Here is a 67808-nt window from a genome sequence, read left to right as displayed (position 1 = left end):
ACCATAGATCCATCCTCCATCATCCATCCATCCTCCATCCACCCATCACCCCTCCCTGCCCATCCATCCACCCATCACCCACCACCCACCCATCCACCATCCATCCATCCTACATGCATCCATCCTCTATCCATCATCCATCCATCATCCTCCATCATCCATCCAACTATTCTACCTACCTACCGACTTACCTATCCATCCATCTATCCATCCATCCATCATGCATAAATCTCATCCATCTAGCCTGACTGTCCGTCCATCCATCCATCCATCCATAAATTCACTCATCTCTCCTGCACCAGCTGCTTCTGTAAGTTTTGCTTCCAAATCGCAGCACAGGTGAAAAACCAGCGAACTCCACTGGCACTGGCGTCATCCCCAAAGGGACCCCCAGCAGGGCTCAGGCAGGCGGGTGGGAGTGTCCTGTGCGCCTCCCTGTGTCCCCAGCCCCCTCCCTGCCCCGGGTCGCTGCGCTTGTTACCAGCTCCACAAACTCGCGCCGGAACCCGACAGCTTCTCCCCTCCCCGCTGGGAATCAGGCACCCTGACCTCCCCTGCAGCTCCAAAAGTGATCAGCGCGGCTGGCGGATTAATTACCCGACAAATTTCCTCTTTGGAGTCAAGGTTAATGTGAGATTATAACAAGCTGGAGGAGACTTTAATTACCGAGAGCTGGGGAGGGAGCGCGCGCCCGGCCCCCACCTGCGGAAGGAGGAGCCCCCTAATGGGCTCCTGGCAGGTGGAACAGCCACAGCGCACGCGGTCCGGAGCGACACTTAGGCTGGTGGGCAAATCAAACCCGGCGTTGCAGCCTCTCCCGCCATCAGGTGGGCGCGGAAATCAGTTCAGGGATTTCTCCTCCGGCTGCAAATGACTGAGCGCCCGGGGGGGATCCCGCACCTGCCTGACAGCGGCGTGCGCCCCGGCCCTTGGCTCACCTGTGACAGCCGCATGGCAGCCGGGCTGGGATGCGGGGCACGGGGCGGGGGCAGGGCGAGGGGCGCGCGGCCGGGGTTGGGGAGGTGGGGGCCGGCCCGGGAGCTCAGGGTCCGCTGCGCCAGGAGCCACGTGGGGGGGCGTACCAGAATGGGGCGCGCGCGCGAGGCTGGGGGATGCTCGAGGCTGGGACGCGCAATGCACGAGGCTGGGGGGAGCGAGGCCTGGGGCGGCGAGGCCGACGGATGCTCCAGGCTGCAGAGCGCAATGCGCGAGGCTGGGGGAGCGAGGCCTGGGGCGGCGAGGCCGGGCGTGACGCTGGTGCGCGGGGGGCGCGCGGGGTGGCGCGCGCGGGGCCTCCCCGGCTTGCAAGCTTCCTTTTGTTGTGCCTTCCTGCTTTGTTTTCTCCCCGGCGCAGGAAATTTCCAGAATGCGCAGCCCAACAACATTTCGGGTGGGGCCCTGAGTGACAAGGAGGGGTCGGGGCGTCTCCCGGAGCCGCGGGGGCTGCCGGCGCCGCTTTATTATGCGGGGCGCGCGGCCGGGCTCCCTCTCCGCGCCCCTGCTCCCCGCGCGCCCCTCCCCGCCGCCGCGACAGGCGGGCTGTTGAGGCGTAATTGCTCCTGAGTGGGTCTGGCGGGCTGTCCATGCTGCCTGCGAGGCCGGGCTGGACTCCGGGGTCAGGGGTCGCTGCTCAATCGCGCGCGGGTCCCCGGTGCATTGTGCGGGTGACAAGCTGCTGCTAATGATTGCGCCGCGCGCCTCTAAATTGCGATTACCCGGGTGATGGATTAGGCGCGTAATGAGCGCGTTATTACCAGCGGCGGCCGCGCCGGGACAGCGGCTCCTCCCGCCCCGCGCGCGCTCCGGCTCCAGCCGCCAGCGGGAGGGCGCGCGCCCCGGGCGGTGGCCATGCTCGGCGGCCGGGACGCGCCCTAATGAAGGGGCGCAGGCCCCAGGAAGCACATCGCCCCATGGACAGCGGACAGGCCTGCTCCGCGTGCGCCCAGGACGCGCCCCCGCACGCTGTGGGCACCGACTCCAAGGCCTGGGCCAAGCTGAATCCCAGGGCTGGGGTCAGGGCAGGGTCACCCGCGGGTGCGCGCAGGGAGGGAGGCCCAGCAGGTGCGGCTAGGCATGGCACTTTCCAGAAATGGGGTGCCCCATTGGAACCCCGGGGATACTAGGCTCTGCAGGGCTGGGCTGGGCCCCCACCACGGCTCGGTGGGGCTGGAAGGTGGGGACACAGGGCTCAGCAGAGGGAGGGGCGCGGGAAGGAGGAAGCTGCAGGCCGCGGGCCTCGGAGACAGCCGTCTCCGGGGCAAGCAAGGGAAGGGCAGGAACGCACAGGCCCCAGGCCCACCGGGAGCTGTGGCCACACCGGCTGGCACAAGAGGCCACAACGCAGGGCAGCCCAGGCCCGGAGCGGGGCAGAGGCCCCCATGGGGGTGCGTGCCAGTCCTCGAGAGCTTTGGGGACAGCCAGGCGGGGCCACCAGGAGCCCCCCGGGCAGGGAGGTCAGGCCCGTCCCCACCCCGAGCTCTGCAGCTCTGCACCCCTTCGGCAGCGAGCGTGTGAGGGAAGCAGGGACATCCCGGGGCCTGGACACACCCTGCTGGCCGCAGGGGCCCGCGCCTTCCCGCTGGACGCAGCTGTCTGGGTTGCGGAGGGCAGGTGGCCGTGGGGAGCCAGGTAGACACGGCCCCTCGTTATCCGGGGATAAACCCCACCAGGACGCGCCCCAAGGCCCCCTAGTCTTGGCTGTGGGTGGAGCCAATGCCCAGCAGGCCCAGGGCAGGGGCTTCGGTGCTGCGGTCACCTCCTGTCTCTCTCCTCCTGCTGATGCTTCGTGGAGACTCGGGGAGACTCATCTCAGGGGCGCCATCTGCGAGGCAAAGGACGGGGCACAGGCTCAGCCCCAGGGTGGCCCCCGCAGTGTCTGGACACCCCCCGCTGCGATGCCTTCTGCCTTTGCTGTTTGTGCTGCCCGAGGGCTTGGAGGCGGGTGGCTGCGGCGCGGCCAGCTCACGGGTGGCCACGCCTGTTGCCGAGGCCGTGCACCGCATGAGCCGTGGCGCTTTGTCCCCCTCCACTGCCAATGGGGGCCGCTGGGCAGGAAGGGCGGTCAGGTCGGCCCAGAGCCAGCCGGCCCCTGTCCCCAGCAGCCCCGGCCTCCAGGTACAGGGGGCGCAGCCCACTTCTCAGGGCACAGAATGTCCCGAAGACATTCCCATCCTCGCCCTCAGGCTGACCTCGGGGAGCATGGGGGCTCTGTGGAGTGTGTCGCTTGTGGGGCGCAACTGCAACCTCTGGGGTTGTTGTCCACAGCAGCGGCCCCAGCCGAAATCTGTGCCCCAAACAGGGCACCCCCGGCAGGAAGGAGGGGACCCACTGGCGCCCCAGCGGCTCCTCCTGGGATGTGGCTGCGTGTCCTGAGGACTCGCCCTTGTCTGCTCTTTGGAAATAGCAGCTGCCCAGCAAGCAGCCCAGAGGGCCTGAGCCCCCCTGTCCCTGCTGCCTCCAGGTAGACGGAGCGCCCTGATCACGCCAGACCTGCAGGAGGCTCTGTAGCCTGACGCGAGCATTGGAGCCAACCCAGATGGAAGCTCATCCCAGGCCCTGCCAGAGCGTCCTTCAGCCCCTGGGCACCACCTGGACCCAGTGCCCGGAAGGCCACGGCTTTGCAATGTGGGGTCCCCTGCGCGGGAGACCATCCTCTGAATCTCGGGGCCTCACAGGGAAGCCTGGCCGGCTGCGGTGGACGCAGACACGGACACCTCTGGTTTGGGCCCACGCGTGCAACCGTCCCGTCTCTCACTAAGCCAAACGCAGCAGGCGTCCACTGTGCAGCGGTGACGTCCAGCAGACAAGCCGTCGCGTGGAGATTGCACATCCACGCGGCCTGAGTACCGGGCCAGGGGCCGGGCCAGCCTCAAGGCACAAAGTGGCCCCTCGTTGTGTCTCTGCAGCAGACGGTCCCTGGGAAAGGCTCAGTGCAGAGGCCAGCAGTGACCAGTGGCCCTTCCCCAAGTCAAGCTACCTCAGGGAAGGGGCTTCTGGCACCTGTCAGTGCAGGACACCGTGTCCTCCTCAGACACCTGAGCCCGTGCCCAGGAGCTGGCAGCTCCTCCGCCTGCTGCTATCTGTGGACGGGCCGGTTCTGGGCTTCCCTGGGGGTGGACCCTGCCCCGTGCGTCCCTCTGTGTCTGATTCTCTCCCGAGCACCGCACACGGGGTCTCCACAGTCACGGCTCCCTCCTCTTCCTGGCCAAGTAATATTCCCTTGCACGATGGACCCGCTGGGCATCCCCGACCCTCCGTGGACACAGGCTTCGGAGCCGGCCCGTCTCTGCTTGTGCGTCGGCTCAGGGGAAGCCTCGGGGCCCTCTGGCCGCCAGGGCTGGGGCACTCACAGGAGGACAGCCGGGACTCGGGGCCCAGGACTCCGCATCAGGGCCGGGCCCCCTGCCCTCTCAGGCTCACATGGACACACTCGAGCCAGGGGCTATGTCATTGGGGGGACCCCAAGGCCCAGGAGGGGCGCCTGCCTGGCAGATTTCACAGAGCAAACACGAGATGCCCGGGCACCCCCCTCGCCCCGAATTCCAGGCCGAGGAAGGGGCTGGGCCACCCACCACGAAGGCCTCCGGGCCCCAGAGCTCCGCGGACTCCCCGACCCGGCCCCTCCTCCCAGGCGGCAGAGGTCCGGGCAGCACCCGCCTAGGCCCGAAGCGGAACCTGGGCTGACTGTGCCCCCCGGCTCTGCGGCGCACCCACGGCCCCGGGACCCCCGAGGGAGCACCCGGCAGGCCCTGGGACACCCCCCACCCGAGGCCCTCACCCGGAAGGGAGCCTGGACCGGGAACACCCCCTCGCACCCCGTGCTGGCTTCACGCGGCGGCGAGAGGGTCCGTTTCGATGACGACTCGATGAACGGACAGCAGTGAGCACCGCGCCGGGGCCCTGGGGTCTGTTCTCCCCGCCGTGCACACACTCCCTGCCGCACACACTCGGTGCCCTCTGTACACACTCCCCGCCGTGCACACTCACTCCCCGCCGTGCACACACACTCCCCGCCGTGCACACTCAGTGCCCTCTGTACACACTCCCCACCGTGCACACACACTCCCCGCCATGCACACACACTCCCCGCCGTGCACACACACTCCCCGCCGTGCACACACACTCCCTGCTGTACATACTCCCTGCCATGCACACACACTCCCTGCCATGTACACCCACACCCTGCCACACACACACACACACACACTCCCTGCCATACACACACACTCCCTGCCATGCACACACACTCCCTGCTGTACACACTCACTCCCTGCCATGCACACACTCTCCCCGCCATACACACACACTCACCACCATGCACACACACTCCCTGCTGTACACACACTCCCCGCCATGCACACACACTCCCCGCCATGCACACACACTCCCCGCTGTACATACTCCCTGCCGTGCACACACACTCCCCACCGTGTACACCCAAACCCTGCCACACACACACACTCCCTGCCGTACACACACACTCCCTGCCATGCACACACACTCCCAACTGTACACACTCACTCCCTGCAATGCAAACATACTCCCCGCCATGTAAACATACTCCCCGCCATGTACACACACTCCCCACCATGCACACACGCTCCCCGCAGTACACACTCACTCCCTGCCGTGCACACACACTCCCTGCCATGTACATCCACACCCTGCCATACACACACAGTCCCTGCCATACACACTCAATACCCTCTGTACACACTCCCAGCTGTGCACATCCACACCCCGCCATGCACACACACTCCCTGCCATGCGCACACACTCCCCACCATGCACATACTCCCCGCCGTGCACACACTCCCTACTGTACACACTCAGTGCCCTCTGTACACACTCTCCGCTGTGCACATCCACACCCCGCCATGCACACACACTCCCCGCCGTGTACACCCACACCCTGCGATACACACACACTCCCTGCTTTGCACACACACTCCCTGCCATGTACATCCACACCCTGCCATCCACACACACTCCCTGCTGTACACACACATTCCCCGCCATGCACACACTCCCCACCATGCACACATACTCCCCGCCATGCACACACACTCCCCACCGTGCACACACACTCCCCACCATACACACTCACTCCCCACCATGCACACACTCTCCCCACCATGGACACACACTCCCTGCCGTACATACTCCCTGCCGTGCACACACACTCCCCGCCATGTACACCCACACCCTGCCATACACACACACTCCCTGCCGTACACACACACTCCCTGCTATACACACTCACTCCCTGCCATGCAAACATACTCCCCGCCATACACACTCACTTCCTGCCATGAACACGCACTCCCCGCCATGCACACACACTCCCCACCATACACACATACTCCCCGCCATACACACTCACTCCCTGCTGTGCACACAGACTCCCCGCTCTGTACATCCACACCCTGCCATACACACACATTCCCCGCCGTGCACACATACTCCTCGCTGTGCACACACACTCCCAACCAGATGCATGTTCTCTCTCTCCACCTCTGCCTCCATCTCTCTCTCTCTCTCTCTCTCTCTCTCTCTCTCACACACACACACACACACACACACACACGCACACACACACGCAGAGCCTGCTGCTTCTGTCAATCTCCCGGCGCCCCAATGAGACCGTGAGGAGCGTGAAAACTTACGTGATCACATCTGACAGTTGCTGGCAGCCGGGCAGCTGAGCCCCGGAAAGGCTCTCCCCGCGCCGAGATTGAATCTGGACTGAAACACAGGCCTCGTTTAAGGAGCAATTAAACACCTTATAGACTGGAGGAGAGCGGGGTGATTAATGCAAAGAGTCTTGTTGAAGGGGCACATTAAGTAAACTGCTGGTTAAAATGCCCATATATCATCCGCGCCCCTAATTGGCTTCCTGTCCCTCCGGCGGTGGCATTTGCAGGAGGAATTACGGCCCGTGAGCGCCTCGGCTGCAAACGCCATCAATCAGGCCCTGGATTCGAGCCCGTGTGACGGGACACGCTGGAAACCCCGCTTGGGCCGCCGGGGACGCCACCGCAAATTCCGGACGCGGACAGCGGGGCTTGGGGTGGACACCGAGGGCCCTAGGCTGGGAAACGCGGCCTCGGTCTCCTGACCCCCCAGAGGGTGCCCTCAGGCTGGCACGGGGAAGCTGCTCTTGGGGGGAAGGGAAGGGCTTGTCGCCATTATGGGGTGGATGTATCCCCAGGATTCACAGGCTGGAGCCCCGCACCCAGAACCACAGGACCCCTGGACCTGAGGACCCCAGCGCCCCAGCTCCCCAGGAGCTCAGGATCCCAGCACCCCAGCACCCCAGGAGCCCTGTTTCAGCCGGGTCAAGCTGCAGCCGGGCCTTTGAGGCAGGTCACACCCTGGGAGCCCACCCGCGGGGGTGAGACCAGCTGGATGCAGAGCTTCCTGGGATCACCTCCCTGCACCTGGCCTGAGATCCCCAAGGTGGCCACGGAACCCAAGCGCAAAGAGGAACACGGGTCAGAAAACAGGCCAAGGCCAGAGCGTCCACAGAACACGTCGCGGAGGAGGGCGCGGTTCTGCAGCTCCAGAGGTGACCGAGCCGGGCCTTGAAGACACGCTCTGCGAGCCAGCCACGCGTGGGGGCACGGGAAGACCTGCGCGTCGGCGGGAGAGGGAAGACGTGCGCCAAGACGGCGAACACCACGGAGCAACGCGGAAGGCCGGCTCCGCGGGTGTCGGGAAGTAGGTGGCCGCAGAGGGGGGGCTTGTGCAGGCCGAGAAGCGGAACGCGCCTGCCGTGAAGGTCGAGAGGGCAGCACGGCGCAGCCTCTGTGGTCAGGGCCACGACTCCTCAGGGCCTCCAGCAGAGCTGCCAGGGACGGCAGAAGCACGCGACGGCGCGCGGCAGCAGCGGGAGATTTCCGCGCCGCGCGTCCCTGGGGAAGGGCCCGGCGGGTGCCGTGAGGACGCTCGGGGCCCGGCCAGGACAAGGCACAGCTCGGCCTTGGGGACACGGGAGAACGTTTCTCCCCCAGGTGCACAGGACCGTGGTCTCCAGGGTCACTGCACAACAGTCGCCGTGTTCTGGGCCACGGAGAATGAAACCAGGGCTCCATTTTACTTATTTATTTATTTTTTAAAAATCTTGCTCAGCTGGTGATGATCCCTTTCTTTTTTCTTTTCTTTATTTTTTTAAGATTTTATTTATTTATTTACACAAGCACTGGGCACAGTCAGAAGCGCGGGAGGGTGAGAGGATTCACCAGAGCCAGAGCGGGGAGCAGAGCAGGCAGAAGGACCGAAGGACACTGCTGAGGGGAGCAGCGGGCGGCAGGAGAGGTCTGCGCGCCATGCGGGACCCTCCTCCGGTGGCCGGGGAGCAGCCGGGGATCGAACCGGCGCCGCAGAGGCCGCGGGCAGCTTCGCAACCCAGCGCTCAACCGCTGCGCCCCCGGGGAGGCCCAGGGCTCCATTTTAGCTGCTATTTCGACGACCCCCCAAATGTTTGGCAATCGGGGTACACCAAGAGTCGGAAGAGGGAAGCGAATCAGAAAACCATTTGAAAGGAGCGGTCGGAGCCACTGTGCTCGCAGGAAAGTCTCCGGACTCCAGTCCGTCCCGGGGGGACAAATGGAAACCAAGGCTGAGAAGGCGCCTGAAAACATCAGCGGAAAGGAAGCAGGAGAAAGGGAACCCCCAGAGCGGGAGATGATTAAACGCAGCACATCGAGGGGTCCCGGGAAACGAGAAGGAATCGGTTCACGCCGGGGCCAGCGGGAGAGGCGCGAGGGCGAGTGGCCGGGCGCGCGGAGGAGCAGCGGGGACAGGCCCGAGCGGCGGCAGCTTGGACGCTGCAAATGGAAATGGGATTCGTATTTTTAAAACTCCCCAGGAAAGCTCTCCCCGCCGGGCCGCGCTCCCCGGGGACTTCTGTCAAGCATTTAAGGAGGAAAAACACCAATCTGACACGGAGCCTTCCGGAAAACGGGAAAGCGCCGGCGTGTGCAGCTCGCTTAATGAGCGCGGCACCGCCTGGGGGGCAGCGGTGGCCAGACGCAGGCCGAGGTCTCACGGGCGACAGCCCCCCTCGCCCCCCGAAGGAGCTGACCGGCCAGGTCGTGGGGCCCCAGCGCTCCGGCGAGGTGGGTGCCTCGAGACACCCCGCTGTCCAGCAGGTCTCGCAGGCGAGCGGGGTCCACCTCATCTCCCTGCCCGGCTTCCCTCTTCGCCCCGATCTCCCCCACTGTCGCCCCCATCTGCCCTCGGGGGCCGCGGTCTGGGCGTGTTTTGAGGACTGTGCTCCCTGAAGGACCCCCGCTTCTTCACCGCCTTGGGAATCAGCAGCCCCACATGACCGTGTGCTCAGAAATCTGGGGCTCGCCAGGCTTCCCCGTGGGGAGGCCTCCCCGCGCACCCCGGAAAGGAAGACTCTGCTTTTGTTCCCTGAGGCTCCTCCGAAGAGGTGAAGGGCGGGTCCTGGCCTGGGTCCCGGCGCAGCTGAGCCAGGTCGCCCCGCCAGCCCCACGTCTGTGTCCCCTAACCCCCGGTGGCTTGGGGCCCCTTGCCATGAAGGCTGGGCGTCCCCTCGTCTCCCCCCGAGGCCGGGAGGTGATCCCAGGGACGCACCGGTGCAGGGGCAGCGGGGCACTGGTCAGCGGGCTGGCCTGGGGCTGCCTCCCGGCAAAGCCGGAAACTGTGGGCCGCGCCTAAGCAGGAGACGGGGCGTTGACCAGACGGCGGCCGCAGGACAGGGAGCCCGGTCGGCATCCAGATGGCCCTTCCTTCCCCGACCCACGGCGCTCGTCCCTCACATTGGACTCGGCCGCCGCCAAGGCATGCAGGGATCTGGGCGCGCCCCCCAGCGCCAGCCTCGGCCAGGCCCCTCCATCCCGCTCCGGTCCTGGGTGAGCCGTCCAGGGTGCGAGGAGCCGCGCAGATGCTGGAGTCGGTGTGCTGGACGCCGGCACCTTCTCCCCGGTCCCCGCCGGACAGGGAGTTACTTCCAGAGTCCACGCTCAGCTCCCGGCCCAGCGCAGGAAAGCGTGCGCGGGGCCGGCTGCCGGAGAGGTGGCTGTGCAGACACCCAGGGCCACCGCAGGCCGGGCGCCCCCAGCCCAAGGAGCGCGGGAAGGCGCCCCAGAACCGGGAGGGCGCCGGGGTGCCCAGCCAGAGCGTGGGGGGGGCGCAGGCCCACGTGCACGACACCCCCACTCTGGGCAGCAAGCTGCCGCCTGTCACTCCCCGTAAATCAGCTCCTTCTCCCTGAACTGGAATTAAAGGAGCAGGTACAAAAATAAACATTTCCTGCCACAGAAGTGCAGGCTTTTGACAGGCAAATCCCCTGGAGCGAAGGGGGAGGGAGGCGCGGAGACACTACCCAAGTGGAGCGAGGGCCTGGCGCGCAGGGGGGTCCCTCCCTGGGGGGCAGGGAGCGTTCCCGGCCCACAGACGCGGGTGGCCAGGCCCCAGGCGGCCCACCCCGCGCCAGCACATCCCCGTCGGGGGGGGGGGGGCCGAGGGGTGCGGGGAGCTGGGGGCGCCGGGGGCTCCGCGGGATGTGGGTGCCAGCACCTCAGCCGGCGGGGCTCGCCCCCAGCCTGCGCCCTGGAGGAGGGGAGCGCGCAGGAGCGAGCCCGGACTGCGCGGGGGCGCGCGGGGCGCGCCGGAGCGCACGGGAGTCGGCGCGGGGGGCGCGCGGGGGGCGCGGGGGGCGCGGGGCTCCCCAGCTCCCGCGCCGCCCGCGCATAATGTGTCATCATTTGGCCGCCGCGCCTGACAGGCCGGCTGACTCCGGCGGAGGTGCCCCGAGGAGCCCTCGCCGCGCGCCCGGGCTGCGGGGCTGTCATCTCCTCCCACACAGCACCTATCACTCCTGACATGATTGGATCAAAATTAGTCAGTACATTTAGATGTAAATTAGAGACATCCAAGAATAATAATGAGGGCAAAAATACCGCGGCGCGTAATTGACAGGCCCACGGGTCCCCGCGCGCCGCGCCCCGGCTTATTAGCACCCTGATAGCAGGAGCCGCGAATCAAAACTCGGGAAACTTTTTTCAGGGGCATATTTAACTCAGCCTTAAATCCCCAATAAGTCTGTAATGTTCGCTCCTCCTGCACTTACAGCTACCAAAGGTCCCCGCGCGGAGACAGCCCGAGTGGCCTCCGCGCGCCCCTGCGCCTCCCTGCTCCCCGGAGTCGCTTCCCGCCCGCCCCTCCTCGGACTCCCCGACCCGGATTCTGCGCGCCCCGCGGGGTCTCGCTGCCAGCTCCCGCCCCGGGCAGGCTCCTGGCGCTGGCCCCTCCGTGCGCCCCCAGCCTCCCCTGCAGCCCCAGTTCCTCCTGCCGGGCGCTGGTGCCCACCCCGGCCCCCACGCACGTGCCTGAGCGGGTGGCACCCAAAGGGGACCCTCACCCGGCGCCCCGCAGTCGCCCCTAAAGGCGTCCGACCCGGTTCCCAGGGCGCACGAGGCGTCCCCTCCCGGTAGCTGCGGGCAGAGCCATCCAGGTCCCGCGGGGCTCGTACCCAGGGACCCCAAAAAGATGCAGCCCCAAGCAGCTATGACAAGACTTGGGGGGACAGACACTGGTTCTGGGCACAGAAGTGGCTGAGTGAAGCCGCGCACTTTGGCTGGAACTGGGTTGGACACACAGAGACAAGATGGGGAGCAAAGGGCCGCACCCCACCCCGCACCCCCCCCCCCGCACCCCGCTCCCTCCCAGTGCGCATCTGTCAGAAACTGGCGCGTGGGTCTGGGAGGAGGAGAGGCAGCGCTTTTCTGGGGACCTGGGGACCCGGGGACCCGAGTCTGAAGAAACCTCGCCTGGGGGTGGAGCGAACCCGCCCCTCCAAGCCCCGCCCTGCGCCCCAGCCGCGCGCCCGGAGGGGACGGCCCCCCACCCAGCCGCCTGCGCTCCAGGCCTAATTAAATTAGGCGGTTGGTGCTTATTTGTCCTGTCACCTGTGTTTGGGGCGCGCCCTGTCTCCCGGAATGAAATTAAACATCCCGAGCTGATATTGGCAAACCTCAGGCCCGGCGCGTGGGCGGCTGGGGGGGCGGGGAGGGTCCCCCGGGGGTGTAGGCAGAAGCTGATGGGCTGGAGCGCCGGCTGCGCCTGGGGCCTCGCACCCCGAAGGACCCCCGCGGCCAGAGCGGGCGCGCGCCTCGTCCATGGCCCCTGCGCGGGGTCAGCGCGCGCGGCAGAGGCCTCAGCTTTGGCGCTGGACACCCGGCGCTCCGCGCGCGCTCAGGCCACCGAGTTTGCCAAGCAGAGAAGGGCGCGCGGCGGGGTCTAACCCTGGGCACAGCTGCACCCCTCCGTCCTTCCTCTGAGGGTGGCTCCTCAAACCCTTGGCGTTTTGGGGACCGGACAGCTGGATGTGGCGTCTATGCATAAACCCCGGGTTTGGCGACCATGGGGCAACAGAGCGTGGCATGCCCCCTCCTCGGATACCCCCAGGGGCCACCCACCCACAGCACCGCTCTCCAAACGGGGGCGTGTTGCGCCTGCTGGAATCTGCATCGCCTCAACATTTCCCCAAAGCAAACTGGGCAGCCGGCCGCCTCCGGGGCCTCTGCGTGGGGGTTCCCGCCTGGCCGGGCGCGCCCTCCTGGCCTCTGTGCATTTGCCTTAAAGCCCAAAACGAAGCGGCAGCACAGGGAAGCCCAGGCGCGCGTCTCCAGGCCTCGGCTGCCTTCGCCAATCGGCCTGGAGCTGTTTGCCATTTCGAGCCCGATTCCTCGGGCCCGGCTCTCTCGCGCGGCGGCTGCCACACTTGGAAGCGCGGCCAGAAGTCCAGAGGGATGGTGACACGTCCCTCTTTGGCTGGGGTCCCGCCCGCGTCTGTCTCTCACACAGAGACGGGTCCTTCCAGTGCCGCGCGGCACCCACCTGCGTCCACGTCGGGCGCGGGGCCCAGGCGCTGAGCGCTCTGTGACCCGGGAGGCCAGAGTCGGAGACGCGGGTGGACGTGCAGGATGGGCACGTGCCGCAGAGACGCGCGACGGAGACGCAGGTGGAGATGTCAGCACCGGCGCGCGCAGCGGACACACGGGCCAGGCAATTCGGGGTGTCTCCGGGCAGCTGCTGACTTCATAATGGGGCGACTGGAAGGCACGGGCCCACGGCTCCTCTGCAGGCGGCCGCGTCTGGAGACGGCCCCGCACAGGTGCTTGGTCCAGACGGGGTGATGCTGGCGCAGGGCGGGCCCTCGACCCCGCCAGGGAGCGTCGTCTGATAAGGACCGGGCCCGCGACGGGGAGGGCTGGACGGCAGGGCCCTGCCCCGGGCTCCGGCTCAGCAGGAGGTGCAGGGGCGCCTGTGGCTGCTGTGGGGGGAACAGTCCCCCCCACACACACACACCTGCATCCCCACTCCCGGCCAGGCCGGAGAGAACAACCCTGCCAGTGGCCGGTGGGCTGGGGCGCTGGCCCAGGCTGGAGATGCCCGGCAGAGAACTGGACGGCGGTTTCGCGCTGCCCGGAGCCTGCTCTGTCCTCTCCACCCAGTCTCCCTCCCTGGGGATCCCGGCACAGGCCCGTGGTGCCCTTGCCGCCCCTGGCAGACCTCAGCCCCCACCCAGGCAGAGCCTGTGGCCCACGGCCAGCTGCTCGGCCCGCTCAGCCGGGAGTCTAGGAGAACGGGGGGCCCAGCGGCCTCACCCCTGCCGCCTAGTGTCTGCTCTCACCCAGGCGTCACCCCACGCCGAGCCTGGAGAGGGTGGCCGGCTGCTGCGGTCACCAGTGGCCACCTCCGGGTGCAGGACCCGCCTCCAGGTCTATCAGGCCATCTCGGTTCTTGAGCCGGCCAGACCTCGGCACTGCACGACTCGGGGCCGCGCCCTGGGGTGGGGGCAGCAGCCCCGGCCTCCAGATGCCAGGGTCTCCCCACACCCCCACGTGAGAGTGAAATTTCCCCAGATGTGCCCAGTGTCCCGGGGAGGGGGCAGAGGCCGGGCTGAGAGTCGGAGCCAGATACCCTCAGAGGACCCGTCCACCTCTCCGAGCGCCTGGGGGAGGCCCTGCTCGTGGGGGGGCTGAGCCGTTGCTCACTCGGTGCAGGAGGCTCCTGCTCACAGCTGTGCCCACAGAGTCCCCTGCTGGCCGCACCCCGGGACTCAATCCTCGCACAGAGAGAGCCCCTTCCCGTGCTGCTGTAAGAATCCGGGGCTCCGGCCAGGCAGCAGGTCGTGGGGGACCACGGGGGCTCCTGCTGCAGGTCAGAATTTGGGGCACACGTCTGAAGCCCCCCCAGAGCAGAGTTAAGCCAAGCCAAGGTGCAGGGACTGGGGTTGGTGAGGCCAGACCTGCGTGAACGACAAAGGGGCGGGACTCGGGCCAGGCCGGCGGAGCTCAGAGGGCGGGTGCTGGGCGCCCTGACCCTTGTCACCTGGGGGCTCTGTCCTGTGCCCTCACACGAGTCCCTGGGAAGAGCACAGGGGTGCACACGGCTGCCCCCAGCTCTGGGGAGACTCACTGTTCCCTGGCGGGGAACTTGGAGACAAAGACACACCAGGAGCAAAATGTCCAGGATGACAGTGGCCTGGTCAGTGCTGTGGGGGAAAGCGCCTGTCCCCAAAGTGCCCATGTTCCCCCTGGGGGTCAGAACAGGGACCCCCCCCCAGGGGCCGGCTTTCTCCTGGAGCCTCAGGGGGGGCAGGAACGCGCAGGTGCCACCCCTTCTGGCTAACGTGAGCTCCCAAGCAGACCTCTGGTTTGGGGTTTGGGGGAACCAGAGGATTTGGGGGGAAATGGACTCAGTGTGCGGAGGGTCCGTGTCCAGTGGATACCACTGCCGGCCGCGCAAGGGGGGCTGCTCAGACCCCGCCCGCCCCAGCCCTCGCGGGCTCTCCCCTGCCAGCCACGGGGCGCCCTCAGCTGACCTCCTTCCAGGCGGACGCCGCACTGCTCCTGCTGCAAGCTCTCGGCCCGCGAAGGTTGAAGCAAATTGGACCAGCCAGTTTTGACGGTGCAGGCTCTGAAAAATTAATAGGTTTCTGAGTTTGGTGAAAAGTGTCCAAACTTCAGCTCATCACTGGAAACCGGGCCAGCCTGGGCGCTGCATGGGGGGTGCTGGGGGCTGGGGGCTGGGCGGCCGGCTGGGACACTGGAGGGGCGCCCCCGAGTCCGAGGATGGGTGGGCTGGTGTGACCCTCCCAAAGGATGTGTGAGGATTGGGGGTGGTTGGTGGCTGCGGGGTGCCAGTGTGCACCCTGCAAAGACAGATGTGGCCCAGGAGGCCTTTCCTCACAGCCTTCACCCCAGGCCTGCTATGCACCCCCGGCCTTCGCCCCAGCATGAATGGATGGATGGATGGATGGATGCATGGATGGGTGGATGGATGGATGGATGGATGATGGATGGATGATGGATGGATGGATGATGGATGGAGGATGTATGGAGGATGGATGGATGGATGATGGGTGGATGATGGATGGAGGATGGATGGATGGATGATGGATGGATGGATGGATGGATGATGGATGGATGGATGATGGATGGATGGATGGATGGATGGATGGATGATGGATGGATGGATGATGGGTGGATGATGGATGGAGGATGGATGGATGGATGATGGATGGATGGATGGGTGGATGGATGGATGGATGGATGGATGGATGATGGATGGATGATGGATGGATGATGGATGCATGAATGATGGATGATGGATGATGGATGATGGATGGATGATGGAGGTTGCATGGATGGTGGAGGATGGATGAGTGATGGATGATGGATGGATGGAGGATGGATGATGGATGGATGATGGTGGATAGATGGATGATGTTTGATGCATGGATGGGTGGATGATGGATGGAAGATGGATGGATGGATGATGGAGGATGATGGATGGATGATGAATGCATGAATGATGGATGATGGATGATGGATGGATGGATGGATGATGGATAGATGATGGTTGATGGGTGGATGATGGATGGATGATGGAGGTTGCATGGATGGTGGAGGATGGATGAGTGATGGATGATGGTGGGTGGAGGATGGATGATGGATGGATGATGATGGATGGATAATGGATGATGGAAGGATGATGGATGGATGGATGAAGGATGGATGATGATGGAGGATGGATGATGGACAGATAATGGAAGGATGGGTGGACAACAGAGTCACTGGACAGAAGGCATAACTGACCCCTGAATGTGCTTCTCTCCAGCTCTGAGGCCCCCCGTGGCCCTCCCAGCAGCACTTCCTGCCACAGCCACGAGCCCACTGGCTCCGGGGTCTGCGGGGGGTGGAATCCAGCGGCTCCTCTGGAAAAGGCCGTAACGAACCCTCTGCAGTTGTCAGGAACAACCATGTATTTTTAAAAGCTCAAAGAACGGGCGGGGAGGAGCCATCACCCGAACGCACAGAAGTATTTGTGCTGTGATTTCCTTTCTTTTTAAATTTTCGCTTTATATATTTTTTATTTGCAGCATGAAATATTAATCAGAGGATTTTTGCCTCGCGGGTTCTGGAATCCGGCCGTAGACAGGACTCCACGAGAACGCGCGCTGTTTCACCATGCAGAGCTCGAAGGCCCAGAGCGCGGGGCCTTTTACCCAGAAAAACGTCAAAATTTAAAATCTGCGACGGGGTGGGGGTGGCCCTGGAGTGGCAACTCCTGTTTGCGGGGTGAGGCCTCGCTGCTGGGCCCCCCTCGGGGTCCACAGCATGGCCACCGGACCCTCCGGGGCCGTGGCCATGGTCACCCCACCGCGCCAATTCGGGGTCTTGAGGCGCCCCTGTGGGCCACATGCCGTGCTGGGGAGGAGCCACTGTGTGCACCAGCCAGTCCGCAGGCCCGTGAGCGTCCAGATTGGGGGGCCCCATCCTGTCCACCTGGGCGCCCGTGTGCGTCCAGATTGTGGGCCCCAGCCTGTCCACAGGCAGGCCCCATGAGCGTCGAGATTGGGGGGCCCAGCATGTCTGCAGGGGCACCCGTACGCATCCAGATCTGGGAGCCCCAGCCGGTCAGCAGGGACACCTGTGGCGTCCAGATCTGGGGTCCCTCCGCCAACGCCAACCCCTGGCAGGTGCACTGAGTGGCCCCAACCGGGCTCCCCTGGGCCCCTGGGGACCGTGTGGGGTGCTGCTGGCCATGCAGGAGGGGAACCCCGGTTCAGCAGCACCCTCTCGCCCGGTTCCCTCTTCAGCCCGGGGGCTGCCGAGAGCAGCGGAGAGCGTGTGTGGCTGTGGATGGTGGGCACACGTGTGCACACGGGTGAGCCAGTTGGAGTGTGTGTGTGTGTGTGTGGAGGTGGGTTTGCACGAGGAGCTGGTGAGTGTGTGGGGCGAGATGCGTGTCTGTTGCACCTGCGAGCGCCTGTGTGGCCTGTCCAACCCCACGGGGCCTTCTGTCCGCGGTCTCCTGTCCTCTGACCTGCTGCTCAGGGGTCCTGGGCAGAGTGTCCCCCTAAATGTTCCAGGCCACCTGCCACCTGCCACCCCAAGTGAGCCCCCATGCTGGGGGGCAGCCTCTGAGTCCACCCGCTGGCCTCTGGCCTCAGCTCCCACCTGCAGCCTCCCCAGGCCCAGGCCTTCCCGCCGTCCCAAGAGGTGCCCGAGTCGGGACCGGACCCCACAGACAGACGCATCCAGGGACTCGCTACAGTCTCTGGAATTGGACGGGCCCCCCGGGCCCCGCGCGCAGCACCCTCTGCATGCAGGTGCCGCGGCCTGCGGGCCCCCTTCGGCGTCTCCACCCAGGGGTGCTGCCTCCCCCAGCCCGCCCGAGACCGTCGGTGTTAGCTTTGCGCGCCCCGGGGAGGCAGCGGCTCCCTGCAAAGCGGAGAAGGCGCCGAGCTCCCCCGCCGGGACCCCCGGGAAGCAGCCCCGGCCCTGCGCGCGCCTGGACCCCCGCGCGCCCCAGGAGCCACCACGGCGCTGATTGAAATCACTTTATTTGCCGGTTGCGCGGTCTCCCCCTATCTTGTTGCACAAGGCTCAGGCTTTGTGGTTAAATTATGTATTAAGGTCAGTGTCAACACGGGAAGATGTGTACCCCACAGGGAGCCGCCTTTTACTCGTGATTAGGGTGAAGTGCGCGCTGCCTGTCAGCGCCGGGCGCGGCGCGGGGGCCGGGGCGCAGCGGGCGCCTCAAAGGCAGCGGCCCCCAGCCAGCGCCGACCCCCTCCCGCTTGAAAGGCGGCGCCCGCGCGGCCCCTGCCTGTCAGCGCACCCGGGCCGGCCGCCAATCAAGCCCGCGCGCCCCAGCTTCTGAGGCCCGGAGGGGGCCGGCCCCGGCGCGAGGGCCTCGGAGAGGCGCGTGGGCACGTCTCGGGCCACGCGACGCCGGAGCCTGTCCAGCCGCGCCATAAATTCAACGGGGGCGCGCCCTGGTTTGGTGCCGGGGCCGCGTCGTGGCGCATCCACTTCTGGCTCCTCTGTGCCCCCCGGGGGGCCTTCCAGGCCGGACAGAGGAGGGCGCGCAGGCCCAGGAGAGGGTGCTCGGGCGCGGCCCGGTGCCGGCCCCACCTCGGAAACACACACGGGGCCTCCTTGGGGCGCCCCACGTGGCCGGGGCGAGGCCTCGGCGGGACAGGCCCCTGGAGAGGCCGCGTCTGCTCCCCGGAGCGCGCGCTCTGGGCGCTCCGGGCCTGCGTCTGTTTCTGCGCGTCCCCCCAGGGGAAAGTGGGGTGCCACGGGCTGTGCCCTCCCGTGTGGCCTCTGCTGGCCCGACCTCACACACCCTGTGAGACACGGCTCTCCATGAGGCAGTGTCGTTTGCTGTCCCGTCCCCTCCTGATTGGGTCACTCCCAAGAGATCATCCCTGCGGCTCAACGCCCTCCAGCACCCCCTCCTCCACTCTGCTCACCCCCTGCCCGGTCACCCCACCCCACTGTGCTGTTTGCCCTCACCTGGGGCTCACCAGGCCCTGGCGCCCCTCACCCCACCTGCAGTCCGCTCCCCACGGCGCCCACCTGCAGGCCTGTGCACCTGCAGCCTGATTCCAGCCACCGCGGCCCAGGGCAAGCAGAGTGTTTGGAGCGGGCCCTCCCCGCGGGGTGCAGCGTGCACCCCACCAGCCCACGCCCTGGGGCGCCTGGGCGCTCCCCTGAGGCATCCCACCAGGGGCGGAGAGCAGCGCCCTCTGCGGACAAGGCCCAGGTGCCTCCCGGTGCCGGGCGCCCTCTCCGGTGCCGCAGGCGCGGCTCTGTCTGCAGGCAGGACGCACTGTCACTCGCAACCACGGCCCCAATCAAAGCGCACCTCATCCAGAGGTAATTAATACAAAGCTTGTTGAATTAAAGATGTGAGCCCGACTCTGGGGCGGGGGTGGGGCCGCGGTCCCCGGGGCCCGAATTATGCCTCCGACAGACCAATTAACGCCCCGCGCCGGCTTTCATGTTCCCTTCAATTAGGCTTCCTTAAAATTTTTAAAGTTATTTTCTCCCCACCGTCTGGGAGTGTCAACCACATCAAAGGCCGCGCGGGCACCGCAGGTGAGCGGCGTCTGCACCCGCGCGCGGCGCAGCTCGGGCCTGAGCGCCGCGGGAGGAGGGCGCAGGCCACGAGGGGCGCGGGGCAGGGCCCCCCCGCAGCCGGCCGGGACGCCGGGAGCTCACCGCCCTCCCCGGGCTCAGCCTCGCTGCTGTCCCGGCTGCGCCCCGTGCCCAGCCCTCCCGGGACGCCCTGCCGCTCCGCCAGAGGTGGTGAACGTGCAACTGCAGCTGCCGGTGGCCTGGGGCGGCCGTCACCAGTGACCACGACCCGGCGGTCAAACCCCGGGGACCCGCCAGGCCTGAGTCTAGGAGCCCCTCCCCGCCCTGCACCCCGGGGCTCACCCCAGGGCCACACCCCCCAGGCTCCTGGGAGGCCCCTCCTGCCTCCTCCAGCTCCCAGGGCTGCTCCCCGGGTGGGGGCCGCATCCTCATCATCTCCTCCCACGGCAGGCAAGAGCGAGGGCCGTGGGGCACAGACACCCCAACTCCAGCTCCTCTGTGAGGCGGAAACACCCGCAGACACCAACGCAGAGGCCCCGGCCTCTCCCGCAGACGTGCGCTCCTTCCCCGGGGAGCCTGTCCCCCGGCCGGCCGCGCCGCTGCTGTCCAGGCCCCGGCTGTAGCCTCGTTGAGAAGCCCCGTTTCAGCCTCCGCCCAGCCGTCCCGTGAACACAGCATGAGCTCCGTGTACAGGGGGGACGGGAGTCCCCAGTGCAGGTGGGGGTCACTAATCCAGACGGGGGGGGCGCTCCTGGAGCTCACCTGTGGGCCCTGAAGACAGGCTGGGCTGGGCTCCCCCTCGCTGAAGAGCAAGGCCAGTCCCCACCGCTCCATCTTCGTTGTGTGGCTGCTGTGCCCTCGGCCGCAAGGGGCCGGTCACTCGAGGGCAGCAGACTCAGTTCCGGGGCCCCAGGTCTGCACGCAGGCCTCAAGCCCTTCCTCTTAGACAGGGAGGGGCGGGGTCAACGTTTGCTGTGTCCACACCATGGGGGGGCGGTTGGGGGGCCCCTGAGTCTCCGGTGCTGCAGGGGCGGGTCTCGCGGAGCTGGCCTCCACGTCCACCCCGAGCAGACACCCCAGGAGGGCCGGCATCATGCCCTCCCTGTCCTGCCGGCTCCGCAGCTCCCCTCGCCTCCTGTTACCCCTGGGTTTTGGCTCAGCTCGTCATGCAAATCGACGTCTCCGCAGAAATCTGTTGAGGAAAACGGGTTTTTGCAGAACGTGTGCACTGAACAACAGCCGGCTGTGTCGGGTTCGATTCAGCCTCTAAATGTGTGGCCGGGATTGAGGTCAAGGCCGCAGAGGAACCGGAGGGAACAGGCCGGGGCGCTGTGTGGTCCGAGGAATTGTGACGCCGACGGCAGGCAGCCCGGAGAGCCCTGGAGGTGTGTCAGCCACACCCTCGGCTCAAAACAGGAGCGCCCAACGGTGCAGCGGGATTTCCACGGGAGCCGGCAGCTCCGCTCCTGGGTCGGTGCCACAAGGAACTTAAACAAACACGGTCACGCGTGCATGTGAGGTCAGGCAGGACGAGTCACAGCAGGCAGAGCGGGAAACACGCAACGGCTGATGGATAAAGAGATTTCGGTCTATCCACACGGTGGAGTATTACACAGCCCTGAAAAGGGGCAGCTCGGACCGTCCCGCCGCCCGAATGAATCTTGAAAACACGACATCGGGGAGAGGACAGGTCACACAGCGTGACATCCGGTTGCAGGAAGTGTCCAGAACAGCCTAACTCACAGACCCTGGAGGGGGGTTTGGGGTGCCACCCTGGAAGGGGGTTTGGGGTGACAGGGGTCGGGGGACAGAATGAGGGTGGGGGTGGCTGCTCGGAAGAGCTTTTAAATGGGGACTCTGAGGTTGACACTGGAAACGTGACCATGTAAAGGGCGCAATTTACGGGCATTCGGCGCACACACCGTGATGTCCAGCCGCCACTTGTATCGATTTCCAGAACGTTCTCATCAGGAGGGCCCCAGCCATTGACAGTCGTGCCGGCCCCCGGCACCAGCAATCAGCTTTCTGTGGGCGACAACCCCAGTGTTCACCCACCGGCATCGGGATACGTTGCGGCCCATTCCCGCGGTGGAATATTACGCAGTCATGAAAAGGAGGGCGCGCTGGTATTCGGTACAGTGTGGGTCAGCCTTGGAAACGAGATGGTCCAGGAGGGAACCAGCCAGAAAAGGACACACAGTGTGTGACCCATTTAGAGGAAATGTCCAGAAAATGGAAATCCGCTGTGACCGGGAAAGGCCTGTGCTCCCTGGACCTGGGGCGGCGAGACCGAGGCGCGATTGCTCAACGGCTATCGGGGCTTCGCTCATGGATGCTGCGAATGTTCTGGAACCAGACGCAGGAGGCGGTTGTCAGAGGCGGACAACACACCCAACGAAGCTGAATTCTGGTGTGAAACGGTCAACTTCGCGTCGCGTAGACGTCATCCCAGCACAAAGAACGCCGTCCGCAGCGACTCAAAGAGGAACTTGCTTCCGCCGAGGCACGTGGCCCTGCAAAATGACACGAGGCGCCAAAAACTCTCCGTAAACGAGGAAACGCGCCCAGGTGGCGGCTATTGTTACTCCCATGCTTCTCACCCGGCTGGACGTCCAGCTTCTGAGGTCGATGACAGCGCACAGGGGTCGGCGCTGCCGCGGGCAGCCCACGGGCCTCTCGCGCCGGTGACAAGGACGCGCCTGTAGACGGCTCAGCTCGCACCTCGCCGCCCCCTCTCTGCACATCAGCCCCGAGCCCACCATCCCGCGTGGTGGACGATGCCCTCCTGGCCCGCGGTCAGAGCCAGGCCTCGGTCCTAGAAGACGCTGCTCCGGCCCCACGGGCTGCAGTCAGACCTGGTGACAGGGCTCGTCCTGTCGCGCTCCCCTTTCAGGAAACCCGAGGACCAGCTGTTCTTTCTCAGAACAAAAGAGAAGCAAGAGCTTCAAAGGAGACGCAAGGTCCCCTGGCAGCCGCAAGAGGCAGGGGCGCCCAGATCCTGGGTGCGCAGCCCGGGAGGCGGATCCTGGGTGCTGGCCACTCAGAGGGCAGGACCCCTGCTCTGCTCTCCGCGAGGCCCCGCTTGCAGGCCCCGCTTGTCTCCCCCGTTAGCCTGGTGGGGAGAGGGGCCTGGGGTCTGCGTCTTCCCTTATCCAGGTCAAACCCCTTCCTCGAGATGAGCTGGATTGGAAACATCCGTCGCGCGCACACCCCAAGCGTGTGGCCTCCCACCGCACCCCAACTTCCAGACAGCTCCGTGGGCTACTCCCTCAGCACGAGCCAGAGCTTCCTCCTGCCTGGGTCAAGCGCACAGTGACAAATGGCACGTGGGCAGGGTCCCGCCACCTCCCCGGAGCACCGCACGGGGCCTCCGTGCCCGCACTCCCTCGAGAGGAACCAGCTCTCCTCCCTCTTGTCTGTGTTGCTCACCCAGGAAACACGGGCGCCTGGGTGTGTGCCGGGCAGGGCGGCCTTCCAGGCCACTTCCCAGGGCTCTGCCTGTGCCCGCTGCAGCCAGCGGGGAGTGGCCAGGCCAGACAAGGGTGCGCTGGTCAGGCCGGCGCAAGGCGTGGAGCTCACACCTGCACTTGAGCTTCCTGCACGCACTGCCTGCCCCTCCGCAATGGAACCCCCAGCCGGGCCGCTGCCCCTGACCACCAGGCGCCAGGACCGTGAGGTCACTGGACGCCCAGCACGCAGGGCAGGCGACGGGTGTCCCAGCCCCGACTGGATGGAGTCTGAACACAGCTCCCCAGACCCCCACCCACCCCAGGAGTGGGCCCAGGGCCGGGTCAGAAGGAGTCAGCCCAGTCAGGGATCGCCAGAGCCCGGCCCGGCCCCACGGGTGGAGGTGGCCCCGGACGGACGGGACACCCTCGCCAGCGCCGCCATCCACACTCTGGGGCGCACGCTGGCTGCGTGGCCCGGGCTGCAGAGGAGCCCCAAGTGCCTGCAGACGTGGGGGCCCCGTGCCCCACCCTACCGGGGCCGGGAGCCCAGGGCTCCGCTCTGGCCTATGCCGCGAGGACGCGGCTCCAGGGTCCCTGGGCGCGCAGGGCGCCGCGCACGCGTTTCCGCGGGTGACAGCACCACCTTGTGGCAGCCGGGGAGGCGGACGCGCGGGCGGTCGGGTCAGGCGCGCGGCTGGTGGACGGACTGGTCCCCTGGTCAGCTCACCCGCCTGTCCGGAGTGACCCCCCGCCTCGCAGACCCAGCCCGGCCGCGCACGAGGTGGCACAGTCACGGCGCCTGGATCAGCAGCAGCTGCAGCAGGGGCCGCCGCTCCAAACGCCCCCGCGGGGACTTGGTCCCCAGCCGCGAGGCCCCCAGGCCACACTGACCAGCTGCTCTGCTGCTGCCCCTGGGACCCACCCACGCAGGCAGGGACGCCCTGGGGGCGGCGTTTCTGGGGCTGCGGGGCTCTGAGGCCAGGCCTGGCTCTGTCCCAGGTGGGCCCCAGCCTCGTGGCCAAGACCCTTCACCTGAGCTCCCCAGGGACACAGCCTAGCTGGGAGTCGGGGGCAGCATTGCCCGCCCATGAGATGCCCCCAGTGGGGAGCCCCCGTCACGCCCTGGCTGTGGGGGCGCTGGGAGGGGCTGAATTTATCAACCTCGCCCTCTGCCCCCACGGGGCATCGGCTGCAGGCTGAGGCTGGACATGGCCATGACTCCTGGAGGAGAGCTTTGTGGGGCCGGCCACACCAGAAGGGGCAGCGGAGTTCTGAGGGTAAAGTGTGAGCCTTCCTGGGCCTCCCCACCCAGCAGCCCGGAGGGCAAAGCCTGTGCATGGACGTCAGTCAGGCTGGGCCTCCCCGCTGCCCAGCTAAGTCCACTGCCCGAGGGCAACCAGCCCCTCACCCCCAGGGGGCAGATAAACAAGACAGAACAGTGGAGACCGAGAGAGGTGGGGGGGTCCCATCCTTTTTCCTGCCTGTATAATATTCCACCCATTGGACTGACTACATCTTCTTAGCCCCAGGAGCCCCCTATCCAGTATAGTCACAGCCTCCAGGCTGGGGACCCCTGAGCCCCGTCCCAGACACAGAGCTCACACCGTGGTCACAGAACGGCCCTCCCCATGGACTTGGCCACAGGTTCCAGGTCCCAGCCTCCCTCAGGAGGGCCAGGAAGCTCTGTCAACTGTCCTGGAGACTATTCTCAGGTCCCAGTTCTGGGGGGACCCGCTGGGCAGCCACCTGTGTCCTTTGTGGCATCTCGGTGGCCCCATGGGTTCTGCGGCCCCTAAGCACGTCAGTTGGGGGGTCTCAGGGAGCTGGGGTCCAGATGGCAGGAGGCCTGCACCCTGGATTGGAGGGTGTGCAGGGGGCTCTCCCTTTGCCCCGCGCTCCCCACCCCCCCACCCCGGCTGGCTTTTTAATTTTGGTTTTCAAAGATACTCAGCGAAAAACTGGCTTCTGGTCAATACCAAGTGGGGAAAGTCTGGGAAAGGTGCTTTTTCTACTTAAAAAAAAAAACAAAAACAGAGCAAATCGTGTCATGTTGCACCTAAACTGTTTTCTTTGCCGTCTTTCAGGAAGGGAAAGTCCTGTGTGGCTCCCGACCTGGGCTCCCAGGATGGGCTCTGTATCTGTCTGCTAGCTCCCTTCAAGAATTTCCCCAGGGACCGCCCCTTCTGCCCCCTGGTCCCGGACCCCCTCCAAGTCCCCTTAGTGCCCTGACCGGCCTTTGTAAGAACTTGGTTATGGGATTGCCCAGTGTTTGTAATCATGGTTCGGACTTACTCGTTGCCCGTCAGCCTCTCAGATCCCCTGCATTTTGTTAAAATGGCGGCGTGGCTTCCTTTTTCCTGGCTGTATAATATTCCACCGATGCACAGGCCGCATCTTTCTGCAGCCAGTCTTCCGCGGATGGACGTCTAGGTGTGTCTGTGTTCTGCACACGGTGACTCACGCTGCTGTGGACTCTGTGGAACGCGTGGGGTGGGTGCCCATGGCTTCGTGGCCTGGGGTAGATGCACAGGAGCTGGATCGCCAGATCCTGTGGAATTTCCATTTCTGGGTTTTGTGAGGCAAACCCTGATCGCTTCCGGCACAGGGCCCGGGTCACACTCCCAGCAAGCGCATCCTCGGCCGCTGCTTCTCCACACCCCCACCCCCAGCGCCTGCTGTGCTAGGTCTTTCCCCTGCGCTGTCCCCAGGGGTGCGGGTCCCACACCCATAATGAGGCCATTTCGGCCTCTTCTTAGCAGAAACAACGAGACTTTTTTCCGTGTCTTTTGACCTGCCCCGTATCCACTTTCGAATTGTCTGCTTGCGCCTGCTGCCCGTGAGCTGGGCTGCTGGTTTGGTTTGGTTTTTGTTTTTTGATATTGTGGGTTTTTATCTTGCTTACGAACCCTTGTCAGCTTTACGTCGTGTGGCTGTGTTCTCCCGCCCTGTCAGGTGTCTCTTTATCGTTCCACTGCACGGACTCCTAACTGGAGGTCACCCCGTTGCTTATTCTCTGAAGCCCTGTATGTGGAGTTGGCCTGAGAGACCCTCCCCTCCTGTTGCAACAATCCTTGGCCCCGGAACTGGGGGCCAGGTCTGTTCTGCCCCCTCTCGGTGTCGGGGTGCTGTCCTCCATCCTTGGGCACCACCGCGTGGGTCTCAGGAGGCAATTTTGGGGAACGCTCCCTCCCCACTGGACAGGACCCCCACCTGCTGGCCGGGGGAGAGGCTCCCGAAGGAGCGGCACTGACGCTCGGCTCCCTCCGGGGGGCCCTTGAACGCACAGGAGGACAGAGTCAGGACAGCTGGGCTGGGAACATCACTTTATTTGCTCACAGTGGGGGATTGTCGCTGGGGACCCTGGAACCAGGGCTCCCCAGAGGGGAGGACAGGGGCATGTGGGGTCCAGATTCTCTGCAGTCTCGCCTGGATTTCAAGGGGTCCGAGGGGTGTTCTTGACACGACCACGTGCAGAGCCTGGGGTGCAGGGGCTGACCCCTGGGGAGCCGCGAGGCTGGAGATGCGGGCTCAGCAGCAGGGAGGGCTGCTGCGGGGGGCAGGTCTGCAGGTCATCGTGGGCTGGTTGCCCCCAGGACTAGCAGGAGGGCTGGCAGGAGGGCTGGCAGGGGGGCTGGGAGGGCTGGCAGACCATCATGGGCTGGGAGCCCCCGGAGGACTGAGAGGGCACCAGGCACACGACGGGCTTGCAGCTGACCGGCACGCAGCAGGCAGGGGGCCCGCAGGAGATGGGTTTGCACACCATCATGGGCTGGCAGCCGCCAGACGACTGGCAGGGAGGCTGGCAGCCCCCGGAGGACTGAGAGGGCACCAGGCACACGACGGGCTTGCAGGTGACCGGCTTGCAGCTGACGGGCACGCAGATGGAGGGCTGGCAGCTGGAGGAGCAGCTCATGGTGGAGGAGTGGACGGTGCAGGAGTGGACGGTGGAGGAGTGGATGTGGAGGAGGAGGAGATGATGTCTGGGGCTCCCTCCCGGCGGCTTTTATACCCAGCTGCGGCGTCCCCTCATGCGGAAACTCCCCGAGGACTTCCTCCCGGGCTCCGGTCCCCAACACCGTATCCGGGATGCAGCCTCCTCTGTCCGCTCCCCATAATTAGACGTGGCTTGGAGGCCAAGCTCGCCCGTAAACAGGATGCCCTGGTTTCCCTTGTGTGGGGCTACTCCAGGACACAGTGGGGCTTGGGGACCCCTGGGTGGACTTGTCCTGTCTCCATTCACCCCCTTTTGTCTCCTGCCATTGGTGGGACTTGAGGCAGTAATGGATTCTGGGGTTATTTTGCAGAGGACAGCAGAGCAGGGGCTTCAAGCTGAGGTCTGGGGACACACAGGCCTCTGGGCATGTTCCCAGTGTGGCTTTATGGGGCTCCGCGCGCCCACGCGAGCCGCCTTGCAGCACGGAGCTGAGTGGGTGTGAGAAGCTGTGGGACTCCCGAGCCTGGAGCTACCTGCCCATAGTGGGGGGTCCCGGGCAGGAGGTGCCCCCCGCCCATGCCGAGCCCCCCAGGACTGGCCACAGGTGTCTGCTGGTGCTGCCGGAGACCCCAGCCCATGAGCCTGCAGGGTGGCGAGGGAGCTGAGCGAGAAATTAGCCACGAAATAAGACCAGAGAGGGCCCGGCCAGAAAGGCGGCCGGCAGGGATGGGCAGGGTGAGGTGCAGTGGGTGGCCACGGCCCTGTGCCAGCGGACACTGAGCTGGCCCCTGGGCAGAGGAAGGGTGGGGGCCTTCCTGGACAGAGGGAACCCCCAGGGTGAGTGGGTGTCCCAGGAGCGGGAGACCCCGCAGCCACAGAGGGCACAGCCGCGACCCCCCACCTGAGCGGCCATCTGGGAGACCCTGGGCTGCGTGTCCCCTGGCGGGCCTGAACCCGAAAAGGGCCGAGGAGACCAGGCCTCATGGGACACCAAGAGCTGCAGCCGGGAGAGGCTGCGCCCTAAAAGGCAAAGAATAACGGACAAAATCCCCAAATCTGACTGTTTTCAAGCTACACTTGCAGATCCGAGTCCCAGCACCCCCGGGGTCCCTGGGACAGGGACACTGGGGCGGCCTCGCAGCGGCAGATGCCCGGGACGCAGGGTGCAGAGTGTGGAGAGCCAGCTGGGGTCCTCGCGCCCCACCCCTCCCCGCAGCCCGGCCCCGACCCCCGCAAGCTGGAGCAGAGGGGCACCGGCCGGGATGCTGCGTCCCCCAGAGGCTGAAGCCGGGGCGAGGAGGCGGACTGTTCCCGGAAGCCCGGGGCCTGGAATGCTGCCTGCCGGGCACGGGGCGGGGCGTCGGCCACCAGCTGTCACCTGCGCGTGTGTCCCCGCAGCCCGGACGCCCCCGCAGCCTCTGTTTACGCCGCGCCCCTGGCCGGGCCGCGACCCTGCTATTTCCAGCCGCGTCACCAGGCAACGGCACAAACAGCCGGCGACAGCTGCGCCGGGGCCCGGCTTAGGAGCCCAGATCCTGTTCCTTCGCGGGCGCCCAGAACTGCCCCACCCCGGGGTGCCGGCCCGGCACCTCCAGCCCCAGCAGCTGGGGCCCCTCCCGATCCCCGCCAGGGGCAGCCGGAGGTCACGCACTGGGTCCACCTTGCGCCCCGCAGGCCAGCCCGAGTCCCCTGTAATCGGGGAGGTGCCACAGTCCCCGAGACTGAGGTCATCGCTGGCCCGGGGTCCTCTCCCCGGGGATCAGTGGGGCGAGGCCTGGGCGAGGGGCGGGGGGCACCCCAGAAGGCATGTGACCCTGCCCTACGGCACCAAGGGTTCCCCGTCTGCGGCCACCTTGACCCGCCACCCCGCTGGGCATGGCCTGCTCCTGCCCTGGGCCCCCAGCAGGACTCAGAAACCCCCCACGTCCACCCGCAGACCCTGCGCCCCTAAGCGTCCCGGAAGCTGGAGCCTTGGTGTTTCTGCCCAGCGCAGGCACCCCCGGGAGGCCAGCCCAGCTGTCCCTGCCCCTTCCCAGAGCGCAGACACCCCAGCGCCTCCTTCTTCCTGCAGACTCTGACCCCAGCTGCCAGTGCTCGGAGCAGGAGGGAGCTTCAGGGGTGCGGAGCGGCTGCTAATTGAGTTGCAGGGTTTTCTTTGGGGGTGATGAGAAGGTTCTGGAAACAGCACTGGGTGGCACAAGCAGGTAACTGTGCCGAATGCCCCAATCCTGCCCTTTAAAGGGGCTCCTTTTGTGAATTTCACCTCAACAAACGTAAGTAGCTGCGAAAACTTTACCCCCGCCCCCCTCCGGGGAGACACCCGAGTCCACGAGATCCTCCAGGCCAGGACACCCCTCCCGCCCCTGCGTCTGTCCTCACACCCCAGCCTCTGCGCAAGCCCATGCACAACCCCCAGTCCATGCAGCCCATGTGCACGGGTGTGCGCAGTTGTGTGTGGGTGCGTGCATAGGTGTGTGGACTCGTGCTCAGCACTCGGCCTGGGTGTCCACCCCACACACTAGTCGGCTCACATGCCAACACCTCACCCTGATGCACGTCACTTGCTCACACTCACACATTCACATAGGCTCACACTTACACGACACACTCACAGAAACACATACACACCTGCTCACACTCACACACTCACAAATGCGTGGATGATGGAGGTAGTATGGAGATGGGTGGATGATGGATGCATGAAGGACGCATAATGGATGATGGATGGATGACGGGTGGATGATGATAGATGATGGATGGATGGACGGATGGTGGATGGATGATGGATGATGGATGGATGATGGATGATGGATGGATGATGGATGGATGATGGATGATGGATTGATGGTGGATGATGGATGGATGATGGATGGATGATGGATGGATGGTGGATGATGGATGGATGATGGATGGGTGATGGATGGATGATGGATGGATGATGATAGATGATGGACGGATGGATGGATGATGGATGGATGGATGGATGATGGATGATGGATGGATGATGGATGATGGATGGATGATGGATGATGGATGGATGATAGATGATGGACGGATGGATGGTGGATGGATGATGGATGATGGATGGATGATGATAGATGATGGATGGATGATGGCTGGAGGATGGATAGATGATTGATGGATGATGGATGATGGACGTTGGGTGGATGATGGGTGGATAGGTGGGTGCGTGGGTGGGTGGGTGGGTGCGTGGGTGGGTGGGTGGGTGGATGGACAATGATGGATAATGGACAGGTAGAGATGTGGGGGTGTGGGCACACGGTGGACATTGGGTCAACACAACCCAGAACCCACATGACAGCCGGGAGACTTCGCCCACTCACCCCTCCCCTTTCAAAGCTCCACCAGCTGCCCCTCCCAGGGAGTGGGTCCCTGCCCCCACGGGGCCCTGGAACCCCTTTCGTGGAGCAGGTGCAAGTGGGCAGGTGTCCTGGGGAGGAAGCAGCTGGCAGGACTAAGCGGCCACTGGGGGTGGACCCGGGAGGACATGTGCTCCTGGGCCCGCAGCCCGCAGACTGAGCAAACCCGCCAGCCCGAGGGAGGGAGGAGCCCCGGCGGGGTCAGGGCCAGGAGGCCCCGGGCATAGAGGAGGTGGAGTGGAGAGGAGCGTCAGGGCAGAGAGGAGCGCCCGGACCGGGGTCAGGCGCTGCCCCCCCTCGCGCAGCCGCTGAGCGCGCGCCCCAGCAAGGGGTGTGCGTGGGGGCCGGGGATGCAGGAGGCCTCAGGGCCTGCCCGCGGGTCCTGCGCGTTTGGACTGGACCCTGCGCGAGGTTTCGGGCGGGCGGGCGCTTAGGGTGTGGGCCCCGCGCGCCCTTCATCCCCCTGCGCCCGCGAGATGGCCCGGGCGCAGCCCAGGGCCTGGAGCGCAGAGGTTGCCCAGGCGGGCGCATCCCATATCCCCGGCAACCCCGGGGTCCAGGAGCAGTGAGCGGGGGGGGGGGGGGGGGGGGGGTGTCCCCCGTGCGTCTTAGGCGAGAGTGCGGGGTGCCTCGGAGGGGTCCCCACTTTCATCGCCCCTCGCTGTTCACCGCACCTTGGAAAGGGAGGCCGCATGGCCTCGGGAGGGTCCCCAGAGAGTGCGCAGCGGCCACGCAGGGCAGCGGGCGGGCATAGGGTCCCCCGAGAGCTGGGCCGTGGGGAGCCGCGGGCAGGCGCCATGGGTGGGTCCCCTCAAAAGCGAGACAAGGAGGGAGCCGGGAAGCAGAGGGGGCCCGGGAGGAAATGAAGCGGTTTTCCGGGGGCGCGTGACGAGGCGCGGCCTCCCCCCACCCCCAGCTGCTGACACCCGGGCGCTTTCAGCTGCTCTGGAAAAACAGGTCGCGGGGCGCGGCGGGATGTTTTACATCAAGACGGGACATAAATGTCAGGGAGCGTGTTTTGTGGGTTTTTTTTTCCCTGCGGTGGAACTTTCTCCCATTAAAACGGCGAAGTTTTGTCTAGAGTTATTGCCTCCCTGGACAAAAAGCGCATTTTTGTCTCGGGGAGGAAAGCGCCGGCGAGGCCGGGGCGCGGGCGCGCGATGGGCAGGAATATGAGGCCATAAAGCAGCGGAAGGATAGGAGCGCGCGCACAGATTGAATTACGCACGGAGAGCCGAGCTGGGGAGGCAAGTTTCTTTATTGCGCCAGCTTCAGGAGCATGTGATCAATAACGAGGTTTATGCATCCCGTCCTGCGACTTGATTAAAAAATTCTTGTCCGCATTAAGCCAGCCCCGCTCGCTCCAGGTAATGAAACAGCCGCGGGGCGCTCGGGGAGGCCCTGCGCGCCCCGCCCCCCGCCTGCACCCCCACCCGCGGGCCGCCTGGCCTCACCGGCCCCCGCGGGGGCGAGCGGACGCGCTGGACACCCAGGCCTGTGCTGGGCTCCATGCGCCGCGGCCGTGTCGGAGTCCCCCGGGGCGCTCCAGCGGGGGCGCGGGGAGTCCCATGCGCGCTTGGAGGGCCCCTGGCGCACCGGCATGGCCCCCGCCTACGTCCGTCCGCCGTGCCCGGGGCCACCCACACCACCGGCGACCTTGTGGAGACTCGGGGAAGCCGGGTGCTGCAGGGGTGCGCTCAGGTGCGCACGTCCAGGCGCGCCAGGGGCGCCCTCCGGGGACGCTGGAGGGGTCCAGAGGGCCTGGACCAGGGAGGAAAGGCCCCGGGAACACGCCGCCTGGTGGACACGGCCTGCCCCGGGGCTGAGCCCCTGCCCAGAGCTGGCGCGCGCGGCTCAGGTACGCACCGCTGGCCCTGCGGGCCCCTCGCGGCACAGACTGCGGGACACGCGCGGCCCCTGGGGCCAACTGCTCTGCGCGCACGCGCTGGGAACGGGTCCTGCGGGGGCTGCGGAGGCCCCGGGGAGCACCCAGGCCCTGACCCAGCCTGGCCCTGGGGCCTGGCCCCCCCACCAGGCTCAGGGCGCGCGTGCACACACCCCACGGACACACACCTGCACACACACTCACACCCGCACACACATCCGCACTGGACGAATATGTGGGGTTCGGGGTCTCTCTGCCTCTGCTCCTGCTGCCGCTGGGGTAGGCACAGCCGCTGTCCCTGGGGCCCTGCCTGGACAACCTCACAGGGCCTGTGGGACACCCTCTCCCACCGAGGGAGGCGCTTGTCCTCGAGGCTCTGGAGGCAGGAGCAGGGCCAGGAGTGGGTGGGGCTGGCTCATTTGGGGAGCCCAGAGTTGCCCAGGCTGCTCTGCAGCCATGGGGCTCCCTTCCCGGGGAGAGGCCACAGCTGAGGGCCTCAGGGGACACAGCTCGGCACAGAGGCCGCCACCCCTGCACCCCTCTGCTTGGCTGTGGCCCTAGCCGGGGTGCCTCCGCTCGGCCCTGGCACGCTGCCCCTCGCGGGGGCACCCCGGCACAGCTGTCTACCCTCCCTCCATCTGCACAGCTGCTGGGGGCTTCAGCACCCGAGGCCCTCGTGCTGACTCTGAGGCTCTGTGGGCCAAGAGCTCGGCCTCTGGGGTCACTGTCCCCCTTTACGGCGGGTGTATGCCCTGGCATACTGGAGTCTGGACCTGGGAGCCGGCTCAGGGGGCTGGGGTGTCCCCTCGGGACGGGGATCCGGGGATGTCATGTTTACACCCCCTAGAACCGGAATGAGGTGGTGCCGGCACAGTCAGGAGCGGGCAGCAGGCAACCAGGGCGGGGATGTCTTCTGCCCCAAGCAGCCGCGCCCTCTGAGCGTCCTCAGCCGCCCTCCCGAAATAGCGCCTCTGCAGCCTTATCAGCTGGCCATGGCGGCAAATGCCGCCCCTCGCCTGCCCGTGCCGTCCGCGGTGTTTGCAGAGTGTTGAAATCCTGTCCAGAAATAAACTCCCCCCAGAGGCGCGAGGCGCCCCGGAGACGCGGCTGGCCGACCCGGCAGGCTCCCCTGTGGCTGTTTTCCCAGCTCCTCCTCTCCTGGGCAGCCTTGGGGGAAGGAGCGCAGGACAACTTCGGGGGGAGGGGACCCTGGACAGCCTTGGGGGGAGGGGACCCTGGACAGCCTTGCAAGAGACTAGTCAGCCTCGGGCCCAGATAACCTCAAGGGGAGAGAGCCCAGGACAACCTCAGGGGGAGGGAGCCCTGCACAGTCTCAGCGGGAGGAGGCCTGGCCCAGCCTTATGGGGACTGGACAACCTCAGGCCTGGACAACCTCAGGGGGAGGGAGCCCAGGGCAACCTTGAGGGGAGGGGACAGTGCACAGCCTCACAGAGAAGTGGATGGCCTTGGGCTCGCATAACCTCAGGGGGACGGGACTCTGCACAACCTCAGTTGGGGGGGGGAGCCCTGGAAAATCTCATAGGGGACTGGACAGCCTCAGGCCTGGACAACCTCAGGGGGAGAGGCCTGGACAACATCCTGGGGAGGGGACCCTGCACAGCCTTGCAGGGAAGGGGGTCCTCGCAAACTCGGGGGGAGGGAACTCTGGATCTGCACCCCGTTTTCCTTGCCAAGATGCTGTCACTGGTGACAGGACAAGGAGATCCCCGGCCCTGCCTTCTGCACTGCATAGCAGACTGAACGGCCTCTGCCGTGCCCCCAGGGTGGGCACACCCCAGCACCGGACACGTCCCTGCACCACCGGTCACCCCGGTGCTGAGGGGCACGTTCCGGTGGAGCTGCAGCCCTTCCCCGGGAATCGGGAATCGATTCTATTCGCTCATAGACATGTCTGGGCACAGGAAATGGCGCTCAGGTGGCTGAAGGCAAGCCGGGATGAGGGCGCGGGCTCTGGAGGTCAGCAGGGAAGCCCCGCAGCTGTGCGGCGTCCCCCTCGGTCTCCCCGCACACGCCCCGCCTGCTTCCTCCCAGCACCCGCTGCAGCCATTTGGGGCTGCCTGATCAGACCCACGGAACCAGGTGCTCTGAGGAGCAGACGCGGCATGAGAGGGTGTCCCGGCCTGCTGCAGCCCTGGGAGTGCAGCAGTGGGGATGAGGGGTGTCCCGGCCTGCTGCCAGGGCCTCCATCCTGAAGCTCCCCGCTTTTCTCAGCCCTCCTGCCCCCTTTCACATCCCTGAGCGGGGGATTGAGGTCACACTTTGCCCCACAAGGCCCCGGCACCCGGTGCACTTATGATGCCATGCACCAGCCGGTTCTCTCTGGTTCCAGAACATTCTCATCCCCCAAGGAGGGTGCCCCTGCGCTTCCCCCCTCAGCTCCCGCTCACCACCCCCTCCTTTGCCTGGGGGTTCCCGAGCCTGCCTCTGCCCGCGTCCGGCACGCAGGAACCGGAGCGCTGCAGTTCGCAGGACAGGGAAGCCAGGCCTCGGCAAGCAGGTAATTATGGACCCGGGCTTTGATCTCCGGCAGCAGAAACCAAATATTCCAGAGCAGAGGTGAAGCCGGGGCCAGACTCCACCCCACAGGGCCGCAGGCATCTGCATCTCTCAGCCAAGGAAGGCACACGGACCCCGGCACGGGTGCAAGGGCGCGCAGGGTGGGCTCCGGGTGGAAGGCTGAGGCCCTTTCCCCCTGTTCGGCCCCCCTGGAGGCGGCAGTGGCAGCATCTCCAGGGGCTCCACCTGCCCCTCCGCCCGCTCACCTTTCTCCCCTCCACGGACCAGGCCGGGGCAAAGCCGCCCTCCAGCCGGGCCGACTGCAGATCCGCCAAGGGGGCAGGGCACACCCGGCTGCGGCCTCGGGCGCCACAGCACCCCTCTGTTCTGTCCAGCGGGCAGGGCCCGCCCACACGGCACACAAGGTGCGCTCTGTTCCCTCGTGGCCCGTGGCACAGGCCCCACCGCCCGGCCGGCACATAAAGCCGACTTGTGCGGATGTCCAAGCCCGTCCCAGCCACGGATGAATGGACAGTGCCTGGCAGCTGGCGGGGGCGCACAGACCAGCTCGCAGCCCCCCAGGCATCTGCGTGTGACACACACACACCACGCTAGAGCCTGCCCTCCAGAGAGGACCATGTGCCCAGACATGCACAGTCACGCGTGCACACGTGCAGCACATTTGCGCACATGCACATGTGTAGTCCACACACGCACAGGCGCGCGCCCATGTGCAGCACGTGCACGCACTCCCACGCACACACGTGCACGCGTGCATCGCAGGCACAGGCGCACAAGTGCACGCATGCACGCGCACAGACACCCCTGCACACTCACGCCACATGCACGCTCGCATACACGCGTGCACGCACGCGCACATATGCACTTGCACACACGTGCACGCGCGCGCACTGGCTCCCTGGAGCACAGACGCGACAGGGCAGGATTTTGCACGTGCAGCCCGCCAGGCACGGACCAGAGGGGCCCGGGACTGGACGCGGGGAGCTGCGGCTGCGCCCGAGGTGGTTCGTGCAAACACAAAGCAGCTCGTCCTCGCCCCAAACAATCGCTGCGTGAGGTGTTTGCCCGCCTCCGGCCAATCACGGCCGTGCACTAAGCCAGGTCAACGTCCGCCGGCCGCACCCGCCGAAAGCGGCGCCTTTTGCGCAAAAGCTGCAGCCCCGCGGCCGCGCGCAGGCTCGCTCCCGGGCTCGGAGGCGCGCACGGGACGGGCCCGCCCGCGTGGTGGCGGTGCTCACTGCGCATGCGCTCGCCAGCCTGCCCGCACACGGAGGGTCTCTGGAGCGCCTTCAGCGGCACACAGTGCGCATGCTCCGCCCGCTCTCGGCGGCACGCACTGCGCATGCCCTGCTCCCAGGCGCTAAACACTCGGGCCACAGGCACGCAGTGCGCATGCTCGCAGCGCCGCGGCCTTCAGGGGGCCCCTCCGGCTGGGAGGGGCCGAAAAAAAACCTCACCCTGAAAAAAAAACCTCAAAGCAGGAGGACCCCCGCTGGGGCGGCCACCGCCCTCACCCCGTCCCTCAACGTCCCGGCCCCTCCAGGGCTCCCCGGAGACCCCGGCAGCCCGCCGCCCCGGAAGGGGGGGGCGCGCGGGCGCCGCCGTGATGACGCCACACGTCGCGGTGACGCGGGACGTGGGCGACCGCTGTGGGGGCGCGGCCGGCGCGCCCGTTTTGAAGCTGCCGGGAGCCGAGCCCGCCGCGCGCCAGCCGGGCCCGCCCGCCGCCGCCGGGACCCGCGACCCCGAGGCCGGACCGGCCGCCGCCGCCGCGGACCCGGGCCTGGGACCCCCTCGGGCCGCCGGCGCCGCGCCCGGAGACCCCCGGCCCGCGCCGCCGACCCGCGCCCTCGCCCGAGTCCTGGGGCGCCGCCCGCTCCCCGAAGCGCCTCCGGGCCGCACCCGGGGCCCGCTGCCCCCCGGGGCGCACTGCGGGAGCCTCCTCTGCGGACAGGGGTGCCCGAGCCCGGGGAGACCCCGCTGAGGACAGGGGCGCACGAGCCCCGGGGGACCCCTGCTGAGGACAGGGGCGCACGAACCCCGGGGGACCCCCGCTGAGGACAGGGGCGCACGAACCCGGGGAGACCCCGCTGAGGACAGGGGCGCCCGTGCCCCAGGAGCCCCCCGCTGAGGACAGGGGCGCCCGTGCCCCAGGAGCCCCCCGCTGAGGACAGGGGCGCACGTGCCCAAGGAGCCCCCCGCTGAGGACAGGGGCGCAGGAACCGGGGAGCCCCCGCCGCGGACGGGGCGCCCCGCCATGCCGCCCGGCAAGGTGCTGCAGCCGGTGCTGAAGATGAAGGTGGACGAGCTGTTCCTGCGCTGGCTGAGCGAGGCGAGCACGCAGCGGACGCTGCACGACTGCCTGCGGCGCATCCAGGCGCCCGCGCGGCCCGAGCGGGGCGCGGGAGACGCGGGGCCCGCGCCCGCCCCGCCCGCGCCCGCCCGCGCGCCCGACGCCCCCGGCGCGCTGCCCCTGGGCGCCCCCGCCAGCCCCAGGACCGGGCCGCACGCGCGGGGGGCGCGGAGATCGGCCGGGAGCAGAGCCGTAAGTGTCGCCCGCGCGCCCCGGCGCCGTGCCAGGTCCTGGGCGGGTGGGGCCGAATTCGGGGTCTGCTTTGCGTTTCCGCGGGGACCTGTGGTTCCCCGGCTCGGAGAGGGAGCCGGGACTTCACCCCCGCCCCTCTGGCCTCGTCCTTGCTCTGTCCACAGCCTCGGAGCGCTGGAGGGCGCAGGTTAGCAGGTGCCTGCTCCTCCTTGGAAGGACACGCCCACTGTCCCGCCGGCGCCATGTGTGCAAACGGGGGTCCCTGTCCAGGTCCGGAGGCTCACCCGAGAGCCTCTCCAAGGACTTTGGGAAGTAGAGGGACACGGTCCAGAGGCCACAGCGGAGCCCCCGCAGATGTGTCCAGAGGCCTGTCCCACCAGCAGGGCCACAGGCCGCACCCCTGAGCGCTGCGCTGACCCCATCGCCTCCCCCAGCTGGAAACTGGGGCCTCACAAGCCCCGCGGAGTCCCCAGCCCTCGAACCCAGACATTGGCACGTGGGAGGGCCAGGGCCCAGAGGCCGCTTCCAGGGTGGCCCGACCTCCTGATACCCTGACTGGGTTCTTACCTGGTTCCATCCCGGCTCAGCGCCGCGGAGCCATCTGGACCTGCCTGGGCTGGGGAGAGAGCCACGGACAGGGGCCTGGTTCCATGGGGGGCGGGGCAGCCCCATGAGGGCGAGTGCAGGGGCCCTAAGGAGGTGGATCTGGAACTGGTCTTTGGGGAGGACGCGGGCACTCGGCCCACCCTGCACACAGGCCCCAGGCCGCTCCCCTGCCGTGCATGGTTGCCTCCGGCCTCCACCTGCGGACCCTGGCGCTTCCCTGGGCACTGAGCAGGCCGGCCTGACCCCTGGGCGTACCCCGTGCACCCGGGCCAGCCTCCCTGGTCTGGCGGCTGACCCCTCACCTGCCCCCGGTGTCTGCATCGCCCCCCTGGTGTCTGTCCACCTGGGCCGGCTGTTGGCTCTTCCCGGTGCAGCTGCTTGTCCCTGCCTCTGCCCGCGGCGTGCCAGCATCTGCCCCCTGGGTCCCTGCTGTCCCGGGAGGGCCGGGGGGGGGGGGAGGTCGACGTGGTGAAGTCCAGCTTTTCGGTTGGGGTCACTCACCCCCAAAGTGCAGCCGATGGTCCAAGCAGCCCCTGCGGCCCCGCGTGAGAGGGCCTGGGCCGCTGTCCTGGGAGGGCTGCGGGCCTCACCTGCCCGCACGCCTCACCTGCCCGCGGCCCTCCCTGGCCTGTGCGCACCTGGACGGCCTCGTGCCGTGTCCTGGCGGGGGACGGCCTTGTCCCCACCGGGTGTTCTGGAAAGACGGCCCCAGGGGTCTGCCCACCCCTCCCAGCCACGGCACACCCTGACCTGCACCCCGTGGTGGGCGGGGTCCCTGCCGGTGAGCGGCCGGCGGCGGCAGCCTCTGGTTTCTGAGGTCCGGGAGCCTGTCCCTCTGGCGGCACTTGCAGGGGCTCTTGCTGCTGCCGCGGTTTCCCCTAGAGCCTGCAGAGAAGCCTGAGCGGGGCCTGGTCCCTGCTGACCTGGGGGCGCCGCCGGCCTGGAGGAGCCTCCTGCTGGGGGGGGGGGCTCAGCAGGGTCCGCAGGGGCTGGCGCTGACCACCAGGTGCCTGGTTCCCGCCCCGCCCTGGCCCCTTCCCCAGCACCGACCTGAGTTCTCGCCCGGTGGTCCAGGCGGCAGAGGGTGCAGGACGCCTGGAGCCTCAGGATGGGGATGGGAGGGGAACAGAGGACCCCCCCCCCTTCCAGGCCCCCCTGTCAAGCCCAGGGGCCTGCCTCAGGCTGTTCCTTTGGAGGGAGGGTGGCCTGGGGAGACTCTCCAGGAACCCCCATGCCGCATCTCTCTGCCCACGCCCTCGGGGGGCGTTTTCTGAGCCCCTTCCCCTCCCCGGGGCTGCGGGTTCTCCCTGGCCTGTGCATTTGCCTTGCTCTGGAACCTCTGGGGTTCCCTGGCGGGGCCTTTGGGGGTGGTGCTCCAGCCCCTGCCCTCCACGGCCCAGCCCGCGCCTGTCGGGGTGCTGGTTTCTCCCTGTGGGGCGCAGGCTGCCGGGAGGGCTGTTGGGGGCACCTGAGCCCTCTCCTGAGTAGCCGCAGCGCTTCCCGCGCCCCCTTTCTCCCAGACCTTAAGGCGCCCTTGGTGGACCGGGTGTTGCCTGCCCGGCGCCCTCGGGCTCCGGGTTTCCGAGGCCACAGCTGCCCGGGGCGCGCGCCGACCAGGGCGACCAGGGCGCGGGGACACCCTCGTCCCCGCACCGTCCCGCGCCCCGACCCCTCCCGCCCGCCCGAGCCATCCGGCCCGGCAGCTCCCGCCCGAGCCGCGCGGAGCCGCCGGCCGCGCCCTCCGCGCCTGCCCACCCGGACAGACGGCAGCTGCCCGGCCGCTCGCGCCAGCTGCCGCCCCCCCGCCGCCCCCGCCTGCGGAATGCGCTGGCCCCCGGCCGGCCCAGAGCGCCCGCGACGCATGGAGCGCGCTGAGCCCGGCCGCCCGGACCGTCCCGCCGGCCGCAGCTGCCGCCCCGAGCCCGCCGGCCCCGGCCCGGCCCCGGCCCGCCCCGGGCCCCGGCGGCCCGCGCGCGCCGACGGCATGCGGCTGCGGGAGCTGTCGCTGCGCCAGGACCCCGACCTGCGGCAGGAGCTGGCCTCGCTGGCCCGCGGCTGCGACTTCGTGCTGCCCTCGCGCTTCAAGAAGAGGCTCAAGGCCTTCCAGCAGGTCGGCCGGGGCGGGGGCCGGGGCGGCGCCGGGTGTCCCGCCGCGCTCAGGGGGGCCCCGGCCTCTCTCCCTGCGCGCCGCGAGTCCCCGGCCCCCGGGTTAGGCCAGAGTGTCCCCCCCAGCCGGCTGCCGGCCTCCGCGCGGGCTGCAGCTCCCCCCGCCGTCCCCTGCGACCCCTGCGCCCTCGCGGCGCCTGCGGACGGACCGAGGGGCGCGCTTCTGCCGGGGGACCTTCTCAGGCAGGCGGCGCTCCTGCTGCCCCCCGCGCAGGGAGGGCGTCGGGCGCACGGCCTCCCGAGTGGGGTTCCCCCCGCCCAGCAGGGCATTTGCAGGGGGCTCTGCGGAGAGGCTCGCCCCGTCCCAGCGCAGCAGCTGCGAGGCGGCGCCTTTCAGGCCTCCCCGACCCTCAAATTGCTCCAGAGCCAAAGCCCAAGTTGCTGCCCACGCGTGGGGCGCATGGGGGATGGAGAGCACCCCGAAATTTAAGTCACGGGGCTTCCTGGGACTCCCGCGGGTGCTTGGGGCGCAGGTGTCAGGCGTGCAGAGCCCGAGGGCCTCAGGACCCGGGATGCTGCGCAAAGGCCCCGGGGTGCAGCAGCAGGGCGCACGGGCCTGCCGGGTGCAGGGCTCGGGATCCTGGGGCGCTGCGGGAAGGACGGGGTGGGGGCTCGGAGCGCAGGGCTGTGGGGGCGGGGCTGGGCACCCGCCCCTCCCCCGCCGCGGTCTGTCTGTTCAGGGCCACCCAGGGGTGCGCGGGTCTCGCGTGCAGGGAGTCCGTGGGCCCGGCCCGGCGGGGAGCAGGGTCTGCGCCCCTCAGGCCGTCCCTGCGACCCACCCCCTCCGGGGTCTGGTCCCGGCCGGCGCCGTGCGCGGGGTCTGGAGGCCACTCGGGGACGCTCCTGGGGTCCCCTTCGGCGGCGGGGCTGAGTCCAGGGGGAGCCCGCCTGCGCCCCTCCCTCCCCGCCTCGGCGACCCCCGGAGTCTGTGTGCACCGGGTGGGACCCCAGCCCGGGGAAGGGAAGGGCTGACCCCAGGCGCCCCCCCCCGGCTGGGGTTGGCGGGGCTGCGCCTTTTGGGGGGTGGGGCAGCGTCGAGGGGCCCAGGGGGGAGAAGCGTCTTCCTGCTGCTGTAAAGTCGGGGTGCTTGCGTGCGGCTGGGGCGGTCGGGGCTGAACCCGCATCCTCCAGAGTGAAGGGGGGCGGAGGGGTGAGGGAGGGTGGGGGTGCAGGACCTGGGGAGTCCGGCGTGCGGGGAGGGCGGCATCTCTGGTGTGCGCGGGTGGGCGGGTCCCGCCTGCAGCCGCGCTGCGCCCCCTCAGTGGGGGGGGGGCAGCGCCCAGCAGGCCCCGCCCCAGCCCGGTGTCCGCGCTCTGTGGGTGACACCTGACTCCTGCGGGGAGCGCTCAGGCTGTGGTCTGCGCCCCGGAGGTGGGCCCGGTCTGTGGAGGGGTGCGCGGGGCACGGGGTGCCCTCCGGCGACCAGCCCCCACCCCCCGCAGTTGGTTCCCTTTTCGGGCGCTGGGTCCCGACTTCTTCACGCAGTGCGCCCCTTCCCCGCGGGGAGCGCAGGGGGGGGCACCCTCGGGGTGGGGAGGGAGCTGGGCGCGCTCTGAGCCAGGATCGCTCGAGTCTCCAGTCCAGCCTCCGCTGCTCTCCGCCCCCCTCGAACCCGGGCACCTGGGTGCACAGAGCCCCGGCGGGGTCCCTCAAATTCCGGCCGGGGCTCGGGAGGCAGGAGGCACGCAGGTGTGCGGGGCGCTGTGCAGTGTGTGCGCCTGGGTGCTGGACCCTTCTGGGTGCCGGGCACCTCCTCCCGCGCGTGGACCCTCCTCCGCGCGTGGACCCTCCTCCCGCGCGTGGACCCCTCCTCCGGCACATAGACTCCTCCTCCGCGCGTGGACCCTCCTCCCGCGCGTGGACCCCTCCTCCGGCACATAGACTCCTCCTCCGCGCGTGGACCCTCCTCCCGCGCGTGGACCCCTCCTCTGGCACATAGACTCCTCCTCCGCGCACGGACCCTCCTCCCGCGCGTGGACCCCTCCTCTGGCACATAGACTCCTCCTCCGCGCACGGACCCTCCTCCCGCGCGTGGACCCCTCCTCTGGCACATAGACTCCTCCTCCGCGCGTGGACCCTCCTCCCGCGCGTGGACCCCTCCTCTGGCACATAGACTCCTCCTCCGCGCGTGGACCCTCCTCCCGCGCGTGGACCCCTCCTCCGGCACATAGACTCCTCCTCCGCGCGTGGACCCTCCTCCCGCGCGTGGACCCCTCCTCTGGCACATAGACTCCTCCTCCGCGCGTGGACCCTCCTCCCGCGCGTGGACCCCTCCTCTGGCACATAGACTCCTCCTCCGCGCGTGGACCCTCCTCCCGCGCGTGGACCCCTCCTCTGGCACATAGACTCCTCCTCCGCGCGTGGACCCTCCTCCCGCGCGTGGACCCCTCCTCTGGCACATAGACTCCTCCTCCGCGCGTGGACCCTCCTCCCGCGCGTGGACCCCTCCTCTGGCACATAGACTCCTCCTCCGCGCGTGGACCCTCCTCCCGCGCGTGGACCCCTCCTCTGGCACATAGACTCCTCCTCCGCGCGTGGACCCTCCTCCCGCGCGTGGACCCCTCCTCTGGCACATAGACTCCTCCTCCGCGCGTGGACCCTCCTCCCGCGCGTGGACCCCTCCTCTGGCACATAGACTCCTCCTCCGCGCACGGACCCTCCTCCCGCGCGTGGAGCCCTCCGCGCTGGGCCCCGCGGGCCTGTCCACTGCGTCTCCGGCCGGGCGCGCGGGGTCCTTGCGCCTCGGGTCTCACGGCGCCCCGTCCCGGCAGGTGCAGACCCGCCAGCAGGAGCCGCGGCCGCCCGCCGGCAGCCAGAGCATCCCCGCCTTCTACTTCCCGCGGGGCCGCCCGAAGGACGCGGCCAGCGTGGACGCCGCCATCGCCAGGGTCGAGCGGGCCTTCGCGCAGTTCCCGCAGGAGCGCGCCGCCATGGAGGACATGGGCCTCGTGGCCAAGGTGCGGGGGCGGGGGCGGGGCGGGGGGGGCCAGGGCGCGCCTTGGGGCGCAGGCGCTGACCCCCGCGTCCCCCAGGCCTGCGGCTGCCCCCTCTACTGGAAGGGGCCGCTGTTCTGCGCGGCGGGCGGCGAGCGCACGGGCTGCGTGTCGGTGCACAAGTTCGTGGCCATGTGGAGGAAGTGAGTGCCGGGGCGCGGGCGGGGGCGGGGCGCGCCGCCCCTCCGCCTGACCGCGCCTCCCGCAGGGTCCTGCACACCTGCCACGACGACGCCGCCAGGTTCGTGCACCTGCTCATGAGCCCCGGCTGCAACTACCTGGTGCAGGAGGACTTCGTGCCCTTCCTGCAGGTGTGTGGCCCGCCCCCCCAGGGCCCCGCCCGCCCCGCCCCCACACGCACACACCACCCTCCTACAGCCCCCGCGTCTACACCGCACATCTCACCCCTTCCTACAGACAGGTGCTGTCTACACCGCAAAAACTCACTTTTGAAAGGTATGTTCCAGCGTCTGCACCACACGCATCCGCTCTCAGGGCACGTTCCTCGCCTGCACCCCCGTGGGGGGGAGCGCCCCTCCCAGGGCCTCTGCTCCCAGGCTGCGCGGCGGGGCCGGCTGGTGGCCTCAGTCCGGGCCGGGCCGGCGCGCCCGTCTCGTCGGGGCGTGGCCTCCTCCCGGCCAGCACACGGTTAGGGAGGCCCAGGGGCTGCGAGGCCGGCTCTGAGCCCGGGGGTCCACTTGCCTCGCAAGCAGGTGTCTGGCTCAGGCCCAGGCGCTCCTGTCCTCACGGCCCCTCTGGGGCAGCGCCCAGCGCCCTCCACGCTGGCTGGGGGCGGCCGGGCAGGTGTGGGGCAGAGCCCGGGGCCGGGCAGGTGCGTGGGGGGCGCAGCGCCGAGGCCTGTGCTGGAGGCGGCGGTGGCCCAGGACTCAGGACCCAGGTGGTGGCCGGCAGGGCCTCAGCGCCTGTGTCTCGCCTAGGACGTGGTCAACACGCACCCCGGCCTGTCCTTCCTGAAGGAGGCGTCCGAGTTCCACTCGCGCTACATCACCACGGTGAGCACTCGGGGGCCGCGTACCCCGGGCACAGGTCCGCAGCACTCCTGCCTCGGTCCACCAGTGTCCGGGGCACAGGGTTAGGGTTAGGGGCGCACAGGGGCCCCGCCGGGTGGGGGGGCCAGGAGCTCCTGGGGCGGGCGCCCATGTCTGGCTGCACCTCAGGGGCGGGAGGGCACCGGCTAGTCCTCCTGGGCAGGGCGGCGGGGGCATCCCAAGGGCAGCAGGCCCACGCTGTCCTGGCTCCCCAGACGGGGTGACCACCCACCTCCTGCCCGCCGACCCTTCCTGGGAGCCTGAGGGGCGCACTCCAGCCTTGGGCCCGCGTCCTGCCCGCCCTGGCCCAGGTGCGATGTCTCAGGTGCCCCCAGGAGCCGACCTGGGGGGCGGGGTCACCGTCCAGCCCCCCTGCATCCCCGGCACGCAGCTCCTGGGAGCCGGGGCTGATGCGTGTGCGAGGCGCCCTCTGCCGGCCGCTGCTGGCGCTGCGGGTTCTCCATGCGCTGGGGGGGGCCATGGGGTGCCCTCCTCCCCCAGCCCCCAGGTGGCCGCCCACGCTCAGCGACCCCCTCCCGCAGGTCATCCAGAGGATCTTCTACACGGTCAACAGGTCGTGGTCGGGGCGGATCACCTGCACGGAGCTGCGCAGGAGCACCTTCCTGCAGGTGGGCAGGCGGCGCAGCCACACCCCTGCGTCCGGCACCGCCTCCCCCTCGCCCCAGCACCCCTTCCCGCTGTCCACCCCAGCACCCCTTCCCGCTGTCCACCCCCTCGCCCCAGCACCCCTTCCCGCTGTCCACCCCAGCACCCCTTCCCGCTGTCCACCCCCTCGCCCCAGCACCCCTTGCCGCTGACCACCCCGAAGGCAGGGCCGGCCCTGCCCTGACCCTGGGGACCGCGGCCCGTCCCCCGGCCGGTGTGTCAGCCCCTCCCGTGTGCGCAGAACGTGGCGCTGCTGGAGGAGGAGCCGGACATCAACCAGCTGACCGAGTTCTTCTCCTACGAGCACTTCTACGTCATCTACTGCAAGTTCTGGGAGCTGGACACTGACCACGACCTGTTCATTGACGCGCAGGACCTGGCGCGCCACGGCGACCACGGTGCGGGGCGGGGCCCACGGAGATGGGGACCCTCGCGGGGCGGGAAAGGCAGGGGGCGGGGCCCGTGGAGAGGGGCCGGGAGCCGCGTGGCCAGGCCGTCCGTTTCCTCGCCACCCTCGACTGCTCGGCCTTCCAGAGCCAGCTCCCCTTCCCTGCGGCTCCCCCTTCTCCGGGCAGGCGCCCCCACCGCGTGGACACAGCCCGTGCCCCCCGAGTGGGGACAGGACCGGTGGCCGCACACCCCACCCCACGTCCCGGGCTACGTGGTGTCCACCGTCTGCATGGCCCGTGGGGCGGATGCGCCGTGTGTCCCGTGGTCTCCAGCTGGCCGCTGAGGGGTGTCCCCAGTCCACCCCGAGGGCCCCTCACGCCAGGCCAGGCGCAGCCCCCCTGCTGAGCATGCCGCGCTGCCCCGCCGGGCTTGTCGGCGTTACCGGGTAGGGACTCGTATCCTCTCCTGTCCTTACAAGGACTGGGGTGCGGAGCCCTGACCCACTCGCTGGGGGACCCTGCTCCCAGACAGGCGCTGCGGTCAGGACTAGCCCTGTCTTTCCGGAGACGCGGCTCAGCCTGTGGCGCCCTGGACAGGTGCCCTCCTGGCGCCCGCTGAGGGGGGACAGAGGTGGGGGCTGGACAGGTGCCCTCCTGGCGCCCGCTGAGGGGGGACAGAGGTGGGGGCTGGACAGGTGCCCTCCTGGCGCCCGCTGAGGGGGGACAGAGGTGGGGGCTGGACAGGTGCCCTCCTGGCGCCCGCTGAGCGGGACAGAGGTGGGGGCTGGACAGGTGCCCTCCTGGCGCCCGCTGAGCGGGACAGAGGTGGGGGCACCGGGGAGGAGCGTCCACACCCCAGGAGGGAGGCCGGGAGGAGCCGCCGCCCCACAGGCCGGACATTGCGGCGCTCACTTTGGGGTGCGCGGTGCTGGCCGGGCCAGGTGGGGGCGCTGCGTGCCGGGCACCCCCAGGCCGGCAACTCCTCCACGCGGGCAGCCGGGCGGTACCGGGGGCGCCGCCCCGCCCCATGTCTCCGGACAGGCCGCCCGCTGACCCCGCTTCCTCCGCAGCCATCTCCTCCAGGATGATCGAGAGGGTGTTCTCCGGCGCCGTCACGCGGTACGCGCCCCGGGCCTCGACGGGCAGGCGGGGGCGCGGTGGGGGCGCCTGGCGGGGCGGGGGCGGGGGCGGGCACGGCCCCCCGCTGAGGCGCGGGTCTGCGCGCAGGGGCCGGAAGGTGCAGAAGGAGGGGAGGCTGAGCTACGCCGACTTCGTGTGGTTCCTCATCTCCGAGGAGGACAAGAAGACCCCCACCAGGTGGGCGTCGGGCGCCCCGCCCCCCCGCCCGCCCGGGGTCTCCGCGGGGCCCTGCCCGGCCGAGGGTCCGCGGGGACGAGGCCTTCCTGGGCGGGCGCTGGCGGGGGGCGCGGGGCTCTGGCGGGGGGCGCGTCTCGGCCGGGGCCGCGGGGTCCGGCTCCGGGTTTGCGCGGGGCTCAGGCGCGGCTCGATGGGGGTCGGGGGCGCCAGGGGGGCCTCACGCCGGCCCGCCCGCAGCATCGAGTACTGGTTCCGCTGCATGGACCTGGACGGGGACGGGGCGCTGTCCATGTTCGAGCTGCAGTACTTCTACGAGGAGCAGTGCCGCCGGCTGGACAGCATGGCCATCGAGGCCCTGCCCTTCGGGGACTGCCTGTGCCAGATGCTGGACCTGGTCAAGCCCGAGAGCGAAGGTAGCGGCGGGCGCGCCGGGGCGGGGGCGCGCGGGGCGGGGGCTCCCCAGCCGCGTCCCCCGCGCCTCGGTTCCCCCAGCGCCGAGCCGGCCGGCGTGCGGGGCCCTGCGCCTGGGCCGCGCGGCCGGACCTGCGCTCTGGGTCCCGCCGGCGCCGAGCTGGAGCCCGCGGGCCGCGCAGGCCTGACCGCGGCCCCCGCAGGGAAGATCACGCTGCGCGACCTGAAGCGCTGCCGGCTGGCGCACGTGTTCTTCGACACCTTCTTCAACATCGAGAAGTACCTGGACCACGAGCAGAGGGAGCAGGCCTCCCTGCTCAGGGTGAGGCCGCGCGCGCGGGCGGCTGGGCCGTGGGCCGTGGGCGCGCGAGCCTGGGCCGTGTGCGCGCGAGCGTGGCCCGTGCGCGCGCCTGCTGGGCCGTGTGGTCCGCGCGCGCTGGGCCGTGACGAGGCGCGGGCGTCCCTGCAGGAGGGCGACGGCGACGGCCCCGAGCTCTCGGACTGGGAGCGCTACGCCGCGGAGGAGTACGACATCCTGGTGGCCGAGGAGGCGGCCGGGGAGCCGTGGGACGACGGGTGCGTGCGGGGCGGGGCGGGGCGGGCGCCCCACGACCCCGGGGTCTGGCCTTGGGGAGGAGGCGGGGCGGGCAGCAGCTCCGCTGGGGCAGGGTCCCGCGTGCGGTGGGCGCGGCCGCAGGGCCGGACAACAGCGGGGGGCCGCCCCGCGCGCCGTGGGTGGGCTCCGGGGGGCTGTTGGCGAGCGCCTCGGCCCCTCACGCGCCGGCGGGGGCAGGGGGAGCACCTGGCGGGACCCCCACCCCCTGCCTCCCGGCCGGCCTTGACCTCACGGCGCGCCCTGCAGGTACGAGGCGGAGCCGAGCGCGGTGGACGCGCTGAGCGGGCTGCGGTCCCCGCTGGCCCAGAGGCCCTTCTTCGAGCTGCCCGGCGCCCTGGGCGACGTGGACCTGTTCGAGTACCACAGCGGGGACGAGGACCTGCCGCCCTGAGCGGCGCGGGGCGCCGGGGGAGGACGCGCGGGCGCGGCGGCCACGCGGGAGGCCCGCGCCCTCGGCCTATTTACTCCGCGTCAGGGGCGGGGGCGCGCGGCCAGCGGCCTGGAGCCGGACCTCGCGGCGCTGGCGGCCCCGCCCCGCCGGGCCAGAGTCGCGGGAGCCGGAGCTCCCGGCCGGGGCGCTGCGCGGGGCGCCCGTCCGTGGGCCGCAGGGGCGCCGGCCCTTCCCGCGCGGCGGGAGGACGTTCCAGGCTCGTCTGTTTGTCCGTCCCAATAAAGAGGCTGCGGGTTCCAGCTCCTCTCGGGCCTCCTGCGCGCCCAGTGTCCGCCGGGGGCCGCGCGCGCGGCCCTGCGGCCTCTCGGCCACGCGCGGCCCCCGCCCGGCTGCTGGGGCGCAAGTCCGAGCTCGCGGCTGCGCCCCCCGCCTCAGCCGGCGGGGCGGGCCGGGCACAGCGGGGCGGGCACAGCGGGGCGGGGCGGGCCGGGCACAGCGGGGCGGGCACAGCGGGGCGGGCACAGCGGGGCGGGGCGGGCCGGGCACAGCGGGCCGGGCACAGCGGGGCGGGCCGGGCACAGCGGGGCGGGGCGGGCCGGGCACAGCGGGGCGGGCACAGCGGGCCGGGCCGGGCACAGCGGGCCGGGCACAGCGGGGCGGGGCGGGCCGGGCACAGCGGGCCGGGCACAGCGGGGCGGGCCGGGCACAGCGGGCCGGGCACAGCGGGGCGGGGCGGGCCGGGCACAGCGGGGCGGGCACAGCGGGCCGGGCCGGGGCGGGCACAGCGGGGCGCGCAGCGCGAACACCGTCCACGCGCGAGCGCAGCGCGCCCCGGAAGCCGCCGGCCGCTCCCCAAGGCCGCTGCTGCCCGGCCGGGGCCGGAGGGCGCCAGGCGCCGCGGGGCGGACCGGCCTGGGCGCGTCCCTGCAGCGGGCGTCACGCGCCCCCCGTCCCGCCCGGCAGGACCGGGGTGTCGGGGCGTCGGGGCTTCCCGGCTGGTCAGGGCCGCCTCCCGCTGCCTTTGGGGAAGGCGCGTCCGCCGCGGGTCGGGTCCCTCAGCCGCGCCCCTCGCGCCTCCGACCCGGGCCCCGCCCCGACGACACGGCCGGTGCCCGAGCGTCCCCCGCGCCTGGGCCGGAACCAAGGCTCTGGGCTCCACCCCCGCGGCGGGTCCGGGGCGCCCCGCGTTCCGCTGCACCCCTGCGATGCGCCCCGCGGCCATGGCGGCCTGTGGGCACCTCGGCCCTTCCGAGGAGGGCGCCCCGCGGCCGCCGCTCACCTGACCGCGGGCCACACCTGAGCACGGTGGGGCGGGCAGGAGCCTCGGGTGCACCTGCCAAGGCCCCCAGAACAGCGCCCGTGGGGGGGGAGGCCCCAGAACAGCGCCCGTGGGGGGGGGGAGGCCCCAGAACAGCGCCCGTGGGGGGGGAGGCCCCAGAACAGCGCCCATGGGGGGGGGAGGCCCCAGAACAGCGCCCGTGGGGGGGGAGGCCCCAGAACAGCGCCCGTGGGGGGGGGAGGCCCCAGAACAGCGCCCTTGGGGGGGGAGGCCCCAGAACAGCGCCCGTGGGGGGGGAGGCCCCAGAACAGCGCCCGTGGGGGGGGGAGGCCCCAGAACAGCGCCCTTGGGGGGGGAGGCCCCAGAACAGCGCCCGTGGGGGGGGAGGCCCCAGAACAGCGCCCGTGGGGGGGGAGGCCCCAGAACAGCGCCCGTGGGGGGGAGCCCCCCATAACAGCGCCCGTGGGGGGGAGCCCCCCATAACAGCGCCCGTGGGGGGGGCCCCCCAACAGCGCCCTGGCCGGGCCGCCAAGCGCAGCCCCCGGGGCAGGACGGGGCCGGCGGGCAGGGGCTGGCCCCGGGCACGCGGGGCGCCCGCAGACGCGAGGGGGCGCGGGGGAGCCCCGGCCCGCGGGGACCCCGCCCCTTCCGCCGCTCCCCGCCCCTTCCGCCCCCGCGGCGCGCGGACCCGCCGCACGTGACGGGCGCGGCCAACGGCGGGGCCGGCGGGACCGGGATGTGGGCCGCGCGCGCCGCCGCCCGGGCCCGGGCCTGGCTCGCCCGCGCGCCCCGCCGCGCGCCCCCGCCCGCGCCCCCGCCGCCCTGGCCCGCGCCCCGCGCGCTCGGAGCCGCCGGCCCGGGGACCCCGGGGGGCCGCGGCGCGGGGGGGGGCGGCGGGCGGGACCCCGGGGCGCGGGGCCGGCGGGGCCGGGCGGGCGCCGGGGCGGAGGCGCCGGACGCCGCGGAGGACGAGGAGGACGAGGAGGACGAGGAGGACGAGGAGCTGCTGCGGGGGGCCCCGGTGCTGCCCCCCGGCGCGCAGCGCGTGTTCCTGGTGCACCCCGAGGCCGCGCGCGGCCCGCCCCGCCCAGGTGACCGGCTCGGGGGCGGGGCTTGGCGGCGGGGGCGGGGCAGAGCGCGGGGCGGGGCTTGGGCGGCGGGGGCGGGACCTAGGATAGAGCGCTGGCGAGGGGCGGGGCTTGTTCGTCGGGGGCGGGGTTTCGGGGCTCCGGGGGCGGGAGCTCGGGTAGAGCGCTGGGGCGGGGCTCGGGCAGAGCGCGGAGCTGAGTCTTGGGACTCGGGGGCGTGGCTTGGGGGTAGAGCTCTGGGGCGGGGCTTGGGACTTGGGGGCGGGGCTCGGGGGCAGAGCGCGGGGGCGGGGCCTCGTTGCTCCGGGGGCGGGGCCTCGGGGCTCTGGGGCGGGGCCTCCGGGTTCGGGGCGGAGCGCGGGGGCAGGGCCTCGGAACTTTGGGGGCGGGGCTTCGGGTAGAAATCGGGGGCGGTGCTTGGGCCTCGGGGGCGGGGGCTCGGGGCCGAGTGTGGGCGGGGCTTGTGCTCCAGGGGCGGGGAGTCTGGGCGGGGCTCTGGCAGGGGCGGGGCTTGTGCTCCGGGGCGGGGCTGTCCAGGGCGGGGCGTCGGGGCAGCGGGCCGGTCGCAGCCGCGGACCTGCTGTCCCGGGACCCGGGGGCTGCTCCCCGCCGGGGTCGGTCCCGGGAGCCCCGGCGCGCCCCTCAGGCCCGCCTGTCCCGCCTGGCCCGCAGCTGAGCGGCGCGCGGCCGAGGCGCAGGCGCTGGTGCGCGCGCTGGACGGCTGGACGCTGCTGGCCGCGACGGCGGCGCCCGCGGAGACGCGCGGCGGGAGGCTCGTGCTCGGCCGAGGGGCGCTGCGCCGCCTGACCGGTGGGTGCCCGCCCCGTGTCCTCCCCCCTGTCGCGGCCCCCGGGACGCGGGTCCCCGAGCCCGGGCGCCCCGTCGGTGCCCCGGGGGCGCGCGCGGCCACAGCCCGTGTCCCCGGCCCTAGAGCGGATCCGGGGGTGCCGGGAGGCCACCGCCGTCTTCCTGGACGTGGAGCGGCTGGACCAGCCCACGCAGGTGCGCGGGGGGGCCGTGCGCGCGCGGAAGGGGGGCGGGGGGGTGGGTGCGCCCCCTCCGCCCCCCACGCCCCCCACCGCCCCCCGGTCCCCCCAGAGGGAGCTGGAGGCCGCCTGGGCGGTGCCCGTGTTCGACCGCTTCGCCCTGGTCCTGCACATCTTCCAACGCCGCGCGCGCTCGCGGGAGGCGCGGCTGCAGGTGGCGCTGGCGGAGCTGCCGCTGCTCAGGTGCGCGCCGGGGGCCTGACCCCGCGGGGGAGGCCCTGGGGTGGGGGACCCCGTGGGTGGGGAGGGCCCCGGGCCGCCCTCCTTCGCGGAGACCCCACCCGCGCCCCGCTCCGGCCGCGCCCCCCCACCCGCGCTGAGCGCCCCTCCCCGCGCAGGTCCCGGCTGGACAGCGACGCCGCGCGCGCCCCGGGCCGAGGATCCGGCTCGCGCTACATCTTGGGCTCCGGTGAGCCGCGAAGCCCCGCGTTCCCGCGCAGGGGGCCCTGGCCGTGCCCCCTCTCCAGGCTCCAGGGGCGCCTCTCCCGGCCCCCTCCCGCTCCTGGGGCTCCAGGCTCCCTGGGCAGGGCTGGTCCTCGCTCTCCTCCGGGCCCCGAGGCCCCTCGCCTGTCCCTTCCGAGGACGCTCTCCTGGGGTGCGGGCCCGGAGCCGGCATGGGCGCCTTTCAGATCCCTCCCGGTCACCCCTGCAGGGAGCCTGCTGCCAGCGCAGCCCCAGCCCGGGTTCCGGGGCCCCCGGGGGTCTGGCGAGCTCTCCAAAGCCCCTCCCTGGGGCTCTCGCTCCGCAGGTGCCGCGGGGCACCACAGGATGGAGTCTGGGGGCCCCACCGGGAGGGTCCCGGCTCCCCGGCTCTCCCGCTCTCCTGAGTCTCCCCGTGAGGGCCCCCGACGCCCCGCCTCTGTGTTTCAGGGGAGTCCTTCACGCAGATGCAGCGGCGGCTCTTCCGGGAGAAGGAGATGAAGATCCAGAAGGCCCTGGAAAGGCTGAGGGCCAAGCGGCGCCTGCTGGGTGGGCAGCGCGCCCGGCGCGAGCTCCCGGTGGTGTCCGTCGTGGGCTACACCAACTGCGGTGAGTCCCGCTGCGCGCCCAGGTTGCGGCCGGGGGGGCCGCCAACCCCGCAGGGCCGCCAAGGGTGCCGCCCAGGGCCCAGGGCGGCCGTAGCCGCGCCCCAGTGTCCACCCGGCGCCTGCGGTTCCGGGGAACCCGACAGACAGCCCCACAGACCACCGGGTCCTGTCGTCCCCGGTCAGGCCGTCCCACGCGTGGCCCTGTGACCGCCCTCAGGGAAGACCACGCTGGTCAAGGCGCTGACCGGCGACGCGGACATGCAGCCCCGCGACCAGCTGTTCGCGACCCTGGACGTCACGGCGCACGCGGGGGCGCTGCCCTGCGGCCTGACCGTCGTGTACATGGACACCGTGGGGTTCCTGTCCCAGCTGCCCCACAGCCTCATCGCGGCCTTCTCGGCCACCCTGGAGGACGTGGCCCAGTCGGTGAGCGTGGCCGGGGTGCCGGGTCCTCCCACGCGGACGGGGGCGGGTCTCCAAGCCAGTGGGGTGCCCACGAATTCCGAGCAGCGTCAGAGACGCAGCCTGTGCCACAAACACGCACTTAGTGCCCAGGGGCCTGTGTGCACGGCGGGCAGCCGTGCGCTCTCGGAGCCCCACCCTCGGGCCCCAGCGCCCAGCAGGGGCGCCGCCGGGGCTCAGCTCCCCGCCGGGGCTCGCCCCTTGGCCCCGGCTGCCGGCCCCCGACGTGCGCCCGTCTGCTCTCAGGACCTGATCGTGCACGTGCGGGACGTGAGCCACCCCGAGAGTGAGCTGCAGAAGGCCACTGTCCTGTCCACCCTGCGGGACCTGCGCCTGCCCGCGCCGCTGCTGGCCTCCCTGCTGGAGGTGCACAACAAGGCCGACCGGGTGCCCGGGTGAGCGCCCCCCACCCCACCCCCAGCCGGAGACACAGGAGGCTCCCACGCGGGCGCCTGGGCCACCCCCCAGGTCTCATCCCTTGTACCTGCGCGACCCCGGCCCCGGGGCCCTCGCCTGGCCCCCTAGTTCTCTGCAGCCTCGCCCACGGGCCGGCGCGTCCACCCCTCAGAGAGACGGGGGGGCCCGGGGCAGCCCTGCGGGCGCGGCGACATCGGAGGCTCTCGGTCCTTCCTCCCCGGCTGATGGGGTCTCGACGCCACCCAGGTACACCCCGCGGGAGCCCCACGCCGTGGCCGTGTCCGCCCTCCAGGGACACGGGCTCCCGGAGCTGAAGGCCCGGCTGGAGGACGCCGTCCTGAAGGCCACCGGCCGGCGGGCGCTCACCTTGCGCGTGCAGCTGGAGGGGCAGCAGCTCAGGTGCGCCGGGGCGGGGCCGGGGCCAGGGGCGGGGCGAGTGGACGCAGCGGGTCCCCTGCTGCTGCCCAGGCCGCCTGTGGGGGGGCCTCCCAGCGGCTTGGGGCTCCTTGCGGTGTGGGGGGCTCCTCGCCGGGAGCGCGCGCCCACGCCCCTCTGTCCACAGCTGGCTGCACGAGGAGGCCGCGGTGCAGGAGGTCCGGGTGCTCCCCGAGGCGGGCGCGGCCGAGGTCACCGTGGTCATCAGCGGCTCCGCCTACGGCAGGTTCCGGAAGCTCTTTCCGGAGTGAGGGGCCTCGCCCGCAGCAGTGTCCCCGGCGTCGGAGGCCGCCCGGCCGACCCGTCCACCCGCGCGCCAGGACCCGGCCGGGACAGGGGCCGCAGGTGCCCCGCCCAGGGCGCACGCCGCAGCCCCGTGTGGCCAGCGCCGGGGGTGGCCTGGCGTCCAGACGCCCCGCGGTGGGAGGGGAGGTGGGGCGCTGTCAGCCCCGCTGGGCCCTTCCTGCCGGCCGGGGCGTCCCGGGTGCGCACGGCAGGGCCAGACAAACAATTAAACGGACTCTGCGCTCCCCAAGTCCCCGCTGACCCCGCCGCGGCTCCTGTCATGCCAGCTCGGCCGGGGCGCCCTCCCGGCCAGCCGCACCCTGACGTGGAACGCGCCCTCCACGCGCCAGCAGGGGCGCATCTGCCGGGAGGGGCGCCCGGGGTGCCCTGTGGGCGGGCGCAGACCCGGGCGTCCCTGGGGGGACAGGGGTGCGACGGCCCCCCAGGGTTCACCCCCCGCCGGCTGCCCGATGCAAAGGGAACCCCAGAGAGCGCGGAAAGGGGTCCCTCTGGCCGCAGGGAAGGTTCTTGTGTCCTGCCGCTTTCTTGCCCTTGGAGGCGGCCCTGCCTGAGTCACCCCAGAACTTGCGCTTTAGGAGGGAACACCCCCTTGTGGGGCAGAAAGGGGTGTGGCCCCATCGGAGAAGGGGGTCGCCGCCAGGCACTGTCCCCCCAGCCCTGCGTGGGGGACAGGACGTGCCCAAGGGCCTGTGTAGTCCCCCCACAACCCCACTCCTCCCGGGAGGCTGGGGGGGCGGGGCGGCCGGCCTGGCCTGCACTTCCCTGGCCGTCCTCCCTGCCCTGTGGCCTAGAGTTGCCCCCCAACCCCCCAGCCCCCCGCCCAGGGGGCAGGGGGCTGGGGGTCCTGCGGGGCCCACCGTACTGGCCGGGGCCTCGGGCGGGGAGAAGGGCCCGGGGAACAGGGGGGCCGCTGCCCCCGCCCAGCACCCGCGGCCCCACACCCGGCAGGCGCGCGCGGGCAGAGAGGGAGCCACGAGCAGGCCGGGGTCACGTTTATTAAGGGGGGCATGGGGGTGAGGCCGAGACGCCCCAGCACCCCGACCCTCCACACCTGAAGTCTCCAGGCTCGGAGGAGAACCCGGACCCCTCAGCGCCCCCCGAGACCCGACAGGGCCACAGCTCCGGGGGGGCCGGTCCTTGGGCCGACAGCAGGAATGGGGGTGCAGGTGATGCAGCAGCGGGGGGCTGACGCTGTCTCCGGGTGCTGGTGTGCGGCTGGTGCCCGGGCGTGGGTGCCGCTCAGACGCCCGAGGGGCGCGGGGACCCGTCGCAGCCCCTCCCGGGGCTGGGCAGACTCTGCGAGGGCACCTCTCTGCCCACTCACCGGCCCCCCTGCCGGGCGCTGCCCCCAGCTGGCCGGCCTCGGGCGTCCTAGATGCAGCTGTGGGGTGAGGGGCTCCCTGGGGAGGTGTCTCCATCCCTGGGCCAGGCACCTTCCGTGGGCAGGGGCACGTTCCAGACGCCGGGCGCCTGGTCCAAGGCGCGTGGACAGCCGGGCTGCGCCCCCTCATGGGCCCCACGGGACGCGAGTGCCGTCTGGGGCTGTGGCCTTGGACTGGGCTGACCAGGCCCCCGGCGGGGACGCCCCCTAGGGAGGGGACTCCCCAGGCCTGGAGCAGCAGGGGCTCATGTCCACCAGGGGTCACCCCGCTGGGAGCACGGGGACCCTGCGGAGTTGAAAGGGGGGTGTGTCACCTCCGTGGCTCAGGAGAGGGGCTGCGGGTGGGGCCCCAGGGTCGGGGTGCACCGGACAGGACCGGTCAGGGCGTGGCGAGTGACCGGCGGGAGCAGGGTCCCCTGGGCCTGCCCTGCAGCCTGCGGGCACGGGGGACGCGCGGGTTCGTGGGGCGTGGAGGCGTGTGCGGTCGGCCCAGAGGGGCCCTGCACGCGTGGGCGGGAGCCAGGCCAGCAGCTCGCACCTGGGCCTCACGGGCCGTAACTGCCCTGTGCGCCTACACCTGGCCCCACACACACCTGAGCCCTCACACGTGTCTTACGTGGTCATCCCTGCCTCACATGCACACCTGTGTCCTCACACACTCACGTGCACCCTCACGAGGGACTCCTCTGTCCTCACACCTGTGTCCTCACGTGCTCACACCTGTCTTACACGCTCACAGCTGTGCCCTGGCACGCTCCCCTGTGCCCTTTCACACTCGTGAGCCCTCCAAGGTGACCCCTGTCCTCGCACACGACTGTGTCCTCACGTGCTCACGTCACTCCTGTGCCCCACACAGGCCCAGCGGGGAAGGGGAGCCCCGCACTCGCCACCCTCTTGCAAGGCGCCCCGCAGGGCCCCATCAGAAGCTGGGCACAGGGAGCTGCCGCCGGCCACGCGGACACCTGTCGTGTCCAGGGGGCGTCTCTGAGGACCCCCAGCTCCGGGCACCCGCTCATCGGCCTCACCGAGGCCTCCGAGGCCCTCGCGGTGTCCCCGGAGGGGCCCTGGGGGCCTCCAGGACCGGCGCCCCCTCCGCGGCGGCCACCCCGTGGTGGCCTTGGCCGGGGGCGCGGGCGCAGGGGAGGGCGGCGGGTGGGGGCGCCGCGCGGGGGGCGCTAGTCCTGCAGCAGCTTGGCGTTGAGCGCGATGATGTCGCCCACGAAGGTGCCGGCGCCCACGAAGTCGCCCGCGATGATGTTGGTGCAGGGCGCGCCGGGCCCCGGGCGCTGCGCGCGCACCCAGGCGCTCAGGTAGGGCAGGTTGGGCAGCGTCAGCCTCTCCAGGGACAGGGCCGGGTGCGCCAGCACGAACTCCAGGGTCTCGGTCAGGTTGATGCCGGCCACGAACAGCCCCCCTGGGGGACACGCGCGCTCAGCCGGCGCGGAGGGGGCTCCCGGCGCCCCGCGGAGCCGGGGGGCTGACTCGGGCCCCCCAACGCGGGACTCTGGCGCCAGGGCAGGGGCCGGAATGTCCCCAAGACGCCCCCGTCCGCGGCGCCTGCGCGCAGGGACCCCGGCGGCTCCCCGCGCCTCTCCGCCCCGACGCGGCTTGGAGAGCTGGGGAGCCGGGGCGCGCGGGGCCCCCCAGAGCACACCTGCGTCGCCTGGTCCCGCGGCCCAGCGACGGGTACGTCACCCCCATCCCCACCGCGCACCCCCATCCTGCCCCCCAACCCCGCGCCCGTCGGTGCTGGCGCCCGCGCAGCCCCTCCCGACGCGCCTGCGCCCCCAGGGCCGGGCTGCCGCCGGGGGCGCCCGGGGCACGAGAACGGGGTCCCCTCCGCGCCCCTGCGCCCCTCGCGCGGGCGGCTGTGAGGGCGCGGGCGCCCCCCGCCCCGGGCCGCGCCCCCCGCCTACCCGGGCGGCCGCAGCTCTTCATGCGCTCCAGGTAGCGCACCAGCTCCGCCGCCTTCACCTGGTCGCCCCACCAGTAGGGGACCCCGGGCCACAGCTCCGCGTGCCGGCGCACGGCGCCCGCGTCCTCGTAGGACACGATCACCCGCCGGCCCCGCGCCCAGAGCTGGCGCAGCGTCGGCACCGCCTGCGGTTCGGGGAGAAGGGGGGCGCGTTACGGGGTGTCCGCGGCGGGGTGCGCTGAGCCCAGAGCGCAGGCTGCACCCCCGGACCCGGGCCCGGGCGCGGCTGTCTCGGCGCCGGGCGCGGAGGTGCAGGGATGGGGAGGCGTTGGGTGGGGCCCGGGCCCACCGGGCGGGGTCCCCTAAGAAGAGGGGGCGCAGCGGGGCCACCTGGGAGGCTGTGGGGGGAACGGGGTGTCCTGAAAGCAGCGCGCCCCCTGCGGTCAGGGGGACCCCCCTCCATCCCCGCGCCGTGGCCTGGGGGCCGGGGCTGGTCCTCAGCGGCCCAGGGGTTCCCAGCTAAGGGTGTCCCCGGGTTCTGGGCAACTTGTCTTGCTCTGTGGCCCCCCCTGAAAACTGCCCCGTCACTGGCCAGTCCCCGCGTCCTGCCCGTGGGTTTTGTCCCAAGCTTTTTTAAGAGGTCGGGTGACAACCCACACCCCCTGCCCCTTGGGGTGCCCCATAGCCAGGACACGGGAGGGGCCGGGTCCACCCGCCCGGGAGGAGGTCCCTGGGGTTCTGGGGGAGGCCTGGGTGCGCTGCTGCCCCGGACGGACACCGGGGCCGGGACGGACACCGGGACCGGGATGGACACCAGGGCCGGGACGGACACCGGGACCCGGATGGACACCGGGGCCGGGACGGACACCGGGACCGGGATGGACACCAGCGCCGGGATGGACACCGGGACCCGGATGTGGGTCCAGGGTGAAGAGGCTGCTGTGACTCTGCCCTTCTGAGCACTCAGCAGGCAGCACAGTCTCGCTCCCCGACCCGACCCCCCTCCTGCCTGCACCCTCCTCCCCCTGCCTGCTCCCCCTCCTCCCTGCACCCTCCTCCCCCTGCCTGCTCCCCTCCTCCCTGCACCCTCCTCCCCCTGCCTGCTCCCCCTCCTCCCTGCACCATCCTCCCCCTGCCTGCTTTCCTCCTCCCTGCACCCTCCTCCCCCTGCCTGCTCCCCCTCCTCCCCCTGCCTGCTCCCCCTCCTCCCTGCACCATCCTCCCCCTGCCTGCTCCCCCTCCTCCCTGCACCCTCCTCCCCCTGCCTGCTCCCCCTCCTCCCTGCACCCTCCTCCCCCTGCCTGCTCCCCCTCCTCCCTGCACCCTCCTCCCCCTGCCTGCTCCCCCTCCTCCATGCACCCTCCTCCCCCTGCCTGCTCCCCCTCCTCCATGCACCCTCCTCCCCCTGCCTGCTCCCCTCCTCCCTGCACCCTCCTCCCCCTGCCTGCTCCCCCTCCTCCCTGCACACTCCTCCCCCTGCCTGCTCCCCCTCCTCCCTGCACCCTCCTCCCCCTGCCTGCTCCCCCTTCTCCCTGCACCCTCCTCCCCCTGCCTGCTCCCCCTCCTCCATGCATCCTCCTCCCCCTGCCTGCTCCCCCTCCTCCCTGCACCCTCCTCCCCCTGCCTGCTCCCCCTCCTCCCTGCACCCTCCTCCCCCTGCCTGCTCCCCCTCCTCCCTGCACCCTCCTCCCCCTGCCTGCTCCCCTCCTCCCTGCACTCTCCTCCCCCTGCCTGCTCCCCCTCCTCCCTGCACCCTCCTCCCCCTGCCTGCTCCCCCTCCTCCCTGCACCCTCCTCCCCCTGCCTGCTCCCCCTCCTCCATGCACTCTCCTCCCCCTGCCTGCTCCCCTCCTCCATGCACCCTCCTCCCGCTGCCTGCTCCCCCTCCTCCCTGCACCCTCCTGCCCCTGCCTGCTCCCCCTCCTCCCTGCACCCTCCTCCCCCTGCCTGCTCCCCCTCCTCCCTGCACCCTCCTCCCCCTGCCTGCTCCCCTCCTCCCTGCACCCTCCTCCCGCTGCCTGCTCCCCCTCCTCCCTGCACCCTCCTCCCCCTGCCTGCTCCCCCTCCTCCCTGCACCCTCCTCCCCCTGCCTGCTCCCCCTCCTCCATGCACTCTCCTCCCCCTGCCTGCTCCCCCTCCTCCCTGCACCCTCCTCCCCCTGCCTGCTCCCCCTCCTCCCTGCACCCTCCTCCCCCTGCCTGCTCCCCCTCCTCCCTGCACCCTCCTCCCCCTGCCTGCTCCCCCTCCTCCATGCACCCTCCTCCCTCCTCATGCACCCTCCTCCCCCTGCCCACTCACCCTCCTCCATGCACCCTCCTCCCTGCAATCTCCTCCCCTGCCTGTTTCCCCTCCTCCATGCACCCTCCTCCTCCCTGCCCTGCTCCCCCTCCTCCATGCACCCTCCTCCCTCCTCCCTGCCCGCTCCCCTCCTCCATGCACCCTCCTCCCTCCTCCATGCGCCCTCCTCCCCCTGCCTGCTCCCCTTCCTCCCTGCCCTGCTCCCCCTCCTCCATGCACCCTCCTCCTCCCTGCCCTGCTCCCCCTCCTCCATGCACCGTCCTCCCCCACCCCACTCCTTCCTTGCCTGCTCCTCCCCCCCCCATGCGCCCTCCTCTCCCTGCCCCATCCCTCCCCTCCCGCCTCTTCCATTCACCTCCCCCTCCTCCTCCACCACTGGCACCTGCTCTCATCTCCCTGGGACATCACCCGGCTGCCTCCCCGCCCCCAACAGAAGGAATCTGCCCCCACCCATCCTGGAGAGGCCGAGGGCGCCCGCCTCACCCCTCGGGGACACAGCAGGTCCCCAAAGATGTTCTTGATGCAGGACACCAGGTACTCATGCAGCTCCTCCGTCATCCCCTCAAAGTTCCTGCAGGCCAGGATGACCACCTCCCGCGGGTGCTTCTCCAGCCACTCCGAGATCTCCGTCAGCGTGTCCTGCAGGGCGGCAGGGGGTGCTGGGGGGCGTCCGGCCGGGCCAGAGGGGGTACAGGTGGGCCCAGCTCACCCATCCCCCAGTCACGCCCTGCATAGGGCTGGCTCACAGCAGGCAGTCCGAGGGGGCCTCCCCCTGTGCAGGCCAAGCCCTCAGGGCCCTGCTGCCTGGAGGGCGGCCGTCCTGCCCCCCCCCCCCCCCCCGCACCCAGCAGGGCACCTCTTTCTCCCCTCTCCCCTCTCCCTTTACCCCGCCCCCCCACATCTGAGCAAACCCCGCCCGCCCACCTCCACCAGCGCCGTGGTGTACACCATGTGCACGAAGTGCAGGTTCTTCGCGGAGCCCTGCAGCATGTGGGCGACCCGCAGGTCCAGGTACCGCACCCCCACGTCCAGCTGCTCTGTGACGTCCAGCACCTGCGGGCGGGGCGCGGTCACCGTGGGGACCCCGGCGTCTGCAGGGCCTGCAGGTGGGCGTCCCCCGCAGCGCGTCCTGCTGGTCTCTGAGCTGTGGCCGTGCACAGCTCAGTGGCCCTCGGGCGGGCGCCGCTGCCCGCTGTCCCCTGCTGGCTCCTGGGCCACCCCCTCCCCGCCTCTGGGGACAGGACTCCTGCACCCCCACCCCCTTGTCTGGGGGCCCCACTGGGGAGCTGGTTGCCCAGGTTCCTGGGCCAGCGGGATCAGCGGGATCCTGCCGGGGAATGTGGCGGATCCACATTCCAGGGGTGGCTGTGCCGCAGGCCCCAGAGGGGCTCCACCCCCACCCCAGGCAACTGAAAGTGGGGAAAGCAGGGGGGTGGGGGCCGTGGGGGACTCCACGGCCCCCACACGTGGGAGGGGAGGCACCATGCTGTCCCGGACCCCAGGAGCCCCCCTGGCGCAGGTTAACACAGTGCAGGGGCCGACGCCCCAGCCCACCGCAGCCTGAGGGAGGCCCATCCCCCCCAAAGCACTGCCCGGCCAGGCAGCCCCTAAGTCCTGCCCGAGGGGAGGGCTGGGCTGAGCAGTGAGGAGCAGACGCCCCTTGTCCTGGCCACTGGGGGCCTCCCAGCACCCCCAGCCCCGCCGCAGAAAGGGCCCTCCTGGCTTCCTCAAGCCCGCACAGCCCCGGAACCTCCCCAGCTCCGGAAACCGGGGTGGGGCCTGGGCCACCTCTACCCGCAGAGAGGAGCCAATCTCAGGGTTGGGGTCCCGGGCTGCCCTGCACCCCAGGACTGTGAGGCCCAAGCGAGCAGAACGGAGGGGGATCTCCGCCCAGCCAGCAGAGGGGACGTCTGGCCTGCGCCCCTCCCTCCGCCGCCGGGGGTCAGGACCCCCCGAGGGGGCGGGCTGCGCCAGACCTGGGTGATGGACCACTTCAGCACCACGGGGCGGGTGACGCACGGCAGGAGCCGGCCCAGAAGCTGCAGCAGCCGGGGCTCCTGGGAGGAGATGGGGGACGTCTTGCTCAGGCAGTAGGTCATGGTGTCGTGCGAGCCTGCGGGACCCGGGCGGCCGGTCAGCCCCCCCTGCTCCCGCACGGGCCGCCACCCCCCGCACCCGGGTCGGCGTCCTCGGAAGGACCGAGGAGCAGCCGTGGGGACCCATGGCCCCCACTCGGAGACGCCTGGAGCCCCGGGAGCCGGAGGAGGCCTGGGGGGCCTGGGGAGCCCTGGTGTGGACCCTGGGCTCGGGCCAGGGCCGGCTCCTGGGGTCCGAGCCCTGGGCAGGCGCTTCTGTTCCAGCGGCCCGGGGACACTGCCTTTCACGTGCCCTGGCCGGAGGGCACTTTCAGGGATGGTGGAGGGTCAGCTCTTGCCAAGCACGTGAGTTTGGGCCCCCCGAGAACCCCCAGCTCCCCTGGCCGGTCCTGTTGGGACGACCCCCGTGTGGGCGTCCGTTGCAGCATTTCTGGCCCTCAGGTGGAGGCCTCAGAGGCTGGAGAATGGCTCGTGGGCAGAAGTGGGGCTCCACACCGGCCCTTCGGGGGAAGGTGGGGTCCCCCCAGTTGGGAAAGGGTCTTGGCGTGGCTGCAGGGCTGCAGGGTGAGGGCGGTCAGCTCGTGGGGACATCCGCCAGAGTGGGCTGCAGCCTCGGCCACGGGAGGACCACGGGAGGGTCCCCAGGTGGCGCCCCGGGACCCGGCAGGTCCGACCTGGCCCCGGCTCCCTGCAGTTGGCTCTGTGGGCAGAGGACCCCGCTGGTGTCCAGCAGGGGACAAGGGCCCCCGAGAACCACCAGGAGGTGACCCGTCGGGCAGGTTTGTCCAGACTGCGCATTCTGGGAAACCCGATGCTGGGGGTCTGGGTGGGATGGGGAGAGCTGAGCCTGGGGGATCCCCCCCCCCGCTGCTGGTCCCCAGAACCCCGAGGGGCAGGGTGCCTGAGCTGGAGCCAGAGGGCCACCAGGAGGCTGGCACAGGCCTGTCCAGCGGGGCAGGTCCCAGAGCTGGGCCCCCCCCCCCCGCACGCACCCGCAGAGGCTCACCCGGGATGGACAGCAGGTGCAGAGGCAGGTCCCAGAGCCGGGGGCACAGCCCCCCCATCCAGTCGGCGTTGCTCTGGCCGCAGAGTTGGCTGCGGAAGCCGCCAGCAGCGCTCACCTGCGCGCCCATCGGAGCAGCGCCCTGCACCTGAGGGAGGAAGGGAGGTTGTGCAGGGACAGCCTGCGGGCCCTGGCTCAGGCGGCCTCCTGCGGAAGGAAGGGGCGTGGGGAGACAGACGCAGTGGGGTGACGGGGGGGGGGGGGGGGGCGGCAGGTCTGGGCACGGCCTCCAGGGACACCTGAGCCGGGTCCGCCTGACCCAGGAGCCGACCGGCTCATCCGCTGCGGAAGCCAGGCCACCCCAGGGGGCCTCGCCCTGAGGGGCCCACCCAGCGCAGGCTGAGGCGCTGCCCGGGGCCCCAGGGCCTGCACCCTCCATGCCCGGGGGGCCCAGACTCGAGTCATGAGGCTCACAGTCCCTTGAGGAGGAGGGTCGAGCCCCCCGTGGTTCCAGCAGACTTTACTCTAGAGAACCTGTAAACTCCGTGTCTGAGATGGACGTAACCCTGCGAGGGCTCGACCCCTCCCAGCCCCGGCGGGCTCCCCACTCCAGCCCAGGGAGGAGCCTGCAGGAGCGATCACCCCAGAACTCAAGGAACCGAGGTCCTGATCAGCACACGGAAGGAGAGCACGCCACCTGCCTGTGCCACCTCTTGTGGCTACCTGGGGACACTGCCTGTGCAGCCTCTCAGCTGCTGCCTGGTAATGCCATCTGCCCGTGCAGCCTCTCAGCAGCTGGCCGGAAATACTCTCTGCCCGTGCAGCCTCTCAGCTGCTGCCCGGTAATGTCATCTGCCCGTGCAGCCTCTCAGCTGCTGCCCGGGAATGTCATCTGCCCATGCAGCCTCTCAGCTGCTGCCCGGGAATGCCGTCTGCCCGTGCAGCCTCTCAGCAGCTGGCCGGGAGTACTGTCTGCCCATGCAGCCTCTCAGCCATTGCCTGGGAATGCCGTCTGCCTGCGCAACCTCTCAGCTGCTGGCCGGGAATGCCGTCTGCCCGTGCAGCCTCTCAGCCGCTGCCTGGTAATGCCGTCTGCCTGTGTAGCCTCTCAGCTGCTGGCCGGGAATGCCGTCTGCCCGTGCAGCCTCTCAGCTGCTGCCCGGTAATGCCATCTGCCTGTGCAGCCTCTCAGCAGCTGGCCGGGAATACTGTCTGCCCGTGCAGCCTCTCAGCTGCTGCCCGGTAATGCCATCTGCCTGTGCAGCCTCTCAGCTGCTGCCCGGGAATGCTGTCTGCCCGTGCAGCCTCTCAGCCATTGCCTGGGAATGCCGTCTGCCTGCGCAACCTCTCAGCTGCTGCCCGGGAATGCTGTCTGCCCACGCAGCCTCTCAGCAGCTGGCCGGGAGTACTGTCTGCCCGTGCAGCCTCTCAGCCATTGCCTGGGAATGCCGTCTGCCTGTGCAACCTCTCGGCGGCTGCCAGGCGTTCACATCCTGTTCCATTTCCCGCTTGCTCATCGGACATTCTCCTCCATCTTCCAGGAAGTCCTTCTGGTTGCAGGAAGGCTCCTGCCTGCACCCCAAGATAGGAGTGAGCTCCCTGGCCCCCCACCTGCACCAGGGGCAGGGATGGCGAGCCCCCCCCCCCCCCCAACAAGAGCCCAGAACAATCTCGGGCCCCTCCTCATGAGGAAGTCCTGCCGTGCTGGGCCCCGGGAAGCCGCCCCCTCTGGCCCTGCTCCTGACCCAAGGCGGGGTGGCCTGGGGTCCTGACGATGCCCCCCAGGAGCAGGTCTTCTGTCCCTGATGGAGGGTGGGGGTGTGTCCCAGCCCCAGTCACCTGACAAGGGGAGACCTGGGGACTGTCAGGGCCCTACCCGCCTGGCACGGCCGTGCACACCTGCCTGCTGCTGCCAGGCCCCCAAACCACTGCCAGCCCCTGGGCTGGTTTCCCCACCTGGGAGACAGGCGAGGGCCCCCCAACATGGGGAGGGTGGCCTGCAGCCCCCCTCCCACGTGAGCAGGAAACCGCCCCCCAGGGAAGACTCACAAGACTCCCTTCTGGGGTCCCCTGCTGGCTGACCCCCACCCCAGGACCTTCCCGGCACAAGCTGCACACCTGTGGACACACGCGTGTGGCCCCAGGTCTGCTCTGGACTTCCCTGAGGACGGCCACACCCCTTGGGCCTCTGGGCGCCCTGTGATCCTGGCAGACCCCTCAGCACCACCGGAGGACCCCTCCCTGCAGCGCAGGGGGTCGCAATGGAGCTACACCCCTCTCTAAGTAAGAGTCCGCCTGGTATAGCAGCAGTCCCCTCGCTACACTAAGAGTCCTCTCTAGAGTAGTTCCCTTTCTACAGCACCAGTCCCCTCGCTACACTAAGAGTCCTCTCCAGAGTAGTTCCCTTTCTACAGAACCAGTCCCCTCGCTACACTAAGAGTCCTCCAGAGTAGTTTCCTTTCTACAGCACCAGTCCTCCCCTACAGTAGCAGTCCCCCCTCTACAGTAAGAGTTCCCCAACATTAGCAGTCCCCTCTTTACAGTAAGAGTCCCCTCTACAGCACCAGTCCCCCCTCTACAGTAAGAGATCCCCTACATTAGCAGTTTCCTCTCTACAGTAAGAGCTCCTGGTACAGTAAAAGTCCCCCCGACAGTAGCAGTCCCCACTTTACAGTTAGAGTCCCCCTCTACAGTACCAGTCCCCCCTCTACAGTAAGAGAATCCCCTACATTAGCAGTTTCCTTTCTGCAGTAAGAGCCCCCTGTGCAGTGAAAGTCCCCCCAACAGTAGCAATCCCCTCTCTACAGTAAGAGTCCCCCCTATAGTAGCAGTTCCCTCTCTACAGTAATAGCCCCCGGTCTACAGTTAGTCCCCCCTGCAGTGGCAGTCCCCTCTCTACAGTAAGAGTCCCCCCTACAGTCGCAGTCCCCACTTTTGTCATTGTGTCCCCTGCGGAAGATTCCTGTGTGTCCTGCCCTCCTGTCCCCATGTCCTCCCAGCTCTCTCCTCCCATCACGCTGACCACTGAGGATGTCCCGTCCCCCATCCCCGGCCTCCCCTGGACCGTCCCTGTTCAGTTTCCAGGTGTCGTTATGAGCAAGCCCTGCCCCCCTATCCTCGATGGGGGTCACACCTGCCAGGACACTGTGCCCACCCCCGGCACACGGACCAAGCATCTCCGGCACACAGGCCTGACCGGGTCCGCGAGGCCCCCCGCCTAGGCGTGCCCTCCGCCCGGCACAGACCTGGCCCCTCCTGGGCCTCCCTGCAGCAGGTGGGCTCCGAATGGCGCCTCCAAGGGCACCCCTGGCCGCGTCAGTCGAGCCTCCCCGTGGACCCCGCAGGCCTGGCTCCTCCACGCTGGCCCCAGTCCCACAGGGCGGGCGGCGCGGGGAGGGTTTCACAAGGCGGCCGCGTGTGTCCCGCTGACCTGCCTCCCAGGTGAGGCACCTGCCTCCCACCTGTGACCTGGCAGGGAGGCTCCGGCCTTGACCCGGCATCCGCGTGCACAGGACTCAGGAAATGCCTCCCAGGTGAATAAACCGGGGTGCCGGCCGCGCACCACCCTCGCTCCCTCTGCCTCGCCGGTCCGGGGCTGCTGGCTCCCGGCTCCAGGGCAGGCCCCGGCCGCGCCGAGCTGCGCGCAGCCAGGACAGCACCGGCCGGGTCGGGTGCCCTCCCCGCGGCCGGGAGTCGCGCCGAGCTCGGGAGGGGCCCGGCGGGAGTCCCCGGGAGCCCCAGAGCCTGGACGCCGCGCCCCGAGCCCGCCCGCCCCGGCCCGGTCCCGGCCAGGCCCGGCTCACCGCAGCCCCGTCGCGCGTCCAGCAGCCGGACCGCCCGCGCCGCGTCCCGCCTGTCACCGCGGCCGGCGCGTCCTCCCGGGGCGCCCGGCGCCGATTGGCCGCGCGGCTCCTCGGCCGCCCCGCCCCGTCCAGGCCCGGCCCGCCCCCGCGCGCCCAGCCGAACCCAGCCGAACCCAGCCGAACCCGGAACCCAGCCGAGCCGGGCCGGCCTGCAGCTCCGCCGCCAGCCCCGGGGGCGCCCCAGGTGAGCTCGCGGCCCCTGGGAACCCCGCCCGCGCACCTGGGCCGCCCCGCCCTGGCCCGGGCAGCCTGGGGCTTCGGGGGAGGGTCAAGCCCGGCCGGGGCCCCCACCCTCGCGTGACCCCGTGTCGTGGGCCCGGCGGCTTCTTGACCGCGCCCTTCACTGGAGTGTCCGGCCCTGAGGGTCCTTGTCCTGTGCCAGCAGTGTGTGCTCAGGGGGGGCGCTCCCCAGGACCTGGCCCGGGCGCCTCCTCCAGGATGACCCCTCCCGGCCCCACGGCCCCCCTGGGGCCTCCACTCAGCGCCCGGCCTCCCAGCTGGCCAGGGCAAGGGTGGACAGAGGCTGGGAGGGCCGCCAGCACCTGCCTGGGCCTTGGGGTGTCATTCCCCAGAGTGGTCAGTGGTCAGCGCCCCCTGGGCAGGCCCCTGCGTGCAGGGACGCGGCGCCGGCGGGGAGCCAGCCCTAGCAAGAGGACCCTGGACCCCCAGGGCCTCCCCATGCCTCCGACCTGTCCGCGGGGTCGGCCCAGGGGTAGCGAGTTGAGGGAGGACATTGTCAGGATGGGCCGGTGTTGGGGGTCCTCACCCATAGGGCATCTGCGAGACCCCACAGGAAGAACCCCGAGTGGAGATGGGGGGGCAGCTACAGGCCAAGGGACGTCCAGAGCCCGGGTCTGAGGCCTGGGCAGCCCATCTGAGGGGGCCCAGAATTTGCCCCCCAAAATATGCCAGCTTGTCCTCAGGACAGTTTTGAGCTGAAGTTGGCTGGGGAGCAACAGTCCCCCCAGCCTGAGGCAGAGGATTTCCCTTCCGGAAGATGCCCTAAGTCACCTCCCCGAGAGCCCGGAGGGGGAGACCCTCATTGTGGGAGCAGGAAGCTGCCCCCCAAGATGAGGCTGCACAGACAGACCCCACTAAAATAGCCCTTCTCTGCCACGAGCCCCCACCCCATGTTTCCTGGCCCTCAGCTGTCGTGCAGGGTCCTCCAACACCCCCACTTGCCAAAGGGTCAAGCACCCCTCCTGGCCTCTTTCCTGGAAGCCGGGGTGTAAATATTAGCACAAACCTCCCTTTCCCGTCCGTCCAGCTCTTGTTGGTCAATCCATGGGCCCCAGGGGCTGACCTGAGAGGGCAGAGCCAAGTGTCCCCTGCATGGTCTGTAATGGGGGGTGTGCACCCCACTCGGTGCTCTGGGCTGTGGCCCCCAGACTAGGCCCATTTCTGCCACGTCACCTGCCCCCCCATCG

General features: G+C 70.0%; 3 protein-coding genes across 3 annotated transcripts; 2 read left to right on the top strand and 1 right to left on the bottom strand.

The window, feature by feature from the left end:
* The first annotated feature begins 36699 nt into the window (after positions 1–36699).
* Positions 36700–48047, top strand: PPP2R3B (protein phosphatase 2 regulatory subunit B''beta). The gene is made up of 13 exons (XM_084258506.1): positions 36700–37161; positions 42705–42890; positions 42966–43069; positions 43135–43237; positions 43865–43939; positions 44518–44604; positions 44883–45039; positions 46101–46149; positions 46258–46347; positions 46585–46760; positions 46962–47080; positions 47228–47334; positions 47621–48047. The coding sequence occupies exons 1-13, from the start codon at positions 36874–36876 to the stop codon at positions 47763–47765; spliced, it is 1686 nt and encodes a 561-aa protein (XP_084114632.1). The 5' UTR covers positions 36700–36873; the 3' UTR covers positions 47766–48047.
* Positions 48048–48985: 938 nt separating this feature from the next.
* Positions 48986–54034, top strand: GTPBP6 (GTP binding protein 6 (putative); the record flags this gene model as incomplete). The annotated part of the gene is made up of 11 exons (XM_084258160.1): positions 48986–48991; positions 49994–50135; positions 50805–50942; positions 51064–51134; positions 51231–51361; positions 51517–51587; positions 52049–52207; positions 52424–52632; positions 52915–53063; positions 53332–53484; positions 53648–54034. The coding sequence occupies 11 exons, from the start codon at positions 48986–48988 to the stop codon at positions 53769–53771; spliced, it is 1353 nt and encodes a 450-aa protein (XP_084114286.1). The 3' UTR covers positions 53772–54034.
* Positions 54035–56382: 2348 nt separating this feature from the next.
* Positions 56383–62648, bottom strand: PLCXD1 (phosphatidylinositol specific phospholipase C X domain containing 1; the record flags this gene model as incomplete). The annotated part of the gene is made up of 6 exons (XM_084258206.1): positions 56383–56621; positions 57124–57307; positions 59903–60058; positions 60344–60472; positions 61396–61532; positions 62522–62648. 6 exons carry the CDS (start codon positions 62646–62648, stop codon positions 56383–56385), a joined length of 972 nt encoding a protein of 323 aa, XP_084114332.1.
* Between the last annotated feature and the right edge of the window lie 5160 nt (positions 62649–67808).

The sequence above is a fragment of the Talpa europaea genome (genome assembly GCF_964194135.1).
Source record: "Talpa europaea genome assembly, chromosome: X".
NCBI lineage: Eukaryota > Metazoa > Chordata > Mammalia > Eulipotyphla > Talpidae > Talpa > Talpa europaea.
The sequence above is the reverse complement of the archived record's forward strand: the minus strand, read 5'-3'. Positions and strand labels throughout refer to the sequence as shown.

Excerpts from the sequence above, each read along its gene's own strand:
- PPP2R3B (XM_084258506.1), top strand. The coding sequence starts at position 36,874 with ATGCCGCCCGGCAAGGTGCTGCAGCCGGTGCTGAAGATGAAGGTGGAC. Across the intron at positions 43,238-43,864 it reads ACTTCGTGCCCTTCCTGCAG|GACGTGGTCAACACGCACCC; the intron begins GTGTGTGGCCCG and ends TGTCTCGCCTAG. Across the intron at positions 46,761-46,961 it reads GGTCAAGCCCGAGAGCGAAG|GGAAGATCACGCTGCGCGAC; the intron begins GTAGCGGCGGGC and ends CGGCCCCCGCAG.